This window comes from Coffea eugenioides, chromosome 3 (genome assembly GCF_003713205.1).
Source record: "Coffea eugenioides isolate CCC68of chromosome 3, Ceug_1.0, whole genome shotgun sequence".
Classification (NCBI taxonomy): Eukaryota; Viridiplantae; Streptophyta; class Magnoliopsida; order Gentianales; family Rubiaceae; genus Coffea; species Coffea eugenioides.
The window spans coordinates 37959034-38031122 of record NC_040037.1 but is presented as its reverse complement, the minus strand read 5'-3'; the positions used below and the strand labels follow the sequence as shown (position 1 = coordinate 38031122).

Here is a 72089-nt window from a genome sequence, read left to right as displayed (position 1 = left end):
AAAATATGACTGTTAAAACCGTTACTTTCAGAGGCACACAAAATGGCTTGAGGATAAAGACTTGGGCAAGGCCTAGCAATGGATTTGTTAAGAGGGTCCTTTTCCAAAATGCAGTAATGCTGAATGTGAGATACCCTATCATCATCGACCAAAGTTATTGTCCAACCAAAAATAATTGTCCAAATCAGGTAGGTATTACAAGGCAAAACGAGTTCAGATGAATGTATTTCACTGTCTCAAGTCCTACCTGCAGCTTCCAAACTTGTTTTGTTGGCTTCCCTTTCTCAATATTTGGAGTTCCATTTTCAGGGTTCTGGTGTAAAGATTAGTGATGTGACTTATCACCAAATTCATGGAACATCATCATCACAAGTAGCTATAGCGATTGATTGCAGCAAGGACTCCCCATGCAGTGGCATAAGATTGCAAGATGTCAACCTCAGATACATGAATCAACCAGCTCAGGTATCATGCTCCAATGTTGCTGGAACATCTACAGGCTTTGTTCAACCGAAAGGCTGCTTATGAAACACTCCACATATGGAACCCGTCAACTTCAGTGTACATGTTTTTATTAAGGCTAAATTTCTGTCTCTCTTATGCTGTATATATACAAATGAAATTTAAGGCTTCATTTCGGATTGATTGCGACTTCTGCTCCGTATAATTCGAAGTTACACAGTGTCACTAGTGTCTTATGTATACATTCTTTTGTTTGTATAAAATAAAGGGCTTGTTTGGAACCAAGGTTTTTGACCAAGTTTTTTAGCTACTAGTTTTTTAACAACTTTAGTCACAGGAACCCAAAAAAACTTAACAAATTTTTTAATTTACACACTTCAAAATATATCTAATACACAAAAAACTTCATCTTTTATTCTTCTTTCTCCCCCACCCCGATCCACCACACCTTCATCGCCGGCCACCACCTCCGCCGCCGCTTCCAGCTCCGGCCACCTAATCCGGCCCGGCGTTCCCTTTTTTTTTTCTCCTTCCTTTCTCCCTCTCTCCTTCCCTCCCCTCTCCCCCTCTTCTCCCCCTCCCCTCCCTGGCCACCCTCTCCTCGGTGCCGCGCGACCAAATTGAGGGCTCCCCTCGGCGCCGTGCGACCAGATTGGGCAAAGGGGGAGAGGGAGATGGAGAAGAGGGGGAGAGAAAAGCAAAAAAAAAATGAAAAAACTTCCGCTGCTGGTTCTCTGGCTTTAGGAGGGAGAAGGGGAGAGAGGAGCAGGGAGGGAGAAGAGGGGAAGAGAAAAAGAAAAAAAAATATGGGCGTGCAGGCTGCTGGTTCTTCAACAAGGCAAAGGTGGTGGGGGAGGGAAGAGGGAGAGGGAAGGAAGAAGAAGAAGAAGAAGAAGAAGAAGAGAGGAAAGAAAAGAAAAAGGAAAGAAAGAAAGAGAAAAAGAAAGAAAAGGAAAAAAAATTGGTAGGACCATGGCGGCTGGGGAGGTAGAGGTAACGGGGAAGGGGGAGGGGGATGGAAGAAGAAGAAGAAGAGAGGAAAGAAAAGAAAAAGGAAAGAAAGAAAAAGAAAAAAAAAAGGAAAGGAAAAAAAAGTTTTTCATCTTAAAAAAATTTTTCAAAAACTTCTACAGTGCACTACAGTAAAGTTTTCTACAGTGCCTTACAGTAAAGTTTTAGACAAACTTTCAAAAAACTCAGGTCATGTTTATTAACAAGGCTGTCCATCTTTTGCTTTCTGCAAGATGTGATTCTCAAATAACTAATTGGTATTTCAAGAAGGTCAGTCTACAAATTTATTCTTCAATGTGAATTCTATAAAGAAATAAGTTGGATAATTGAATGACTGATTTGAGAGTCACCTATTTAATATCTCTACTGCTTAAACTAAGTTTTGGAAATAACTTAGTTTGGATTGGCCATTTTTTAAAAAAAATAAAATTTTTAAATACAATGTTATAGTAATACATAAATAAAAAAAATTAAAAAAATTTTATTGATACAATATATTAAATATTTTAGAAAATATTTATAATAAAAATTTTTCATATAAATTGATACAGTAAAATTTTTCAAAAAATATCCCAACAACAGCTGATCCAGATGGAGGAGACTTTCACATGTAATCTACCATCTACATGTGGATTTGGATTTGGCACAGGTTGCCGCAAAGCCCAAAGTTGAGGTCTTACTTGCAATATGGCGTTTGGAATAAAGGTGTGGTGTGACATGTATGAGCCATTTTACGCGGGACGAGTCAGTGAGAGTCTTTTGGTCAAGGGGACTTTGCTACAAATAACATTTATCCCAATACAAATCAAGTTAAGCCGGAGGAATAGTAGTTGGTATAAATAAAGTTCATCATTTATTGAATTTTCAATTTCACCCTTATAAAAAAATAATTTTTACCCCTATCATCTAATCACATTTTGTCTTTATAACCACTCATAACTATCCCAATCTAAATACCAAATTATTATAACATTATAAAGCAAAGTTCCTTAATAAAAAAATTTATGTCAATTTGATTTATGTAAAAAAATTTGTCTAAAATTAATTTATTTTAATTATTTCTAAATTACACACACATTTGGTGTGCCCTTAACACTGGTCTCAATAAAGTTCATCCCATCTACATTAGATCATCGAGTTAAAATAAAGATTACATAATATGAGCTTTGGCTTTAATTAATTTAGTCCAAAATAATTTAGGTGCTGACTAATTTGGCTTTCCTTTTTCTTCGAAATGTTGGTTAACCACAGTTTTCAAATTTGACCTACAGTGTGGGATGTTTGATAGAAAAAATAAATGCAAGGGATTTTCTATCTCATTCTTTGTTTCACTTTTTTTATTATAGCATCAATTTTTTTGCATAAATATTCTTGATCAGTGCAATTCCAAGATTGGCACGCGGGAAAATTCGAGTAGATAGGTTAGGCATTCCGTCTATCAGGAGGAGAAAAGTAGACTAACCTATAGGAGGGTTTAGTCGAGAGTTTTAATTATAATTTTTCTTGCATTTGGGTTTGTTGGCAGGGAGTTTTCGTCCATTTGTAAGGGGAAACTTTGTCAAAATTTTCTAAAAATAAAATAAAATAATATTTTGATTATAAAAAAAAAGATTAGTAATCTTAAACAATAAGTTAAAGAAATAAATCGAACCTGTGAGTATAGAAATATTTCTAAACTTAGTAACTCCTATACCGTCTTATGTCAATTAATCTCACCAAAATAATTACCTTCTTATAGGGTTGGGTAACTATCTTAATGAATTAATTGCAACTTAATCTAGATGTAAATTTGTATTTCTTAAATCACTCAACAATATGTGAGAAAGAAATACTAGTTTCCTTTGAACACTAATATGCTTAAGATGATGTGATTACTCCTAAATACATGACACTAAAAGAAAACTCATGAAATGTCAACTAATCAATATCTTGATTGAAAATTTATAATTTGAATTACCAAACTTTATGTGATGAAAAAAAATTTTAACATCAAATATTTGGGACGTAGTTGCCACTCTCAAATATATAATGTAAAAGTGAAATTATCAGCATGGTATCTAGTAATTTCTCAATAATCAAAAAACTTTATGTTGATTAAATTTCGTTGAATTTTCTTTCTATTTTTTATTTAATATAATCACTTAAGTTTATGTAATTAAAGCCCTTTACTATATTTGAGATGTGATGGGTTCTGTCAAATACACAATGCAAGAAAACTTTTACTGAAAATTCATAAGAATTAAGTAACTAACTTGTTGACAAGGACTCCTTAATTTCAATCACTGAATTATATGTAATTAAAATTATAGTACACCAAACATCTAAAATGTTGCGGCTACTCTTAGATATATAGTGTGCTAGGTTTTGTAAGGATAAAAAAAATAGTCAACTAATTTTTATTTCTACAAAAGAATTTTTTAATTTCCTTTTTCCTCCCATTCATTTTAATCGCCAATTTTTATGTGTTTAAAATATTCCATGCACCAAGTAGTTGAGATGCAAGGAGAAACTTTATAATGGAAATTCTATGAAATTCAAATGTAATCAGCTACACCGATATTGACACCAAACATTTAAATGATAATATGAGACATACAACCATAAGCATAGTGTGCAAATATATTACATGATACCACAAAATATCTGGAATATAGAGGCATAAGAAATTGGATATCAAAAGCAATCAATAATTACTAAAAAGATGTCTCTAAAGTTGTACTATGCTGTTTTTAAAGACTGAGGTTTGAAGTAGGGGAATACAATTTAAAGGTGATCAATTAAAAGACAACTTGATATTATTATTACCTTCCAATTACGGTGTAAAGAAAATAAACCCACCAATTACCAATAGTGGTCAAGTTTGAATCAATTTTTTTTCCCATTGTACTAATTTGAATTTGGTTTTATTAGTATTGCAGTAGTCAGGATGAGCTCGAGTTTCAGATACCGTTTGGATTCTTATTTTTTGAAAAACAAGTTTTTCATATACAATACTACAATAATACACAAACAAAAATAACTCCAAAAATATCACATCCATACAATATATAAAAAATAACTCTAAATATATAATAAAAAATAAAAAATAAAATCCACTCCATTTTCTTCTTCCTTCTATCATCACCACCTACCACCACCACCCTTACCCACCACTACCATCATCCCCTTTTACCACTCCCTCCCTCTTCCTTCTCTTCTTTCCTCCTCTTTCCTCTCCCCCCTCTTCCTTCTCCCCTCCTCCCTTCCCTTCCCCTCCCTTTCCCCTAAAAGGGGAGCAGTGGGGTGTGGAAGCGAAGGGAGGAGGAAGATGGAGGAGAGGAGGAGGTGGAAAAGGGAGGGGAAGGAGGGAGGAGAAAAAGGGAAGGCGTGGTGGGTGGTGATGGTAATTTTTAAAAAAATACCATAAAAATTTTTAAACTTCTAAAAATACCCTAAAACATATCCCAAAAACACCTTCAAAAATATCACGAAAAGCATCTACAATAAAAAGGTTCTTCATATACATTGTTACAGTAAAATATTTCAAAAGCACTACAAAAAATAGCTAATCCAAATTATGGTGTGTGTATGTGTAAGGCTCCGTTTGATAACACTGAATCTGAATTCTGAATTCTGAATTCTGAATTCTGAATACTGAAATAATTAATTTGCTGAATTTTAAGCACTGAAAAGAGATATATGAATGTCTGAATCTTAATGCTGAATCTATTTATACTGTTTGATAAATATTCATAACTTAATGCTTAATAAGCTAAATTGTACAATTTTGCCTTTCTATCTTTTAATCCAAAAAGGAAATAGAACCTATGATTTAATTAACTTAAAATTGTTAGGTATGAAAATGACAATGATTGTGAAGAGCAATGCATACAATGACAATGTTTCTTTGTGTGAGAAAAGGGTATGGTTTCATCGTTTTTGAGAATGGGAAAATGAGTTTTTAATACTCCAAAAGCACGTTCAATTACATTTCTCAATCTTGCATGTGCTTGGTTAAAGCGTTCTTCTTTTGATCTTGGACGAGAAGCATTTCGAAAATTAGACAACCAATATCTAATATTTTGATATGGTGTCATAAAGCCACGTGTGTGTGGATAAGCTGCATCACATAAATAATATTTATCTGCACAAAAAAAAAATATATCAAAATATAAATGTTTGTGGATGAAAATTACTGCAAAAAAATACTATTGTTAAAAAAAATTTTTGAATAGAGAATATCAGGTTGTTTTGTTTAATTAGATAAGGATTTTGAATAGGGAATATTAGGTTGTTTAATTAGATAAGGATTTTGAATGTAATTAACAAATAGGGATATATTTGGTAGATAAGATAAAGTAGTTGAAATAAATCTCTTGATTCTTATCAAATTAAGCATTCAGCTACGATTCTTGTGCTGAAAAAAATACATACAAATTCAGCACCACTTAATAAGTTCAGCAGGTGAATTTTTATTTATCAAACACCCACAACATCTGAATGTCTGAATGAATTCAGTTTCAGCACTTTTTTATGTTATCAAACAGGCACTAACACTCACTATCTTTCTATGTTTGAGTTAAATTATAGTTTTTCGCACTCAAAATACTATGATAATTTTAATTTTAATAATTACTTAAGCTGCCGTTAAAAAATAATCCAAGTGATGTGGACTTTATTTTTTGCTCCCACATACTTGTTTAAATGTTACAAATTATAAAGAAAAACTTGAGTTATAGATGTACCAAATAAACCTGAATTCAATGTTTAGTTTTAATAAAAGTTTGCTGTTGACTTCCATTTCCTTTACGCTTAAATACTTATCCGGCACAACTGTAACCGAAGTTTGTCTAGGTAGCTAAGTCGTGCTAAAGAATGTTGTCAAATTTTTCATGACCATGTCCATCGAAGTTTCAAATTAATATTAAAATAACTTCTAAGGAGACAATGTAAATTAGCTAGTGATTAGGTTTGCTGGTTTAAAAAATTGGGTTATTATCACTTTACCCCGTTAAACTATATCACTATTATCAGTTTACCCCCTAACGTTATCTTTTAGTCACTTCACTCCCATAAGTAATTCAACTCAACATGTTAAGAAATTTTGGATAAAAATACCCTTTTTTCTATAGCATTACTACACCATTATTATTACTTTATTCCCTTAAATTATAGTGATATAATCGATTTAATTCCTAACATTATTTTCTTGGCATTTTACTTCATCGTTAATCTAACTACTATGGTAAAAAATTTTAAAATATATTTACCCTTATATATATAATTAAAAATAAAAAATTTAGAATAATTATTCTTCTTTTTTTTTCACTTTAACAGATCCAAAAATATAAAAATAAAAGAGTTTTCTCAAATTTCTTTTTTCACACTTAGTAATACTATAAAAAGAAAAAGAGATAAGAAAGAAGGAGACAGAAAATTAGATTTTGCAAAAAAAAAAGTCTAACATTATAGTATTAATTTAAGGTTGTTGGAATTAGAATTGAAATCTGGTAGTAAACAGTAAAGTGAAATAATTTTAGAATAATAAAAGTATTTAATTCTTTCTTATTTGTATTTTCTAAAAAAAAAAATTGAACTCTCTACCTCTCTCTCCTCCTCTCCCTCCCCCTTCCAATCTTTCTATTATTTTAATATTAATAAGATTGCCAAGAAAAAAGAAATCAATATTTTGACTTTTTTTCTTGATACTAAAGAGGAGAAGAGCCACTCTAAATTTTTTATTGTTTTTATTATACAAAGAGAATGGTACTTTCTTCTAAAGTTTTTTAACTTACTAAGTTAGTTTAATGGTGGGATAAATTGCCTAAAAAATAACTCTATGGGGTAAATTGATAATGAAACTATAGTTTATTGGGGTAAAATGATAATAACTTTAAGGGCTAAACTTGTTATTTTACTTTAATTAACAAACTCTGTTAAGTTTGACTGTTAGTCTTGGGGGTAAAGTGACTAAAAGATAATGTTAAGGGGGAAATTGAAAGTGACACCGAACGTTAAGGGGCAAAGTGATAATAATCCTAAAAAATTTGGTAGATAAAGAATCACAGCCAAGTTAAATTTTTGTCTACTTTCGTGTGGTCCCTAGAAGAGACAAAGGTACTTGTTATTAGATTGATGACTAGATTTATTGAGTTCAACGAACTCTATCTAGATACATTGAGGAAAAGAAAATATAGTTGCCGGGAAAAATTTAATGGGATGCCTTCTTATAAATTACCACAATGTTAACTAAGACTACTGGAGAGTATTGTTTAGCAAACCAAAATAAGATATCTAATCGTTATTTGATAGCCAAATATGTTAAACTCCAATGACAAAATTAATCTATAGAAAAAGTATGGGTTATTACACCATAAGATGTATTAAGAGTAAATTTTTTACACACTACCAGTGTACATTTTCTTTTATTAATAGGTTTAGATTATACCACATAACATCAATTAAAATTTAAAATTTAAATCATACACATGTAACATGTATTCATAGCTGCTAGTGTAAAAAAAATCATTGTATTATTAGTGTATAAAATTCATATATTATTAGGTGTAAGATATTGTTTAGAGCTAATGAAGGTAGGAGGAGGGGTGGCGATGGAAAAGGGGAGGAGGAGGAGAAGAAAGAGAAGAGAAGGAGGAAGAGGGAGGGAGAAGAAGGGAAATGAGGGAGGAGGAGAGGAATGAAGAGGGAGAAGAAAAAAAAAAGAGGATTGGCTACCGGTAGTAGCAGGAAGCGGAAGGCAACGGTGGTGGGAAATGGCGGCCGGCAATCGGGAGGGAGGAAGAGCTGATCTGGTGTAAAGGTACGAAGGAAGAGAAGAACGGAAAAGAGAAAGAAAAGGAAAAAAAGAAATAAAAGGAAAAAGGAAAAGAAGAGGAAAAAAAAGGAAAATTTTTAGTTTTTCCAAACCTTAAATACACAAAAAAAATTTACAAATTTTACAGTAAGTTACAGTAAAATTTTATACAAACGCCCAAAAAATACACCTTCCAATTGGACCCTATAGTATATCTTTTTTTTATTTCTTTAAAAGGGAAGGGGTAGAATTTAGGGGGAAAATTGAATGATTAAGCATTTGATTATGTTGTAAACAATGACTTTTTGGGTTCGCATGGATCATATAATCGCTCTCAAATAAAGTCAATATACTTGCATGTACACTTATGTTCTTTCTGTTGTACAATTGCTTTTTAACATAGTACACTAACTTGTTGATAGTGTCCAAAGCTAAAGTGTACATGCTTAAAAAATGGACAACTTTTTTTAAACTAAGTACACTAACTTAATATTTGATCAGTTACTAAAGATTACATAATCCATGTTAGTGATTATTGCAATTTTTATGCATGGTAATAGCCTTTCTAATTTGCTAATGAAGCAGAACAATCTATTAAATTCTTAATAAAATCATAAACATATTTAAGACATCCTAAAAATCTTTGTAACTGATTAAAAATTTTTAACATCCTTTTGTAAAACATCTTTGGCTGCTTTGCAATCAATTTGCAATAAAAACTTTTTATCTATCAAATCATCTTGAAATTTTGTAATACATATAACAATTGATAAAATTTCCAAAACCAGAAACCCAAGATGAAAATGAAAGAAATTGGAATTTTATCTTGTAGAAATAATACGATATGATGCATGTTTGTAAAAATTAAAGCAGGCGACTTGGCCGACCATATGCATGTGGCAAGCGTTAATACCGGCCATATGCAAGATGCATGTATACATAAGTCTGGAGTATAAAATTTGAAATATTATTAGAGAACTTATAGAATTTTGCTTTGAAATAATCCTATCTATTACAAGGGAGTTGGGCATTTTGAAAGACTAAGGGTTTTAGAGAGAGGAGCTTGAGAGAGTAATTTCAGAGAGAAGTTCTTCTTCACTTGCTTCGTTTGGCTACCTTCCTCTTCTTTATATAGAGTTGATAAGAGAGATATGCTTGAGAATATCCTTCCAATGACATCATTACGTGAGTCATCTTATCTTCTTTTGTCTGGTAATCTGAAATTTCATTGGTTGTTTGGATTTCTTCTTTAGCCAACATTTTGAATGGTTGGGTCCTACTTTTATTGAATTGGGCTGAAAATTCCTTAGCAATCATCTTCATTTTCTCGAGCAGGATCTTGAGAAAATTTCTTCTTTTCTTCATCATTATTTTGGGATAGGACCTCGATCAATTTTTTCTTGATATCTTCTTTACTGGTACTAGCTGCCATGAAACATTAGAACTTATTTTTTGTAGTTAGAAATTCTTGATTTTTTGAGAATGCCTCCATGTCCTACCTCTAATGCACTTGTTTCAACTATCATAAATGCATGCAAATGAGGAATTCCTAAAAATGGAAGATACTTAACAATTTGCTTAATCCTCTAGACTGTTTTAATATGGTTTTCGGTCCAAACTGGAGGATTCTTTCTAAGTCTTTTATATAGTGGTTACCAAATTTGTTTTAAATTCTTAACAAAATCAGAAAACCCTGTTTAACAAATGAGTTTTTTGGATGTTTGTCTAAAACTTTACTGTAATTTACTGCAGAAGTTATAGGAAAAAATTTTAAGATAGAAAACTTTATTTTTCTTTCTTTTTTTCTCTTTCTTTTTATTTTTCATTTTTATTCATTCTTTTTTCTTTTCTTTCCTCTCTTTTTCTTTTCCTTTCCCCCTCCCGCTCCCCCTCTCCCTCCCCCACCACTTCTCCCTCCCAGTTGGAACAACTAGCAGCAGAAACAAACTTGGCTTTTTTTGGCTGTCTTCTCTCTCCCTCTCTCCTCCCCTTCCCCTTTCCCCCTCTCTCTTCCCCATTGGACAAGTAGCAGCAAAAACAATTTTTTTTTTGCAATTTTCTCTCCTCTCTTCCCCTCCTTTCTCCCCCTTTCCCTCGCTGAACAAGCAGCTATAGAAACAAATATGTTTAATCTTTGACGGGTATTTTATATACGTACAAGTTAAAAAACCGAATTACACCCGTTCACTGCAAGTATACAGGTCAACTAGTAGTTTAGGGTATATATCGGGTCGATCCCACAGGGAAGAGTGAACAATTACCGGTATTACTAAAGATCCTCTATTATTTAGACGATCAATGAATTATAACAAATCTAACCTATTGAAATTATACAAAATAATAAATAAAAGCTCCTTAGGTTGTGGTATCCCTAACTACTCATGTAAGTGCTATATTTGGATGATTGAGTACTACATCTAGGCTAGTTATGGTGTAATTTCCTTAAACATGTGAAACCTACTTTCGTAGTGAATCAACTATACTCATAACTAATCCATACCTATTTTCATGGTTATGAAATTAGCTACAAGTTCATTTCTTCAATGAAATTACATGAAATGAATCACTAAAAATCACATAGGTGCACCTCTACTTTCGTGAGTGTACTCCCTATGTTTAGCACTTCTTGAACTAGTGTTAAATCTCAATTTTCATTGCAGAAACAACACCTTAGATAATCACAATCAATGGTACCAGATTAATCATGATTTAAAGAGCCAAAGTTGCTAAATAACTTGCTCAAATCATAGCAATCAAATAACCAAATAATAAACACTAACAATTATAGAAAGTTCAACCAAACCCAAGGCATAAACTTTAGAAACACATATTGAACACAAAATCCAGAACTTGTATATTAACTAAACTTGGAATCAAGTACAAAAGATAAAGAGTTGGAAAATAGATAACCCATGTCACTTGAGTTTCAACTCCTCCTTCTTCATCTCCATCTTCATCGTAATCTAGCCAATATACAAGAATGGATGAACTATACTAATCTACACTAAAACTAATCTAATATTCAGAAGATGTAGGAACTACATTTCTGCACTCCCAGTTTCTCCCGTATCTCCCTATCCTATATTTGCTAGCTAGAGAGAATTTGCTATCAGAAAATCTGGCTACGTATGGATATTCAGACCTCTCCCAATGTCTCTGCATAAAAACTGGTCAAGAGTTTCATTTTTCCAAATCAAATTCCACCTTTTGATTTCCAAATCTCAACTTTTTTAGGATAGTCAATAACCAATGTTTTTTACTTCAAAATAAGTCACCATTCTTGCCCTTTTGTCTTCTGAAGCATGTGCACCGAATTCCCTTGCAACTTATAGCTGGAAAGTGGACTGAACACAAGAGAAATGGCTGAGCAAAATTGTAGAATTTCGGCTACAAAATGCGCCTACACAAAACGCGGCATAAACTCGCGTTTTCTATACTCGCGTTTTCAACTTGGCCTTGCTTCAACTGCATTTTTCTCTATGATGAAGGCCGAACTAACTTTTGTGCAAAACACAAAAGTTGTAGGTCCTTTGAATTATCTTTCCAATGCTTCATGAATCATCCAAATTGGAGCTTTGTAGCCTGAGATATGATCGAAATACTATCACCTGGTCAAACTCCTATTTCGATTTTCGACCACAGAATGCAGCTTCTGTATTCTGACTTTTTGTCCATGAAAATAGCAGAATTGGATTTTAATGTCTTCATAACAATTGTAGGTCTCTTTCTTAGCCTTAAAATGGTATAAAGATCACCTCAATCCGATAAGTGTAGCTCCAGATATAGTCAAAATACCGAAGAGTGTCAAAACTGTCTTGAACTGCACTTCTTCACTTAAACGTTTTTCACTTCATTTCTCTTTTTTACCACTTGAATTCATCACCAATTATCTACTTTTCACTTCATTTGACATCCTTTGGTGATTGGATCATTAACCTGCAAGAAAATGAAATTTTTACCATTAAAATCAATAGAAATGCCATATTAGCCACTTTTACAAAAGTTGTATAATTTTACCAAAACCTAGTTATTTTAGTTATAAAACTAAATAATCAAACCAAAATTAACTAATAAAATGTACTTAAAAATGCATAAAATAAACTCTTATCAATCTTCTCCCTCTCCCTCTCCCCCTCCTTCCCCCGTTACCCTCATGCTCCTCCCGGTGCGATTTGGTCACATGAATCTAGTCTCACAGCCAGATCGGGCAGAAAGAGAGGGGGAGGGTGGCAAGGAAGAGGAGAGGAGAGGAGGGGAAGGAAGGAGAAAACGGAGAAAGGAGGAAAGGGAGAAAAGAAAGAAGGAAAAAAAAAAAGGTGGCCGGCGCCGACACCGGAGCCGAAAAAGATTGCGAGTGTCGGTGTGATCACCCCACCTCCTCCTAGGGCGTAACTAAGGGTTTGGCGGACCGCCTGCCCAACTCTCGCCAGGACTCACTCACTCATTCAATCAACTCCTAAGATTAATCATTCAAGTCTCCAAAATAATATTTAAGTTCTACAATTCAATCCAAATGTAAACTTATTTACAATCCCAAAAGTCAAATGTATGACACAATATCAAATATCAAAATATATCCTATCAACCAAAAAGTATAAGGACAAGAGGGTTACACACTCTAGTTCACATTCAATTGTTTCGGACCTCCATTCCTGTAAGGAAAATAAAAACTAAAGGAATGAGCTAAAAACCCAGTAAGATTTCCAAACAAGCAATCAGGTAGCGAAACCATGGAAGTATAGCATTTAACTGTTTAAACACTTTGCATAATAATAAACAGTCATTCAAGAAATAAATATTCATTCATTGGAAGGATATGTGCCCACTTGGAACCATTCATTCAGTCATTCAGTCGCGACCATTTCCTTTATTCCTCCGTCATTAGAAAATATTTAACAGTGAAAACTCCTTTAGTATTCATTGTCACTCATTCATTGATTTCATTGTATTGAATTCACTGGCCAGTTCTCCACCAGACTTCGTGGTAATACTCAAGTATACCAAAACACTGTCCCAGGGTCACCAGCAGCCCGACCGAGTCCGCTTCTGGCTCGAGTCGACTGGCAACGAAGGGCAAGGGCCCAGTTCAACCAAAAGACTTACATTCATGCACAAGTAGCATTCAATCATTTAATCATTGAAAATTTCACGTTCACTTAGGTCGAGTGCGATAAAGTACACACTCGCCTATCGAAAATTCATTTAACAATCATTGAAAAATATTTAACATTCAAGCAAATATTCACAACAATCCACATAGTCATTGGAAACACAACACGCAAAGAACACTCACTAGTTTAAGCAAAATAACGTCAAAAGTTTCCTTCCGAATTATGCCCTTGATCACCGACAAACCCTAAGAATGACCAAAAGAAAATATTATGGTTCAACCATCTAAAATTTAGGTGATCTGAGTAACTACTAGTACAAAGGTGCAAATGTGGTTTTGGAGTGAAAAGAAAACATTTAGACCTAAGGGACATGAGTAACCAAGAATTTTCTCATTCCAATCATAAACCAACCTCAAAATGATTTAACAACTCCAACTTAAAGGTGGAAATGAAAGTAAGGACAATTTTTAGGAAAATAGAATTTTTCAGTTTTGCGCGATGCTATTTGAAAAATCATATCTTAAGTTTCTTAACTCCAAAAGTTATAAATTTATACCGTTGAAAAATAGATTCAAAGAGTTACAATTTCTCAGAGACACCTTTGCAAGATTCTGTCCACAAGTCAGTCAAAATCCAATCTCAAGTGGCTGCTTTATCTAGTAGAAAGACAGAATAGGAATGAAAATTTAGTCAAATTTGGAAAATCACAGATATTCATAAGAATTGAGAAAAATTCTGAAATTTTCACGGTAGAAATTACTCTAAATCTAGTTTCAAATGCAACAAATAGAACTCAATTTGGATTTTTTTACACCAAGATATAATATATTTTCCAAAACTGCTTAGTGTCTCTTGTGGAAAAAATTTTAGCAGCACTTCCTTTGTGTTTATTAATTTTTCAGCCATTTCAAGGCTACACTTTCACCACAAGACAGCCCCAATCAAGTTCACAAGATATAGGATACATAGAATACTTATTTTAGCTACAAAATAAGATATAATATATAGAATACTACAAAATATAGGATACATTTTAGCTACAAAATAGGATACATAGAATACTTATTTTAGCTACAAGATATAATATATTTTCCAAAACTGCTTAGAGTCTCTTGTGGAAAAAATTTCAGCAGCACTTCCTTTGTGTTTATTAATTTTTCAGCCATTTCAAGGCTACACTTTCACCACAAGACAGCCCCAATCAAGTTCACAAGATATAGGATACATAGAATACTTATTTTAGCTACAAAACTAGCTTTAACCAATATATATCTAGGCTGGAAATTAACCAAACCCTAGCAACAACTTCACCAACCCTAGCAAAACCATGAAATTATCATAAACATGTTTCTTTCAACTTCAATCATAACATATCTTGCATAAATTTGAAGAAACAAGTAAAAAGAGACGTTTTCTAGAAATTTTACCTCAAAATCCCAAGATAACAAGCAACTCAAGAGCTTTCTTCCCCAAGTAACTCCACCAAAAGCTTCCCTCTAAGCTTAACTCAAGGTTTATCGGAGTGGATTAAGGTTGGTCTTTGGATTCTTCACAAATCAAACAAGGAAATCAAGATGAAAATTTGGAATTTTTTCTCTCTTCTCTCTCTCTCAATTTCGGCCTTCACAAGAGAAAATGAAAGACTTGTGTTGTGAATTGTAAGATAAAGACTAAAGGAAAGTCTTGGTCAAAGATTGGCTTGATGGTTGACAAGTGTCATCCAACTATTTTGTCTTTCTTTTCCTTTTCCTTAGTCAATAATGGTGGCTGACTTAAGGGTTAATTTAGGGGAAATTAAATGAAATAAAAACAAGGAGATTAGGGTAAGAAAGTATTGGTCAAACGGTGTACTCAACCGGTAACAAATGGCGCACGTCGGTTCAAGCCTATTTCCCTTAACTCCCTTGTACTTTTATTTTAACTTATGATTCACTAACTTATTATTAGCACTTCTAATCACACACTTCCTCTTACCTAATACTTACTCTTATTCACCAAATTTAGTGCACACACCTCACCAATCGATCACACTACCAAAATGCACCAAAACCCTAACTTACTTTAACTTTAAAAGTAAAAGTAAAACTCTTGACTCAACTAATGAAATCACCATGAAATTTAGGACTAGTAAATAGTTAAATAGTCAAAATAAAAAAATATTGAAGGAAATATAAATTAATTTTTCAAAAAAGGGTGGAAATTCTAAAGGAATTTTCTAGTCCTCACAGCCGATCTTGGCCATCGGCAGAGATGGTAGTGGGTTGAGGTGGAAGGGAAATTTTTTTTGTTTATTTTGGGTATTTTGACATTTGTAATTTAAAAATTTGGAGAAGTTTCTTGAGGTTACTAGAATTAAAGTTGTTAAAAAATTTATAGGAGACAAACTTAGCCAAAAACTCCTTTGCCAAATAGGCCCCTAATTAAGACAGCCTAAAAATCTTTGTAATTGATTTAAAATTTGTAACATCCTTCTGTAAAACACCTTTAGCTACCTTGCAGTCAATTCACAATAAAAACATTTTATTTATCAAATCATCTTGAAATTCTGTGATATATAGAACAATTGATAAAATTTCCAAAATCGAAAACCCAGGATCCCAGGATGAAAATGAAAGAAATTGGAAATTGATCTTGAAGAAATAACACGATAAGATGAATGTTTGTAAAAATTAAAGTAGGCAGTTTGACCGACCATATGCATGAAGCAGGGCTAATATCGGCCATATACAAGATGCATAAATGTATAAACCTAGAATATAAAATTTGAAATATTATTAGAGAACTTACAAAATTTTGCTTTAGACTTGCTCTTTCTTGAAATAATCCTATCTATTACAAGGGAGTTGGGGATTTTGAAAGACTAAGGGTTTTGGAGAGAGGAGCTTGAGAGAGTAATTTTAGAGCGAAGTTCTTCTTCAGTTGCTCCATTTGGATATCTTTCTCTTCTTTATATAGAGTTGATAAGAGAGATATGCTTGAGAATATTCTTCCAATAACGTCATTGCTTGAGTCATCTTATCTTCTTTTATCTGATAATCTGAAATTTCATTGGTTATTTGGATTTCTTCTTTATCCAACATTTTCAACAGTCGAGTCCTACTTTTATTAAATTGGACTAAAAATTCTGTAGAGAATGCATGGTCATATGGATTCTGTGAAGACCCGAAAAATTTCTTATTTTATCGAATATTAATGGTTTCATTAAGTATTTATCCACCTGTTTTCCCCAAATAATTTATTACGACCATTTTAAATCCATTCGTATGGAATAATGTCTTCATTGTGTTTTTAAAATGTCCCGTTAACAACTTCAATTTTCGGAAGGATTGTTTAAGTGCGAGATAGTGAACACGAGTGTTTCGAGGTGATATTATATTCGAGAGTATGATTATCCTGAGGAAATTAAGAACGGACAATAGCAGATTAAGAAAAGTTAATCGAGAATTAAAGGTAAATAAGTTCTAAGTGAGCATATACTACTCACGCGTGGATAGTTTTCCAAAAGACGCATGGATACAAATTTATTGGAGATTTGAGGAGTTAATACTCGACTCATGTGAGGACTCGTAAAAACTATTATTTTATTTAAACCTAATTTATGGCTTAATAAATTATTTAATTGGATTTTATTTCCAAGGAATATTTTCTAGTCTTATTAGACCTAAATACATGGTAATATAACTTCGTTATATTTTTAAAATGATTCGTTTCGAAAATTAATTTCCTAGAGCGCGTTTAGTAAAAATAGTGAATAGTGCTTGGAGATTTTAACCGCGTAGGAGCACAATGAACTTGGAATATTGGAGACTTGTACTACGGTCCTAAAATAGGTAATATTATGAATAAATACTCAAGTGATAGTTAGTAGTGCAATCGTTATAAGAATTTCTCGGAAGTTTCGCGTTATAACGTTAAATTTGACGGTACGCGTTTTCACGCGCGCGACTTCAATTGAGGGACTTTAGACCCTTATTTCGGGACAATTAAGAGTGAATAATATTTACATGAATATATATGCCTTGGAGGTTTAGTGCACTAGTGAACCCAACGCGCGAGAAAATCGAGCCGTAATCGCACCAAACGGCCCCTAATGAGAGTTGACTTTTGGGTGAATTACCACCACTTATTTCACCTTCTCTTGGAAGCTAAAGGAAGTCAGATTTCCCTCCATTTTCTCTCTCCTCACAGCCGACCAAACTCCCTCCTCTCTCTAACTCATTTGCAACAAAATTTCTGCTCACTAATCTCACTCAAAACCACCCCAAATCATCTCCAAATTTAACCAAACTTGCACCACACCTAGCTTGACACTTGAGGATCATTTTGAGCTGCAAACAAGGGCTGGAAATCACGGTTTTTCTGGTGCATTAGAGGGCCGAAATTTCTGCTTGAACACCAACCCAAAGTAAGTGATGATCCACTCTTGAAAACTTGAAGTTTGGAAGCTATCTTACCTTGTTAAGTTCATGCATGCATTTGGTTAGCTTGTGTATGGTGTAAAAATGTGATTGTGGGCTCTTTGAATTCCCACACTTGGGTTGTTGTTGCTGATTTGATGAGTGATGGTGATTATATTGTTGGTTTAGTGGTTATAATGATGCATTAGTGGTGGGTAATTAGTAGAAACTTCATTGGGTGTAAGAAGCAAAAACTTCCGATTTTGCCCCTGCCATGTTCGACCATTTTAAGGCCAGTTTTTAATGAACTAATGGCTTGAATTGGATGCCTATATGATGTATTAGAGGTGTGGAAAATTTCATTGAAAAATAATGAGGTTTGGTTGGGCAAATGAAATTTTTGTTCGAAACTAGCAAATCTGGAAACTGTTCCCGTATGGCTCAGACCAGCTGTGGTATTTCGGCTATAACTCTGTCCTCGGATGTCGAAATCATGTGCCGTCGGTGGCGTGTGAAACTAGACATTCCTAGCTTTAATTTGGTATATAATGTACGTTCTGATTCTTTGTGAGAAAGCCGAACCAAATGTTTTAAGTTCGCTGTCCTGTTGCTCTGTTCATCTGGAATGAAGTGTTCAGGCAGCAACTTGATGCCCGATTTTGAACCAGATGGGTGCCGAATTTGGAAACGATTTCTTCTGTGATATTTTAACTCTATGAATGTATTTTCCAACGGCATATGCCATGCTCGATTTCGAGCTATAATGACTGAGTTGTGACTGAAACAAGTGGACTGCTCTGTTTTGGAAAAAAAAAAAACCTAATGTTTGGACTGGTTTGGAACAAAATCTTGGAGTGAACTTGTTAGTTGATGTTCTTGATATTAAACACTTACCAAAGGTATCATGGATGTATCTTAGACCCTTATTTCACAAATGAACCATGGTTGGATAACTTTCTTGGTTAAACGATTGGAAATTTGGAAAATGAAAGTCAAAGGCAGATTGCCTTAGGATTTTTCTTGAACTTTGGTTGGCTAATTAACTACCTTGCCGAAGGTATTTTTCCCCGAAATTCGATAGAGAGATACTTTCCATATAGTATTGAAATACTGCCAATTTTGGTACCAATTCAAGTTCGTTTCGATACCCAATTAAATTACTAAAGTTAGAGGTTCAAATCTGGAAAATTCTCATCCAGTCTTGAATTTGCTCAACTTTGAGCTACCGTATCTCGGTGCTCGAAACTCCGATTCTTGATCCGCTTGTTTTGTTATACACCTCACTTGCAACACTAATTGAGCTGCAAATTTCAGAGGCCGGTTTGCAACGTGTGAATCGTGCCGAATTTTCAAAGTTGGCCGAAATCCAACTTAATGCTGCCTTGAAACCAAGTCTGCACCTTCAAGCCCATTTTTGAACACTTTCCACTTCGATTCATGGAAAAGCATCTTCTAGGAACTTATAGTACTTTCTAAGAGGTTTCCAACGGTATAAATTTTTCCAATTTTCGACTTGTACCGAGTGAGTTACGATTTTTCAAAGATTCATAATAAAGCTGAAAATTTTCCAATTTCAAAGAAATAGAGTTTTTCAAGAACTCTTTACTCTTTTGATATTATCTAAACGTTTTGCCCACGATTTTCATGATAAAAACTCAACTAACATTATACTTCATAAAACGCAAGTTGAACCTCGATTTACGAGTAATTGAGGTTCATTTTTGTGAAATATTCCTTAGATCGTACTAATGTACAATCTTACTTGATAATTGAGATACTTGAGTAATTATCCACTATTAAATGCCAGGCGCACAAGGAGACCTTCAAGAGGATCTCACCGTGGACACTTGAACCTCCAGCGAATAATCTTTATTAAATTGCCCGGTGAGTGTCAAGTGTGTGAATCTTGGATACTTGCTTAATTGTGGTAATTATTAGAGATTTTAAAAATAAGGGCGGGTGTGTACTTTATCGCATCCGTTCTGATTTCAAATGAATGAATGAAATGTATTGAATGAATGAATGAAATGTATTGAATGAATGAATGAAATGCAATGCTATGTAATGGTTACATATGTCGTTGGAGTGAACCTCCTCGACTTCCAAATGAATGGGGGACGCCCAAACTCATAGGCCGACCTTGGACTCGAGCCGGCAATGGGCTTGGTCGGGAACTTGGGCGAGCCATGAGATTATAAGCTCGACCTAATTAGAGGTCTTGCTTGGCATACTCGTGCAGTATCGCCTTACAAAAGACTTGTGGGCCCTTGGGGTGTACGGTGGACGGAGGGAAGTAAGTGGTGATCTACGGAAATGGAAATACCGACCCGGTTGACAGGAGGGTCAATGCGGGAAGGTATACGAATGACATCGGCAGAGCGAGTGGAACTTAGCTCCTGAGAGCTACTATATCCTTGAATTGTTTCTGATTATTTTTCCTGCTCAAATGGTACTTTATTGAAATATCACGATTTTATTTAATAAAGTTGAGATTGCTATTTGAACAATGTGCTTGCATGTGTGTCCTTGGCCTCACGAGCGTTTTGCTCACCCTGTAGATTTGTTTTCCTTAACAGGACTGGAAATGGAGTTAACGCGGAGAAATCTCCTTTTGAATATATTTTGTTTTAGGGTTTTAGGTGTATTTTGGCTTGACCCCTTTATGATTGTACCTTGGAAGTTTAATGTATCATTCGGATATCTGTGATGTATATTTTGAAATTTAAGTTGTATTATGAACGCACGACGTGCGGGTGGCAAGCTGATAGGTACCCCGTGATGTGACCCTGAGAAGACAGGTTGGGTAATGGATGGATATTGTTAAGCATGAACGTTTCCGCACTATATGTATTCGTACTAATTTGATTTTGGTATCTAGTATTGCTTTAAGGTTGAACGTTTATTGCTTGAGTCCTAGCGAGAGTTAGGCAGGCGTTCCGCAGATACCCTTTGGTACGCCTTAGGGAGAAGTGGGGGCGTCACAGATTCTCCAATTTGAGAGTGGCCTTACCAGGATGAACAGTTCTATTGGGTAGAGTAGAGAATAGTGTTGGAGAGCACTATTGGAATTTGAATTCGAAATTCAAATTCAAAATTCAAATGGGAGATTATCTCGCCCACGTCGGGATGGCCGACACGTGTCCCCATTTGATTGGCGCGGAACGTGACATGTGGCAGAAAGAGAGGAGGATAAATACAACTGAAAGTCTCCAATTTCAGCTATCCTTGCACAACACGCCCTCTTCTAGAAGATTGCTCGATACAGTGCATTTTTTTAAATGCTACAAGCCCGGCATCAGAAAAAATGGCAAACATGAGGGACATGGCAGGATTCTTCAGGGTCGTGAGGGACTGTGGAATGGAGCACGTCTGTTCCTCGAAATGTACTTCGCTCTTCACTTGGGGAGTTTTCGATTCATCCGCGGATTGGACCTGCTGTTCAGGGCAGTAGAGGAGATGAATGGGGCCCCGGCGGAGTCAGGAGATGCTGTGGATGATCCCAACTCATCCAAAAACAATTGAAGCTGGTGCTAACATGTGGACCCGCTTCGGTGGAAGAAGTGGACCCCACAAAGATAGTGAAATACATAGAAGTGCAATGTAGGATACAACGTAGTATTCAAGTATTCATACGTAGACAGGGATTGAATGCAGCAGTACCACGTATAATAAATATTCAGTATCGAAATAACAATACTTCAATTCATTTCACCCTTGAACAAAATGCATACAAATTCAAAATCTGTTTCCTTGCAGTTAATCCAGACACGTGGCAAGGAATTATACGCTAATTCTAGATTCATCGAACTTATGACGCCGTAATTATGTAATTGGCTCGTTATAAGAGCCTCGACTCTATTATTGATCCTGATGGAATTCATGTCCTTCAAGGAACAGGAAGTCCTAATCAGGAGTCGTGGCCACATCTTGTCGAGGTGAAGCCTTCTACAGAGGTTGTAGTTTACTCGAATTGGCACCGACCAGATGGTCGGACTGGCTTGGAACGTGGTGAAACGGAGGGGATCCTTCGCGAACTCCCAAGAGTAACTTCCTTGTTGTATCAATGCTGAGAATATGGTGTCCCTTATTGCATCCATTGCTGTGCAGGAGCCAGCAGCCACACACGAACTTAATTTTGGTTGTTCGCATCTTCCTCTTGGATAGGTGGTGCTTGATCTTGATTTCTGGGGGCGAAAAGGAGCTCTTCGAGGAAGAAGAATGCTGTATTCTACTTGGTCCAGTTGAGGAGATCAACACAATCCGGTGCATTTAAGTAGCGGTGCTAGGAGCATTTGGAACGAGGATTGCTGAGGACGCTTCAAGGACCATAGATATTTAGAATTGATGATCACTATGGTTAGGCCTAGTGTTATTATTGTATTGGGCCTGATGCGAGATCCAATGTATTTTAAATGGCCCATTGGATAAAAAATAAGAAACATTTAGGACAATAATGGATTGGGCCTGATGCGAGGCCCACTAGAAATTAATTAGCCCAGTTGTCCCTTAATTGGCCTATTGGATCAAGAAGTTGAAAACTTTTCAGAGATCATTTATTGGGCCTAATATGAGGCCCTGTTACATTTTAAATAACCTAGTTGATCAAGGATTTGAGAACATTTTCGAGTAAAATTAATTGGGCCTGGTGTGAGGCCTAGTTAACACTTGATTGGTCCATCTGATCAAGAAATTAATTATATGTTGGGCCTCTATATAAGTGGCCCAGAGATTGATAATCCTAATTCATCACAAACATTTTGATTCGCTTATCTTCCCCGGCAAGCGCAGTGGCGCACAGCTACTTTAATTTTTCAGATGAGAATCTGCTTCGACCTTATGGGTCGGAAGCATCTATAATTCAGATGATGGTCCTCTCGTGAGTCATGATCCGATAGAATGGAGGTTCTATCTGAAAAAGTATCGAGTGTGATTGATACTCCATTACAGAGAGCATGAAGAAGGTGGAAGACCTTCGAAGCCCAATTACTCTATCATATATGCGAATTGAATCGGGAAGCTGAAAGACTCAGTATTTCCATTGAACTATGGCCGTATGCTTGCACTTGATGAAGATGAGATGAGTGGAAAGTAAGGGTTTTGTGTTTTCTGGTGATATCCATATGATTCAGTCGAAAGGATGTCGATGATACACAGTGTGGAGCTCTACCTAGATGACCTCACCCAACCCAATAGAATGACGTCACCGAACCCATTGCAAAGTATCTGTTGTATTGGGTAGACTGGGTTGAGTGGGCCCTTTAAAGGCCCTTTTCCCGAACGTCTTATAATATTACAAAGACGCTTGGGACGGATATGTGGACGGTCGGATTGAATTTTGTATTTGAACTATTCTACCATGCATTGTAGGGTGGATGCAAATGAGGCTACAAATAAGGCTTATATGCCCTCTATTTATTAGTGAAACAAAGACAAAGGCACATGTATGAACTTGAATATAAATACATGAGTTTAGTACTTCAAGTATATGAATTGAATAGTTCCAAACTACAAGAAGATGCATGAATAAACAAATGAACATTGTAGGGTGGATGAATGTTCTTATGTATTTTTGGGAGATAAATGGACATCCATACTTATTAATTTTTTAATTTCGTAAAATTCCCTCTTAGATATCTATGACACAAAGAATATGTCTCGTTAAAACCTTATTAGGAAAAAATCCAATGAAAAAAATGCCCTAATGAAGTAAAAAGAGTAAACTATTCTTTTGTGTATTGATATTATATATAACTCCCCCTATCATAAATGTTATTTGAGATCATGATGCCGATGCATACCAATCTTATTGACTAATATCCCAAATGTTACAGTCGACAATGCCTTGATAAATAAATCTATCAAATTATCACTTTCCAATGTCATCATTTAGGAGAGAAATGTGAGATTTAAGAAAAATTTGAATTACTAAACATTTGATTATGCTATAAACAAGGTTTTTTTGTGTTCGCGTGGATTGCGTAATCGCTCTTGCATAAAGTCAATATACTTATATGTACACTAATCTTCTTTCTATAGTACAGCTGCTCATGAACATAGCGTTAGAATTATTTTCTAATTTGGGCTTCCGCTAATTCATTTTATTTTCTCAAAAATGGATTAAATGAAAATTGGTAAAGCCCACCACAGTTAGGGCCTAGGTTTGTCTCAATATGATATGTGACGTGTAGGCTTGAGATTAGGATTTCTTTAATGGAAGATCCAACTGTAATTATAAGAAAAACTAGGTTACACTCTTCATAGATAATACTAGCATCGTATTGTCCCACTGTTGGCCATCATACAAAACTTGGAGAGAGAGGGAGAGGGCCACCTATGCATATCAACTTGGAGAAAGAGGAAGCCATGCACCTATGGTAGGTATACAAATTACAACGATTGTGATCAATTTTTTATTTTGTATGATTTTTATATTATGAGAGGTAAAATTAAGTACGGTTTGTTTAACGAGTGCCCATAAAGCACTCGTTAAAATATATTTCACATGTTATATATTTGGAAATACAAGATTAATTAGAAAAAATAAATAAATATAAAAGAGGATAGGCAATATTAAATAGGGAAAGCATATAAATGCAAGAAAGGATAATAATCATTAATATGTGTATATATATAGTAGGTTAAGTGAATACTAGATGTGTTAATGAGTGCTCTAAGAGCACTTATTAAAAGAGTCCAATTAAGTATATTTTGAATATGTTAAATCAAATTGTAGGTTGTGGGATTTTTTTTTCTTTTGCTTACCTCTTCAAATTGTAGGTTGAATATAGATTCAACTATAAACTTTTTCCTCTGAAAATTTGACATATTTGAACCGGATCTTTATGAAAACTAACTAAACCTAGTGTTGTAGTTTGAAAATGCAAAGTTAATTATATTTTGAAGGGTTATTATCACTTTACCCCCATAAATTATATCACTATTATCAATTTACCCCCTAACGTTATCTTTTAGTCACTTCACCCCCATAGGTAATTCAACTCAGTATGTTAACAAATTTTGGATAAAAATACCCTTTTATTTTATAACATTACCACATTGTTATTATCACTTTGTTCCTTTAAATTATAGTGATATAATTGCTTTACTCTCTAACATTATTTCTTAGGCGATTTAGCCCATTTTAACCTAACCAGTATGTTCAAAAAATTTCAATATATTTACCGCTTTATATATATAATTAAAAATAAAAAAGTTGGAACGATTATTCTTCCTTTTTTTCCCTCTAAGAGTTCCAAAAAATAAAAATAAAAGGATTTTTCTCGAATTTCTTTTTGGTCACACTTATTAATACTAGGAAAAGAAAAAGAGATAGAAGAGAATGTGACAGAAAATTAGACATTGCAAGAAAGAAAACAAGAAAGAATCTAATATTATCATATTACTTTAAAATTGTCTAGGTTAAAATTGAAATTGGATGGTAAAAAGGAAAGTAAAGTAATTTTAAAATAGTAAAAATATTGAATTCTTTCTTATTTGTATTTTTTTTTTGAAAGGTGACCTTGTTTGGGGAACGACTGGATGGGAGGTGACGGGTATTTTGCATACGTACAAGTTAAAAAACCGAATTACACCCGTTCACTGCAAGTATACAGATCAACTAGTAGTTTAGGGTATATATCGGGTCGATCCCACAGGGAAGAGTGAACAATTACCGGTATTACTAAAGTTTCTTTATTATTTAGACTATCAATTAATGATAAGAAATTTAACCTACTGCACTTATACAAGAAATTAACAAATAAAAGCTCCTTAGGTTGTGGTATCCCTAACTACTCATGCAAGTGCTATATTTGGATCATTGAGTACTACATCTAGGCTAATTATGGTGTAATTTCCTTATGCATTTGAATCCTACTTTCGTAGTGAATCAATTATTCTTATAACTAATCCATACCTATTCTCATGGTTATGAAATTAGCTACAAGTTCATTTCTTCAGTGAAATTACATGAAATGAATCACTAAAAACCACATAGGTGCACCTCTACTTTCGTGAGTGTACTCCCTATGTTTAACACTTCTTGAACTAGTGTTAAATCTCAATTTTCATTGCAGAAATAACACCTTAGATAATCACAATTAATGGTACCAGATTAATCATGATTTAAAGAGTCAAAGTGCTAAATAACTTGCTCAAATCATAGCAATCAAATAACCAAATAATAAATACTAACAATCATAGAAAGTTCAACCAAACCCAAGGTATAAACTTTAAAGACACATATTAAATATAAAATCCAGAACTTGTATATTAGCTAAACTTGGAATCAAATACAAAAGATAAAGAGTTGGAAAGGAAAAATAACCCTTGTCACATGAGCTCTTTCCTTGCCTTCTTCATCTCTTTCTTCATCTTTGCCTAGCTAATAAACAAGAAGGATGAACTACTACTCTATACTAAACTAATCTAACAATAAGAGAATGGAAAAGCTACATTTTTGCAGACTCCAAACTTCTCCCGTATGATTCTGAATGTCCTGCATATAAGCTGATGAAAAGTCCTTCCCTTACCAGTCAAAAATTTCTGCTATGATTCTCCAAATCTGAATTTGTTAAGGGAGTCAAAAATAATGGCTTTTGACTTGGAACCTTGGCTATATCTCTTCCTTATGTCTTCTGAAGCATGTGCAGCCTACGTTTTCTCTCCAACTCTAGCTGGAAAGTAGTGTGAAGATGAGAAAAATGGCTGAGCAAATTACAGAAATTCGGCTGCCATACACGTTTTTACTTTTGACCTCACTTCAACTGCATTTTTCTCCATGATAAAGGCCGAACTGGCTTTTGTGCAAAACACAAAAGTTGTAGCCCTTTGAATTAGAGTTCCAATGCTTCAAGAATCATCTAATTTGGAGATCGGTGGACTGAGATATGGTCAAAATACCATAGACTGGTCAATTCTGGGCTTCAGCTTTCGACCATCCAGATAAGTTTCTGTGTTTCGACCTTTTGACCAGGAAAACGGCTGAATTGGACTTTGATGTCTTCATACCAAATGCAGATATATCTCTTAGCTTCAAAATGGTACCAAGATCACCTTGATCCGATCATTGTAGCTCCTGATATAGTCAAAATACGAAAATATGTCTGAGTTGTGAAAGCTGACTTTTCTTGATTTTTGTCCTCAAATTGCATTTCTTCATTTTACACTTCATATTTTATTTTCACAACTTTAATCCATCATCAATAATCCAAATATATTCTCAATGCACTTCATTTGATGATTGAATCATTAAACCTACAAAATATGAAGTTTTTACCATAAAAATCCATAAAATGCAATGTTTAGCCACTTTAACATAAAATGTAGTTTTTTACCAAAACCTTAGTTATTTTAGTTATAATACTAAATAATCAAACCAAAATTAACTAATAAAACACACTAAAAATACGTAAAATAAACTCTTATCAAATACCCCCACACTTGAACCATTGCTTGTCCTCAAGCAATAAGAAATACAAACCAACAATGATCAAAATTTGAAAATAAACATATGTAGCATTTCAACTTCATTTTCTCAAAACAAAGTAAATAACCATTATGCAATTATTCAATTAAGTTCAAGTACTCATAATATCAAGTAAAGGAGAGCCAATTATACCACCATTATAACAAATTCAAGTCAATTTCTCATCCTTAACCAATTTCATACGCAAGTAACTCATATGGCCAATAATATGCTTTCTAAACCCATGATCATCTTCTTATTTAACTTAAAGAGGGATTTATTTATATAATATAGCTAAATATTACTTAAGTTGTGAAAGTATCTTTTTACGCGAGGATCGACATTTTTAGATGAAGATCACCGGTTACTCAACACTTCACATACTCAAGTTGCTTTGCATACTCTTAATTCAAGTACCGTTTTACGCGAAAGTCGACATTTTTAGATGAAGACACCCGGTTACTAAGTACGAGAATCATTGGAGTAGAATAAATCTTATTTTCTCTTTTTTTCACTTTTTTTTTCTTTTTACAGCAAAGATAATAATAAATTCCTCAAAAGAATAATCATGAAAAGAGTATTGCACTTATTGACCATATTTATCACTTAACGTATAAAATCCAATAAAGAGAAGAAATTTCATCAAATATGCAAAAAAAATATAGGCATAATTTTCTCCACTTTAAAAGATATACTTTCCTACAAATGCAAAAATTATAATCACATAATAGTCATTTCCAAGTTAAATGAGAAAAGAAGTTTCCAAATCACATATATTTATCTCAAATGTAGAAGGAATTTGAACTACTAATGGTATGAAACTTGTTACCCCTTGGATAAAATTGAAAAAATTTAAATATTTTTGGGGCAAGTTTGCAATTTTGGACAAGATTTTAGAAAAATTTTGAATTTTAACACAAGTCCAATATTTGCAACTAATAAGTCAATCACATACAATGTATATAATCTCAATTCTTCCCCCCACACTTAACATACACATTGTCCTCAATGTGTAAGAAGGAAAATCAAGATAAAAAAAATAATACTCCCCTATTGTTGTGATTGAATATGAAGCTTCAAGGTATGTTGTTCGCTTGTCTTCATCGCTTCATGAGTTCCATTTGGTAACCATTAGTGATATAACCTAAAAATGGAAAATGAGAAACAAAAGTGATAACAAAGGCTTAATAAACATATAACGGTGATCCGTAATTCCCTAGCCTTTGTGGTGGTGATGTACCAATAGAAAATACACAATAAGCAACTCAAGGTACAAGAAAATATATGAGGAAAAGAAGAAAAAGAGAATCAAGGAAGCTGCATTTTTTAAAAAAAATGCCCAGAACACGCGAGTATAAACGCGCCTTCAGATCGCGTTTTGTAGGCGCGTTTCTTCCCAAAAGTTGCAGTACTGAAAACGCGGTTCTGTGAGAAAACGCGACTTGAAGTCGCGTTTTCAATGGCGCGTTTTCATCTTTGATCCAGGCAACAAAACGCGACTTCCATCAAAACGCGACTTGAAGTCGCGTTTTGAAGGCGCGTTTTCTGTTCTGCAGGTGCAGAATCGAAAACGCGATTCTGTAAACACGCGACTTAGAGGCGCGTTTTCTGCTGCGAATTTTAGCAGAAATTCAACTTTTGAAAATTTACAAATAATACCCCAATTTCCCAAAATGCATCATAGATCATTTGTTTGCTAATATACTCAATGCATGCACATGTAAAATGATCAAAACATGCATTTTAACCCCTTGTAACGAATCAAAAACAACAATTACTCAAATCGAGGGGTTGAGTTCCTTGATCAAACTTCGCCTTTTTTACCTCATTTGGTCACTTTTGCTTCCATTTCCAATACCTACAAATGAAAATAACAAAATAACTCAAACACATACTTTAAACATAAAATCACCCCAAAATAACATAAACTTAAACAAACATTGGGTTGCCTCCCAATAAGCGCTTCTTTATAGTCAATAGCTTGACTAGTTCACCTTATTTTTCAAGGAGGTTTAGTTAACGAATAATCCACCATTTTAGGCCGTGGTGGATCATTAAAAGGTGGCTTTATCGCAAAAGTCACATGATCTAATGATGTGAGAAATGGAATTGACTTACCTATCCCAAGTGTTTCATAAATATTACCTTGAATATGCACCACTTGAGAATTCACCAAAGAAAATGTCATGAGAGTATCTTGGACAGCAATACCTTTAAAACATATACTTTCACTGCACTCCTCAAGAGGGGTGAAAAATGAGTCATTAAAACTCACCTCTTGAGGCTCAAAGTTAGTTTCAAAGGTATTATCATGTGAAATGGATATTTGCTCATTGAAATATAATTGAGATTCATCATTTTCATCCAAATGCAATCCATTTTCACATACAACATTCCTACCATTCATGCTAGGATCATTTTGCAATTTATTAGAAGAAATAACCTCACACAATGCATTCAATTGCTCATTTATTCTGCCAAAGTGAGAAGTTAATTCATCTATTCTTTTCTCAATCCTATCAAAACGGTCGGAAGTCACATTAGCTAATTTTTCTATAGCTAACTCCCAAGATGGTTTTGCTTTATATTGGACATTTTCAGATTGGTAATCATAAAAATATGGATAATCACTATATGCACATTGATTTTCCCAACCATAAGAAAGAGAATTGCTCCAATTAGCACTGTATTGATCAAAATAAGGATTGTAATGCTCTAATTCATCATAGCAATCCACATTTTGTGCTTGCATACATGTATTAGTTGCATGATAACCTCCACACAAGTCACAAATCACATGATAAGAATTAAAAGCATTAAAATTCCTCCCTTGCTCAATTTCATGCATAATTGTGTCCATTTGAACTTGTAGCATCATAACATCAAATTTAGCCTTTAAGCACCTTATACCATTTTCAAAAGACATACCTTCAGTAATTTCTTGGTTACCTCTGTTGAAGGAGCTTTGCAGTAGGCAACCATCCATTGCCAATCTTTCATTTCTCAAGCTTTGTCCTCCAAATTGACCTACCCTCCTCATTACCTAAAATTGCTTTTAAACAACTTAAGAGCAAAATTAGTAAGAAGACTAGGTGATAAAACACATACACATATAAAATACTAAAATAACAGAAAATAACATTCACAATATAACTAATATTATGTCTAAACTAATAAAGTTGCTCTTCACACCGATATTGCCAAATCTTCCCCGGCAACGGCGCCAAAAACTTGACGGGTATTTTGCATACGTACAAGTTAAAAAACCGAATTACACCCGTTCACTGCAAGTATACAGATCAACTAGTAGTTTAGGGTATATATCGGGTCGATCCCACAGGGAAGAGTGAACAATTACCGGTATTACTAAAGTTTCTTTATTATTTAGACTATCAATTAATGATAAGAAATTTAACCTACTGCACTTATACAAGAAATTAACAAATAAAAGCTCCTTAGGTTGTGGTATCCCTAACTACTCATGCAAGTGCTATATTTGGATCATTGAGTACTACATCTAGGCTAATTATGGTGTAATTTCCTTATGCATTTGAATCCTACTTTCGTAGTGAATCAATTATTCTTATAACTAATCCATACCTATTCTCATGGTTATGAAATTAGCTACAAGTTCATTTCTTCAGTGAAATTACATGAAATGAATCACTAAAAACCACATAGGTGCACCTCTACTTTCGTGAGTGTACTCCCTATGTTTAACACTTCTTGAACTAGTGTTAAATCTCAATTTTCATTGCAGAAATAACACCTTAGATAATCACAATTAATGGTACCAGATTAATCATGATTTAAAGAGTCAAAGTGCTAAATAACTTGCTCAAATCATAGCAATCAAATAACCAAATAATAAATACTAACAATCATAGAAAGTTCAACCAAACCCAAGGTATAAACTTTAAAGACACATATTAAATATAAAATCCAGAACTTGTATATTAGCTAAACTTGGAATCAAATACAAAAGATAAAGAGTTGGAAAGGAAAAATAACCCTTGTCACATGAGCTCTTTCCTTGCCTTCTTCATCTCCTTCTTCATCTTTGCCTAGCTAATAAACAAGAAGGATGAACTACTACTCTATACTAAACTAATCTAACAATAAGAGAATGGAAAAGCTACATTTTTGCAGACTCCAAACTTCTCCCGTATGATTCTGAATGTCCTGCATATAAGCTGATGAAAAGTCCTTCCCTTACCAGTCAAAAATTTCTGCTATGATTCTCCAAATCTGAATTTGTTAAGGGAGTCAAAAATAATGGCTTTTGACTTGGAACCTTGGCTATATCTCTTCCTTATGTCTTCTGAAGCATGTGCAGCCTACGTTTTCTCTCCAACTCTAGCTGGAAAGTAGTGTGAAGATGAGAAAAATGGCTGAGCAAATTACAGAAATTCGGCTGCCAGACACGTTTTTACTTTTGACCTCACTTCAACTGCATTTTTCTCCATGATGAAGGCCGAACTGGCTTTTGTGTAAAACACAAAAGTTGTAGCCCTTTGAATTAGAGTTCCAATGCTTCAAGAATCATCTAATTTGGAGATCGGTGGACGGAGATATGGTCAAAATACCATAGACTGGTCAATTCTGGGTTTCAGCTTTCGACCATCCAGATAAGTTTCTGTGTTTCGACCTTTTGACCAGGAAAACGGCTGAATTGGACTTTGATGTCTTCATACCAAATGCAGATATATCTCTTAGCTTCAAAATGGTACCAAGATCACCTTGATCCGATCATTGTAGCTCCTGATATAGTCAAAATACGAAAATATGTCTGAGTTGTGAAAGCTGACTTTTCTTGATTTTTGTCCTCAAATTGCATTTCTTCATTTTACACTTCATATTTTATTTTCACAACTTTAATCCATCATCAATAATCCAAATATATTCTCAATGCACTTCATTTGATGATTGAATCATTAAACCTACAAAATATGAAGTTTTTACCATAAAAATCCATAAAATGCAATGTTTAGCCACTTTAACATAAAATGTAGTTTTTTACCAAAACCTTAGTTATTCTAGTTATAAAACTAAATAATCAAACCAAAATTAACTAATAAAACACACTAAAAAATACGTAAAATAAACTCTTATCAGGAGGAGTACACTCTCACAACACAAACTAATTCTCTGTTCAAGGTCGAAAACACAAACGTGCCTCTTTCCTACTACGTGGGAATTCTGGTCATTAAATACCCTGCTTGATTCAGGAATTTTTTTTTTCCAGTTGAAAAATTGCACTAGTTAATTTGATACCTGCAGGAATATGTTTCTGCAATATTTATCACTTCTCCTGCTCGGCATTGAAAATGTAACAACATTAGCTTTTTACTGCATTTTAAAGGTCTGCCAGGTATTACTGCATATGGGGGATTTTTTGACGTTTGTCACCCCAAGAAAGGAGAAAAAGTACTTGCATCAGCAGCAGCAGGTGCAGTTGGTCAGCTTGTCGGGCAATTCGCAAAATTGACAGGTTGCTATGTTGTTGGAAGTGCTGGAAGCAAAGACAAGGTGATATTCTAGCCTTTTCCAAGCGTTTTCTGATCTGAAATTTTATGTGGAAGTAGTTTTTCGTGATGGAAAATTTATAGGAAAGCTACGAACTGCATGCAAAACAACTAAATTCTGATAGGGATGTACATTTCTTTGTGCTACAAGGTTGATCTTTTGAAGAACAAGTTCGGATTCGATGATGCTTTCAATTATAAGGAAGAGGTTGACCTCGATGCTGCACTGAAAAAGTGAGGATTTCATCTCCTATAAAAGCTGCGATCTAAAAATGAAGATAATATTTAGTACGTATTAGTAAATAATCATCATTTTTTTTCTTGGCATAGGTATTTCCCCGAGGGAATTGATATATACTTTGAAAATGTTGGGGGGAAGATGCTGGATGCAGTGCTCCAGAATATGAACATGAACGGTCGAATTTCTGTTCGTGGAATGATCTCACAATACACTTTTGAAAAGCCTGAAGGAGTACACAATTTGATGTGGCTCTTTTACAAGCGAATTACCATGCGAGGTTTTTCCGCTTTCGAATTCTATCACCTCTTATCAAAGTTTGCTGAATTTGTGTTGCCTCAGATCCAAGAAAACAGGCTAATCTATGTTGAAGATATTGCTGAAGGCCTCGGGAGTGGCCCTGCTGTCCTTGTAGGTCTCTTTAGGGGTCGCAATGTTGGGAAACAACTTGTCTTGGTTGCTTGTGAGTGATCCATATCCAGTTTCAGCATTTTATTCAGCTCATTGTTGTGGCTCTTGATAGTGTGATAATCTCATGCACTGGGAATTTTGTTGTAAAATTCAAAGCCTGAATTGCAAATTTTAGTATCAATAAAAGGATTTTAAGGCTTCAATGTAACAATAGTGAATGAATTTGGTCCCTTGAGTTGGGCGAGATAGTAGAGTTAGTGTCATACTTTCTTATCAATTCGAATTCGAATCTCTCTTGGGAAGTCCGTTTATTGCACAGGACTTGTCTAGTGCGTCTTACCTCTTCGTATGGTTGGTGGACTATTGCATGGGGCGGGGTTTACCTCGCGCACACTCTCAAGTAGAGACTGTGGGTTCCTTGTCAACAAAAATAGTGAGTGAATTTGGTGTGTCTGTTAAAGTTCCATATTGAGGTTTTAAGTTGTTGTGGGTTCTTTGTGTTCTAGCATTCTTGAGTCAAATGCCTATTGCGCGATAAAAAGTCCAAGGTCAAGGCCAAAACCCACAAAAATCACAAAAATATAATAATGTCTTTATTATATGCATGAATTTATATAAGCTGTGTATATAACAAAATAACATCAAAAAACACTCTAGATGGTTCTTCAACTATATATACAATCGATGACTATGATGTAATACAAAAGATTTATTTACAAAATTGTAGAAATTAAGGCTTGAAATGTAACTTGGGAAATGTTGTGGGTGGATCTATGATATTTTGGAACGATCCGAGGTTAAAGTTGAAATCAGGAAAATGTTTAGGTCATAAAAGCTATTAAATATATAAGTCTAATTCGTCTCTGCCTTAGTGAAACCACTTTTTAACTGCTACTATTTATTTACACCAAAATTTTAATAGAATCTTTAGAATATTGTGATTTATGTGTATATTTTATAAAATAAGAGAATGCTTTGATTATAAAAATATAGTTCCCAAATATTATATTTGATTAATTTACACCACCCATTTTACCCTTTTTTATTTTCAATAATATTATGTGTATGGAACGTAAACTATTATAGTACAAGTAGAAAATATTTAAAAATATATAAATTTGGGCAAAAGAAACCTAACCTTTTCTAGTAACATTACATTTTTAAAATTTTTTAACAAATATCTTCATGTCTATTAGCTTTCATGCGTATTGGCTTCAAAATCAATAAAAGGCTTCTTATAGGATCTTCGGGCTTGTTCTCAACTGATTGTAATTTTGTAAAAGCTGATTTTGTAAAATTGATTCTTAAAAATCAGATAGCTTTTGGAATAACTCATGTGTTCTCGTCGATCATTAAAAAAAACCATTCTAATAAATGCGTACGTGTTCTCGAAAAAAGTTAAGAAACTGATTTTGATAGGAAGATGATTGTATTACCCTTATATGCTACATAAATGAATTTTGTACTAATTAAATAATTTTTTATGGAATTAATTACTTTTTGTTATGAAGATTAAATGGAGGATGAATCTAGGAGTGAAATGAGAAAAGGAAGAAAATAGAAAGACCATAAAAAGTTACCTAAACATTAGCCAGCGATTGCAATGTTGTTTGAGTTGGTAAATCCCAGTGTCTGCATGCATAAAAAAGGCTATTAAAAAAAACCATTACTTAAAGATGCTTAGCTCATACATTTTAGCAGCATTTTGAATGGTTCCTTGAAAATGTGCCAAAAAAATGTATTTAAACAAGTAATGATATTTCTTGCTAATGTAATGTCTAGATATATTCCCACTTTGACAATTAATGAGTGTGAGTAAGTTTAACAGAAATGTTAATTATTAATTATTTCTCATTAGTCTTTTGATCAAACCTTGAAACTTCCCACTTCCCCCACTAGCTTCAGTTATGGCCATTATTAGCATGCCATAAGACAAAAAAATAAAATAAAATAAAATAAAAATGTTGTAGGAAAGTTAAGCTGCGTGAAATGTTGTAGCGCCAAAATGGAAAAGGACAACAATACCCTAACTCCTAAGCAGTTTGTGAAGAGGGAAAATAGGAAGTAACTAAAATGGTGAAGGGGCAATTCGGTCATTTTGACATACCGTTGTGCCGCTCGGACAATTCTTGCCGGAGGCTTTGCAACCCCAGAGACCAGTGCCTTGGCCATCGAGAATGCCACCGCGAATGGAAACTCCATCAACCATTTGAAACTGAAGCCAGAAATTAGCATTTCCAATGGCTTTGTAATCTGAAGGAACCACAAGGGTACCATCTATTCTAAAGCTTATAGCTCTATTCTTGCATGGTCCCAGAAATTGTGCTTGCTTCACAAAATACCTTCCTTTTGGTACAAAAATTGTGGCCGGTTTGGGAGAGTCACAAGCTGCAGCCCATGCACTTAATAAAGACTTGGATGAATCAGTTTTCCCATCAGGTTTTGCTCCCAAGTCTAAGATGTTGTACGTGTCAGGAATGGCCAATGATTGATTGAACAACAAGAAGAGAAGTGTAACAATAAAAATATTAATGGGCTTCTCCATTTTCAACTTTTTCACGCACTCACAACTATAAAAAGGAGGGAGAGGGGATAAGGGAAGAAGAATGTAGTGGAATCAGGAATAAAGATGGGAGTTTGTAGTTTGAACAATGAAGTGTAAACGCCATAAGAGAGGGATATTTATAGAGGGATTCAAGTGCAGCATAAAATTGTGATCAGTTGGAAGTGGAAAGGTTTAAAAGAGAATGTGCTAAATTTTGAACCAGTTGGAATCAAAAGCAAGCAATCACCGCCGAAATTGGGATGGGAAATATGCGATGGTCACGGAAAAAAAATGAACATTACTTCAAGCCTAAAATAGCTTTGGAGTTCGGCTGCTTTTGGGTAAAAGTGCATGCATTGACATTGCTGGAAAGTTTGTGCCATGGGAACAGTAGTAATTAGGACTGTACTTCTTAACTCCCTTCACAATTATAACATGAACCTTCGATTATAGGAACTTCATCTTGCCTTCCAAAATAGGCATCTGTGATTCAATACAAGACATCTACGATCAAGTTTAAATAGACCATCCACTCTATGAAGCCAAGTCACGATTTTAGTTGTTTGCTTTTTATTCCAAGCAGTTTGTTTCCGATAAAAACATCATAACTTCATCGTAACTTTATAATTTAGAACTTTGGAGATTGATTTATGTAGTATTAGTTGATTTGTGATATTACTCAGGTGTTGTTTTATCATAAAATTTCTGTTTCAAAACTATGCATACTTGCTTTTTTAAAAAAAATTAAAAAATCATGCTCGGTACAGGGTTGAAATCATTTAATGATTTAGTGGTTACTAACCATAATAAACTTGAGATTTAGCAAAATAATAATAATTAAATTGAACAAAAAATAGCTAGATTAATTAAACTTTTCAAGCAATTTCAAGAAATAGGAATTTGAGATCTTGAATTCAAATCTCACTGAATGTTTGCAGAGTTTAATCTACCAATATATATGGATTAATTTGTAGTGTTATAAAGTTATAATATTCATTATTTTGTGGGTTAGTTTATAATTGGTTGTAATACTCCTACCATAATGGTTTTTTCTTTTTGTAATCTTATTAACAAAAAAATTAGGGAAAATGACATGTTTCATCTCTTACATTTCACAAAAATATTCTTTTCATCCCTTACTTTTAAAACGAAGCAATTTGGTCCCTGACATTTAAAAATTAAACCTATTACATTCCTGAACCAAATTGTCAATCTGAATCAAATCATCCAATAACCCAGTAATAAATTTCGGAGATAGAATTGATAGATCATTCCGTCAACTCCATCATATTCACATGACATTTATTGAACCAAAAAAATAATAAGTATAACATCAAAGGTCATTCTTTGTCTGGGAATAATAGGGTTTCTTTTTTGAGTAAATCTTTTCATTTACCGTTAGTATATACGCTTGCGAGTTTAGATTTATATCATAAATACAAAATTTAGTGTTTAAATTTAAATTGAAATGATGTGGCAACTACATAAACCCATCAGTGTATACAATGACAATGTAGGAAAGATTAATTCTTCTTTTTTATGTTATAAATTTTTATTTTTTACTTTTGAGTTCATTAAATTTCACGTGAATATCAAGTTGAGTTAGTCAAGTGATCTACCAATTAAACCCCCAAAATTTGTAATTAGGTTGATAGATGGTTTGATTCATATTGAAAATTGGGTTCAGGGACGTAATAATTTCAGTTTTTAAATGTTTAGGATGAAATTGCTTCGTTTTAAAATTGAGGGACAAAAAGAATAATTTTATGAAATGTGAGGGATGAAACCGGTCATTTTTCCAAAAAATTAACTATAAAGAAGCCAAATGGGAAAACTGATTATGAGATAAAGGACAAAGTCAATGTTAATATAGAATTGTGATGAAGTTAACTGTTTCACAAAATATAAGGAGTTTGATATGATTGCTTAGACGAAACCCATTTTCTTGAATCCGCAAATGAAAACAACGACCAATAGGATGAAGAAGTAATTAGCAAGCAAGACTCCAAAATACAAATATTCAATTGGTTCCTTAGTAAAGAGGCTATTGATCAGTTAGTTGATAATATAGACCGAAAGGAAAATGGGCACAAAGAAAACAACCGCCAACTTCAAATTGAAGAAACCACCTCCTCCTTTTAGTCCCTTTTTTGGGTACAATGCTATGCATATGGCGTCTGGATTGCTTTACGCACAAGACTAGTCTAACATCCCAATTTCCCTCTTTTGGCCGCCATCACCTCCATCATATACACCATTTTGTACCATTTCTTACTTTTTAAAAAAAATTCAGAAGCGAAAAAAGGAATTATTTGGTTTTTGTCTTCGCAGTTAAGAATACAAGGTAAATTAAGGTGCAAACTGATCATTCTATTTGTTATCTGCAACTAAAACTTCAACCAGAAACGAAATGTGTACAGCTCTAATAATTTTAGCTGCAGAACTTCAAAGTTCTAAAGCCTTATGAAGCTGTAGACAGATATGGTCATGGATCCAGAACCGCTGGTTCCGATTTAAAAATCGATGGTTCCAGTTTTTTTTAATAGCGATAGTTTCAGTTACAGTTCTTCAACCCCCAATTCCGATCTGATTTCAATTCCAATGTTATTTCGATTACGATTCTATTTTTTCTGGTTATAGTTCCGGTTCTTTTAGTTTTGTATTGTCACAAAATTAATTCTGAGATAATATGACAATAAATGTAGAAAAAAAATAAGAACTTTATTGTATTATCATGTGCAAGGAAAAAGAAAAAATGATGCAAAATTTTATGAGAATGCCTCATTACAGATTAAATTGGATTGGTCTTTGTCTTAGTGTAGTTATAGGATCTAGACTTACTAATGGGATAGAGCAATGGGTTGTTGGATTAGGATTAGAACTGTTGATGTTAAGTGTTGACTATTGATATTGAATTCTAAATAGGCCAAATAGATTTAGGTAGTAAGTGTTTTTTTAGACTATTTGAACTAGTTTTAAGCTGTCGGTTCTCTAATCCAAGTATTTGGTAAATCTGAATCTGAACCTTTAATCACAGTTATAATTCCCATTCCGATTTCCAAATTCCGATTCTGGTTCAAATGTGAACCGTGGCCATCCCTAGCTATAGATAATTGATAGCCTAATCTAAAGAAATGCATCATTGCATATGCCGGTCATGGGTCTTGGCTCCCCTGCAAACAAGCAAATGTCTCGAATCAATGCGGAACTTCATCAAGTGTTCTCAAATATTAATAAACCAAGTTCGAAATGGAGTGGAGTCAAACGTGCTCTCAATCAAACTAATGGTATTAAACTCAGTTAAAATTTGTATTTAAAAGGTAATTGGCCCTTCAAAAAGCATATTTAAAGGGCTTGTTAGAACTTTGTCAATAGGAAGTTTTGATTAAGGACTCTAGCTCCTTTCGTTTTGAAAAGTTTCGACAATACCCATTTGGCTCTCAATTTACCAAACGAATACTGTCAGGTACACAAAGTTAGGTTCTCAAGAATGATGCACACGCAGATACATTTTAAAACGTGGTGAATGTACTGGTTCATTTGGTAACTCAAAATTGACAATCCTAATTACAGAAGCAAAGAAAGTAGTCATACGCCAAATTTCTTCAAAATTTTCATACACTTAATTATCTCCTTGGTTGCTTTTACATAAACTTTCTACTTTACAGAAATGGCCCCATGATGGTTCTGTCAAGAAATTGACAAAATCACATTTCAGAAAGAGCCTAATTACTATACATCTTCTTAACGTGTTCAATTGATCCATTTGAGACCATCATGCAGTACATGTGGAGCTTCCTTACTGTTTAATCACTTTATAGAAGTCTCCTCCATAATTTATAGAAGTCTCCATATTGGATAAGAAATCTCACAAAGCAGTTACATATTTGTATACTTTTTTGTTTCTAGATCTTTGGGCTATTGCTGATTATCTATTCTTTTGTTTCAGCTCTTCAGCTATTTAAAAGTACTTTTTCTGAGATTTGAATCGTAGGCCAATCAAGATCAAGCTGAAAACTATTGTAGCATATGTTGCCCTTTTTTTTTTTTTAATCAAACTCAAGCTTCAGGTACTAAGTTGGAAATGTAATAGAAATGTGTAAAATGATTATTCTGCTAGGGCTTCTACTCAAGTTTACCTTGATGAAATTTGTGGAAGATGTTACAGTCCCTTTTAGGTAGTATCCATGATTCTAATCTACTTACATCTTGTCAAATCATTTAGTGAATTAAACTTATAAAATAATTTAATAATCGATTACTCTTATTCTGTATCTAACGGTGAGTTTAATTTCATCAGTACAGTGCCCTAAAGAGAAGGTAGAATTCCCCTAAATTAAGAATACAAAGTTATTTTAGCCTGCCTTAGTCAGTAGTAATATTACCTTAAAAGAATTGAAATATTTCTCACCCTAAATCAATATTTAAGCTAAATTGACTCTGACTTTATTTGGCCTTACCAGGCAGGTTCATGAACTTATTGACGTGCATATGGTGAACTGGTTGTGCAAATTTGTCAAAAAAACCAAAGTCAGGAGTTCATATTATACCTTGGAGGATGTATCTATATATTAGGAGAATCAATGTAAATCCCGGCCGCAAAATTGCATGTGAGAAGATTGATGCTGATTGCAGTTGATCTCTTTACACATGACACCAAGTGCCAACCAATCCAAGTCGGTCTTTGATGCGGGGTTTAAGCAATTAATAGCCTTGATTTAACCCCAATTAATGCTATTGGATTGGGAATTAATAGTGGCCTTTATGAGCCAATCATTGCTTAATGTGACCACAAAAATAAACAAAGAGAAGGACAATACAAAACTAATAGAGTTTTTTCTAAAAGTAATAAGAGTTTTTTCTAATGGGTGCTACACCTAAATCACACCTAATCTACCATATAAATTCGAACACTAACAATTATTATTATGTCTCGCATTTACATGATTTCCTTAATTAACATCACTTTTTCAAAATACACCTAATCTACCGTATAAATTCGCACACTGACAATTATTACTATATCCTACATTTATATGCTTTCCCTAATTAACATCACTTTTTAAAATATGAACACCTGAAGTCCACAGACAGACCCACACCAATAAACTTTTGAATCTTTTCTTTCGGTCTATCTAATGGGTGCCCATAGGGCCCTCTTAAGATATATTTCACGAATTATATTTTTAAAAATATAAGATTAATTAGGAAAAATAAACAAATATATGAAACGATAGGTAAGATTAAATACGAAAACTATATAAATGCAAAAGAGAATAATAATTGGTAGTATGTATATATATGTTAGGTTAGGTGAATATTAGACATGTTAACGAGTGTCTTAAGAAACACCCTTTTGTTTTAATCTAATAAAGTTCCGAACCTTTTTCTTTATTTAATCTTTGATAGTATGTAAGTTCAGTTATTCAGTTTGTTGTATAAAACAAGAGAGATTTGTGGATTGTGATGGGAATTGTCAACGATATGTGGTTCAAATAGAAAAACGAGGCCAGCACGTTATCGGATGACATGCTTGCACGTATTAACATGTTGCGTTGCCATTCTCCACGTTTCCCAGTAATTTTTGTAGTCTGTTGTTTGTAGGTAGTGATGGGATACGATTTACTTTAACTTATTATTGGTGTTCATCCAGATCCAACCATTTGATAGTATCAGTTTTTTTTTTATTATTTCTATTTTTTAAACCGTTTGAATATTTGATATTAGTTGGTCCACAACCTATACAAAGTGTACACTAGAAAGGGCCTCATCATGACTTGGAACTTCTTGTTTATAAATACTAGTGTGTATGGCTCATTTGAGTTTGTGTCGAAATTAAAATGAGTAAATATTATATACCCTACAATAAATACATTATCACCGTTTAATTCATGACATATGTGCTAAAGTTAAATTTTGCACAGTTATTATTCATCCAACGTTGATAGTGTATACACTGTCAGTGCAGAAAAGATTAATCTAATTAAAATTGCTTTTAAAAAAAATTTCCATACTAATACACTTTTAAATCATAGTCTCTTTAAAGAGTAAAGAAGATGTTAGAACACATTTTGTTGTTGTATTAATATCAAATGTGTTGCTCGCAAGGCCAGGCTCCGGTCAATAAGGCCAATACCGCCACAGGCACAAGCAAGATTTTCACTTTTACAGTACATTATAAAAAGCTAGACTGCTTCACTTTCTCAAGTGAGCTCTATATTTTCTCCTACAAACAGGCTTTGGGCTCAACTAAACCAGATGAAGATCCGCCTGCATTGATACATGAAGCCATAGCTGGTTGATCCTTGTAGGAAAGTTTGACATCTTCCAGAGTTATGCGGCTGCATGGATTGTTTTTACTGCAGTCAAAATTTACAGCAACTTCAGTTGCTGATGTTCCATGTACATCTTGGTATGTCACATCACTAATCCTCACGCCTGAGGCCTGCCAAAAGTCAATGTACAGATTTATCAGCTTCCATTTCTGAATTTATCAACTTTTTTTTCCCAGAAAGATAAAAGAGTGATAGAAGGGATTCTTTTAATCATACCTGACCGGGACACCTGCCGCCACTGGGGCAGTAATTTTGGTCGATTATGATAGGGTTTTGGACATTAATCATTACTGCATGCTGAAACAGAACTCCGGCAACAAATCCTTTGCTAGGCTTTGCCCATGTTTTTATCCTCAGACCATTTTCTGTGCCCGAAAATGTAACAGTTTTAACTGTCACATTTTTAACTCCTGGTTCTTGCACACTGCTTCCCAGGCTACCAATACTAAATCAACCGCAAAGTCAATGTATTAGTGACCATACAAAACAAAATTACAGCAACGACAATTAAAGAACTCTATGGACTCTTAATAACTTTCCGATTTTGATACCTTATTCCATGGCCAGGACCACAGCTGATATTCTCAACCCACATGTTGGAGCATCCGGGGCCTAATGATATGCAATCATCACCAGTGCCAATGTGAGAGTTAGTAATTGTAATGCCAGAAGATGATTGGACATGAATTCCATCAGTGTTTGGGCTGTTTTCTGGAGCTGAAATCTTTACTCCTTCTAGCCTAGTGTTTTGGCAGCCATCAAGGATGATATGGAAAAATTGACTGTTTAATGAACTTAGTCCACTGACCAAGACTTTGTTTGAATTGTAGAATCCCAATGACTGTAGCACCATAGAAAAACAAGAAACAACATAAAGGAAATGATCAATCAATATTATCGAATTCAACTGAATATGGAATAACATTTCGCGGCACATGCTTGTTAGTGCAATTGCGGTTTTTAAGTTCATAGCACATGCCTATTTGGTACTTGGTAAAAGTTAGGAATCACTTATAGTATTGTATACCTGCAGTTAAATCCTCAGGGAAGTTAGTCTTGTATAATATATCGTACCCTTTAGAGTAATGTAAATGATGTCGGTTCTTGTTTTGGAAAAAAAATAATAAAGTTTCAAAACAATATTGAGACTATCCAACCTACCGTTGCTCCCTGAGGACAATGCTTGCCGGAGTTTTTGCAAGCCCAGAGACCAGTCCCTTGGCCATCAAGGGTTCCACCGTAAATCGAAAGTCCATTAACTCTTTCAAACTTGAGCCAGTTACCGGAATGTCCAAGAACATTATAATCAGATGGAGCAACAAGGGTTCCATCAATGCGAATGGTTATAGCATTATTCTTGCAATTTTGGCCCCAAAATGATGCTCCACCAACCAAAAATCTTCCCGGTGGAACATAGATTGTTGCAGGCGCAACTGAGGCACAAGCTGCAGCCCATGCACTCAGAAAAGAATTCGTGGAATCACTTCTCCCATCAGATTTCGCCCCGTAACTCTGCACATTGTACGTTACACTCTCAGCTGATGGCAAGAGGAAGAAAAGGAAGAGAAATGGGATAGCGAGAAATCTCATTTTGCTGTTTATTTTCTTATCAGGGGTGGCTACTAGAATCTGTAAAGGCTAAGATTAATTTTGCTGTAATAATCTGAGGGATGAGGAACTTGAAAAGCAATGGGCGATATTTGTAGGCTTGGAGTGAATGTAGGGATCGAGCAAATCACGCCATGCTGCCAATATTTTTGTTGCTTTAATTTCTTGTGTTTAGTCAATGTCAGAAATGGCAGTTTAACTTTAACCAACAAAAACAGTATGAGCAAGCGTGAAGCACAAGAAGAAGAAGAAACAGAAGAATTATCAGCTGAAGTTCTTATCACATGAGACGTGGTTATTATAATGTGAAAAGGGTTTTAAAGAATTGGAAAAACAAAATGGAAGACTAGTTCTCAATAATTAAATGGAAGAAATATTCTACGATCACATGGTTTGTATCCCATTGATTGATTTGCAAAATTTCGTAATTTTAAAGGAAGATCATGAGAGAAAAGTCAAGATAATGACAAGCAAACATCCCTGTAAAAGTCCTTTAATTGCTCTGCTTTAGCATTCCAATTCATAATTCCACGAGGATAGAGTAGCATGGATAAATGTGGGCTATGTCCTGACTAGGAAGAAGCTTTCCTTTTTTAAAAAAAAAAAATTTAGGTTCCTTTTGAAACTTTGTTTTTGAGTAGTTGAGAGATGAAAAAAAAAAACAGAAGGAAAAAATAAGAGTAGTTGAGAGATGAAGGTTGTAATGAAGGAATTATCAGTGAAAACCAATCTACTTGTTCATGCAAAATTAGCCATTGATTATAACAGTTTAATGTTAATCAAATCAAATTTGGAAAAGATTTTGAGTTGGTTAACTTTTAAAGCAGCTTCTTATAGCAGAATTTGTAAAAGCATCAAAGGATTAGCCATGATCAATGAGCACAATTGTAATTCGGTGGGGTTAGTATTTAATTGATCATCTTTAAATTGTCTTCAAACCTTTAGTCTTTGAAAACTATATGGATTCTAGCTTTAATTTTTTTTTCTTGAGATATATGTATGTATGTATGTATGTCAACAATTAATAGTCTGAAATGGGATCGCAATTTACACAGCAAAAACGTTGCTTCACTGATTCAAGGAAAAAGTAGAGGCAGAAACAATCTTGATTAGGCCATGATTGAAGGGGAATATGTACCATACCAAATTTAGTGTCCAGTAGGGGAAGTTGCCAAAGTATTTTAGGTAAATAATATGAAAAGAAAAATTTTGAGCAAGAAATTTGAAGGAACTTTTCTTGAAACCCAAGTCATTTGTTTGATTTAATTTGGGAATCTCTAGGTTTAAAATCTGGAAATTGTGTATTATACTTTTCCCTTTTGCAATATGTTACCATTGGTAAGTTATATCCAGAGGGTGAATCAAAGAGCAGAATGTTTTTAGTCAAAATATGTGCTCTTGCTGAAATTACTTAAACTCTGCTCCAAAGCAACCAAGTAATTAAGGGTTCTATTTGCTAATTGGAAAAAAAAAAAAGTATTAGGTCTGACAACTGTGGAGACCTCGGTCTGCCCGGTTCTACTAGCCCGTTCGCTCCTGTCAACAACAAACACCTCATTTCGAACACCCCCAGACGAGGCGATCCACAAAGTTACTCTAAAGAGGCGTTCCACCTCGTCTACCTCCTTTTCCAAGACTACTTACACCTCGGCTATTTGTGTGACTTGTGACTGATGGAGTGATTGGCTATCAACCATCCTACTGATCAGACCTACACCTGACACCACTGTCCTAAACTGCCTCATGATGTCAGGTAGGGAATAGACCTCATCATTCTATCAACAGGCACAACTACTATAAATACTCATCTAATACTCCCAAATGAGGTACGCAATCTAATCTACACATTCAATTTCCAAATTGTATCTAACTTAAGTATCGAAGTGAGACCGGAGGACAAGACCCCGTCTACTCTTCGTTTGGCAGGTGAGCTCATGTGTTCGTGACTCGCTGGTCCGACTAGCATTCACCTCGTCAACAACTATGTAATATCTGAATAATAATGCATTAGAAATTTCTGAAAAGGGATCTCTAATACCTTTGCTAATTGATACTGCTGGTTGACCTCTATGTCCTTTTATTTCAGTCTGTTGTGTGCTAACTAACAATCTCACAAACATATGTTTCTTTTTCTCAGAAGGCTCATCTGCTTCATGATTGGCTTTTGCTTACACATTGGCAGTTGCATAAGATCAAATGGTACAACCACTAAAATTCTTTGAAATGATTGCGTCATTTCTTGTTTCACGAAATTATATTACGTAATAAACAACATTAATTGATGATTATTTGGAAATACATTATTAATCTCATTAAACAACTGTTTATTTGAATATAAGGGCTGCTGGACCTATCTATGAATTGTAAGATGCAATAGGGGGTGTCTTAGGGGTCAAATTAGTTCACATGCTATCAAAACTGCAAGAAACATGGTGCCCTTAAAACAAGCAACGTGCATTCATGAATATAACTCGCACGTCTCTTAGCACAACTTCAAAACTGCTCCTGTGCCTATCATGAGCTTATCTACATGGACCACTATGCAACGATCTTTTTTTTATTTTCTTTTTTTAAAAAGACCACTATGCAATGATTAACCTTAATTTTGGGGAAGAAGTTGTCCGCAAGAGAGAACCATCTTTGTCCATTTTCATCTTAGAATTTGCCAAAGCCAAACTTTGCATTCCATTTGCCTCTCTTGTGCATCCAAGAATGGATGACTTTGTTCCCTGCCCAACATTTATGAAAGACAATTCTCTTTAGTTACAAAAAAAACTTAGTAGAAGAGGAGTCAAACTGGTTCTAAGAATGGGGCAAGCCCTAGTTACAGTCGACTAGCTATATAATTAAGAGTAAATTACTCATAAACCGCTATGCATTTACATAATACTGTATAAATCTTTTAAATTTTATATTATTATGTAAAGTTTATGTAAAGCGAAAATAAATGAAAAGCATCTCCTATTATGACAATTGTTCAAGATGCACTCTAAAACTGCATGTGATAAAATTATAATATTCACTTAATTCCCATTTAATTTTACATAAATATTCGCTTAATTTCCTGTGATTCTGTCTATATCTATTCGCATAATTCCTCCGTAGTTCTATGCAAAGCAGTTAGACTCTTATTTAAATAAAGCTAATATTGGTATTTTTACAAACGGTTTTACAGAGATTATTTTTCATCTAATTTTCACTTTTCATAAAATCACAAAAAGGTGGCACGGATATTTTGAAACCTTACAGGGATCTTGTAATACTATACAAAAGTACAGGAAAATTATGAGTAACTTACCCTTTAATTAATGTCCTTCGATCCCTTTACTTTTCTTTTTGTAAAAGTATAAAATAAAAACTAATTTCAGCCTTTGACCAGTATTTTGATATATGCTATATGAACTGTTGATTTTCCCCAAACAGTGAAATAATTTGTCAGTAACCAACTGCCATTATGGATAAGGGAGAAGAACTATTGCGGCCGTAATGGAATTGCAAAGCTACCAACTTTTCTATCTCCCCATTCAGTCTTTCTGCTGAAGAAAAGTTTTAGTTTTCAGCCTTTTTTGAAAAAAAAAAAACTGAAAAAAAAAGTCTACGTCTTAGCCGAAAGACAAATATTATGTTATTTTACTTCTGCCTCTTTCTTGATGATCAGAATTTAAACAAATTTGTCCTCTAAGTATATATTAAGAAAAAGATTAAGCGGGAAAAGTAAGTCATTAGTAGAATCTTAATTAATGAAGTAGAAGTATAAGTCAACATGACTAAAATGTCAACATGCATGTGACACAAGCTATAAACAAGGAGCTACATGATTGGCTCCAACTTGGTTTTCACACCATATCATCTTTTCAGGTGATTAATTAATCATTTAATCATTTGATAATCTGAATTTATGCACTCTAGATGCTAGTATTTTTAGGCCCTAGGGAATACTTAACTAGAGATTAGATTTTTGAAGGACTAACGGTACTTGCACATTCCTACGATAAAGTACAGGAAGACCACTTTTCCTTAGGCAGAAAGAATCAGAAACCACATGGTATTAGTTTCACTTTTATCAATAATTGCCTCCTAATTGATCAAGAGGATGCTTCACATGGCTAATCTTACTGCATATTCCAAAGCATGCAGAAGAAATGCAGAAACTAATGAATCATTGAACATGGAGAATTTAATGCGTGATGCCTCAAGTCCATACTATCTGCAATTTACCGAATCCAATGTTGACTTTACTATATATTGTTGACCTAGTTGATTAGATGAAATCAACTAAGTGATCAATTAACCTAGAACAAATTTAGCACACCACCTTGATATATATGACGATGCTTTAACTTATAAGAACCACATATGTACATTAGGCTTAATGTAACAACTTACAAAGATGATGCCATTCTATAAGAATTGGAAGATATGCAGTGCGAATACATGTTGGTTCCTTTGATAAGAACGAACCACGTTCTTCATAAGAATTGTGAATTTTAATTTCACTGTCGATATGAGAATTATGATTGTAGTAACATAAGCAGTCTCTCATATGTAGTAATGCTTAATTTCAATTGCAATATCAGAAGGCATTTTTATTATCAAAACTTTTTAACAATTATACGTGAATTATTTTAAGAAAGTTATGCCCGATGAATGAACCTCAGTTAGTGATCAAACGTAGTTAAAAAAATGTCAATGAGGAGGTCATTTGCAAATATCATAAATTACATTTTACAAAATTGAATTCATCTTTCTTTTGGAGGGATTATTTTGAAATTTACCTTGATGTTAGGATTCAATTAGGATTGTCCAATGATACAAGTTCTAATACACACCACATTTCTAGTGGGCATTGTTGTTTTCACCTAGCCCAATCATGGCAAGGGAAAAGTTCAGTTTGTATATTCCATAATTGCGTTTCCATCCTCAAAAAAATAAGAATGTTACAAATGATGTGACTTAAAAGTTATAAACTATTCTTACAACATATTTTCTTCAAGATAATGATCGTGCTTCAAAATGGATGTGGACCGAAATGACTGAGAAAGACGGTTGGCCCAATTGGAATTAATTGGGCTACGATATTATAGGACGAGTTTAGAAAGGCCAACATTGGACTTTCTTGCTAATTTATCCTGTGAACACAGAATACTTGGTCCAAATATTTGTTTCCCTTTCTTTTAAGAGCATGATCCACGTCACAAATAAGTTGTGGGTGCAATAAAAGTGAATTCTGGAAATAAGATACTGAAAAGGCTTGAATTTGGCCAATGACAACTTGATTTTCAATTGAAAAGATAATTAATTTTTTTTAAATTAATAACCTATACAAAATTCTATCATACTAAGTTCACTAGCTTAATGAATACGGTAATAAGAACTAGAAATCAGTTAATATCCTTAAATGACACTTAGGCATCATTTGGATTGAGGGAGTAGGAGGGAAAGGATTGGAGAGGAATTGGAAGGATTGGATTTTTGTTATTTGGATTGATTTTTGAGAAGGGAAATGAAAGGATAGGGAGGGAAAAGGTCTAGTTATTCTGTTGAGTTACGATTTCCGTCCAAAAGTGGACAGAAACAAAGGGAAATGAAACTAAATTAATTTAAATTCTTTTAAACAATCATTTTTTTTTCTCAATCGTTTCCAGTAAATCAACACTTGATCTTTTCCTTCCTTTCTTTTCCTTTCTCAATCCGAACAAAATTTCAACGTTTCCTTTCTTTTCCTTCCATACTCAATCCAAACAAGATAGATGAAAACCAATCTCCTCTACAGCCATATCAACTGTGGAATTAAGAGAAAACTTCCTTCCAAATCCAGTAAGCACACACTCATACTACGTTTTTTGATTACCTGGATAATCCAGTTTAATAAGTTCTGCGGGCTACATACAAGGTTAATTCAGTTAAACTAAAGCTAACAACTATTAGTGTATACACAAGATTTTGGATTTAACTTATTGATGTTTTGCACCTCCAGCGTCCACATTTATTTTTGTTAGACACGGCAAGATAACATAACGAGCTTATATAATGATGTCTTGAAGTCTAGACGTACTTGTATAAATTAAGCTTAAATGATCAACTTAATAAAATTAACATAATGATGTCTTAAAGTAAAATTTAAACTTAAATGGAACAAATTAAACATACTTAATGAGTTTTGAGACTTCCCCGGTCAAAGCAAGAGAAAATTAATAATGTTCTAGTGTTCTTCATGTGGTACTCTAGCCCATCTGCCATCTATCCTTCTAAATTCCTTCTAATTACCATCTTACTTAGTCCTATGCATCTGGTAGTTGAATTGGTAATCTGTGGGCACAGAAATCATAGACCTTTAATCATTTATAAGCTGATTGTTATAGGCAAGAACTTATTAGGCAACTAATGCAAGTGCTTATGTTCTTAATTTTTTTTTTTTTGATCAAACACTAGGGCACATGCTAATATGCTATACGGTTGTACTTCTTGTGTCCTCTCTCATTTGACCATTAATTTCTTATCTGAGAGCATGAACCAAAATTTAGTGAAGGCAGCATGTGATCTTGCTTATTGGCAGTAGTACTAAACACAAAAGTCTTCTTCACATTCTTTCTTGCTTTTTTCTAATCAAGGTCAACTGCACTTGTCCCTCACAATTGATGCATCTCGAGGCATCAGAATGAATTGTACTCATAAAATGCATGTTATGTCAAGATTATAAGATGCATGACTTATAAAGAACAAGCCCCCTTTACAACTTAGTCATTGTCTTAATTAATCATATGAGCATTCATCAAAAGTGGAACAATTACAGTTGAAAAGCAAATGAAACGTCCAAAAAAAAAAGTGCTAATAAGTAAAGATGATTGGGCTGAGGTTGCATACCTAGATGCAGTGTTGGATGCCTGTCTATAAAAGGGTTTTTCAAAGCTAGATCAGTACCAGCACCATCCCTAGTTCTCATATCTTCTCTCATAGCAAAGAGCTAGGGAAATGGCTTATCCAAGAAAACTCTTTTCACTCGCATTGCCCTTTTTGTTCTTCTTCTCATCATCAGCCTCCACGATCACATATAATGTGCAAAAGTTTGGAGCCAAACCTGATGGAAAGACCGATTCGACTAAGGCCTTTCTCAGTGCATGGGCAGCAGCTTGTGCTTCAGTAAAGTCTGCAACAATTTATGTACCGCGGGGAAGATACTTGCTCGGGGCTGCATCATTCTGGGGAAATACATGCAAGAATAATGCGATTAAAATAAGTATAGATGGTACTCTTGTAGCTCCCTCGAATTATCGTACTATTGGCTATGCTGGCAACTGGCTCAAGTTTGAAAGAGTCAATGGAGTGACAATTTCTGGCGGAACTTTAGATGGACAAGGCATTAGTCTTTGGAACTGCAAAGCCTCCAAGAGTAACTGTCCTGGTGGTGCAACGGTATGCACAATAAACAAATCTAATGCTGCACTCATAAAAAATTAATACTATGATTACTTCCCAAACACAAACAGTATATATCACATGGGCTGAATAATTATGCATGATTCCAACCATTCATTTCTTGACATATTTTTTCTTGTCTATTCCTTTTTTCTGGTCCTTGTATTAATGTGGTAATATGTGCTGCAGACATTGGCATTCTACAATTCAAATAACATTGTCATCAGCAAATTAACGTCACTGAACAGCCAAATGTTCCATGTTATGCTTTACGGCTGTCAAAATGCTAAGCTACAAGGAATGAAGATCTCAGCCTCAGCCACTAGTCCAAATACTGATGGCATTCATATATCAGGGTCCTCAGGTGTTACCATATTGGGCTCTAACATAGCTACAGGGGACGATTGCATTTCAATTGGCCCCGGCGCCTCCAATTTATGGATTGAGAATGTTTCTTGTGGCCCTGGCCATGGAATAAGGTAAAATAATTAATTTATGTTTAGCATCAAAGAATTATGGTTTTTAAAATGAATACCAGCGGATGTGCATTCTGAAATTAATCTGGTGCAGCATTGGGAGTCTAGGATGGGATATGCAAGAACCTGAAGTACAAAATGTGACTGTTAAAACTGTTACTTTCAGAGATACACAAAATGGTTTGAGGATAAAGACTTGGGCAAGGCCTAGCAATGGATTTGTTAAGAGGGTCCTTTTCCAAAATGCAGTAATGCTGAATGTGAGATACCCTATTATCATCGACCAAAGTTATTGTCCAACCAAAAATAATTGTCCAAATCAGGTAGGTGTTCCAAGACAGAACGAGTTCAGATGAATGTATTTCACTGTCTCAAGTCCTACCTGCAGCTTCCAAACTTGTTTTGTTGGCTTCCCTTTCTCAATATTTGGAGTTCCATTTTCATGGTTCTGGTGTAAAGATCAGTGATGTGACTTATCAGCAAATTCATGGAACATCATCATCACAAGTAGCTATAGCAATTGGTTGCAGCAAGGACTCCCCCTGCAGTGGCATAAGATTGCAAGATGTCAACCTCAGATACATGAATCAACCAGCTCAGGCATCATGCTCCAATGTTGCTGGAACTTCTTCAGGCTTTGTTCAACCAAAAGGCTGCTTATGAAACACTCCACAAATGGAACCCGTCAACTTCATTTTACATGTTTTCATTAGGCCTAAATTTTTGTCTCTATTATGCTGTATATATACAATGAAATTGCTGCCATACCAGCACTGGAAAGAGCTTAAGTTTGGCCTTCCAGTGTTGCTAAGTTGACCACCCCCCCCCCGGCCCAAACAAAAAAAACAAAAAAAAAAAAGAAAAGTACGACTATTCTACCTTGTACAACTAGAAATCAAGTATCTGGTAGTTATTGTTGAAAGACATTAGTTAGTTTCTTTCTATGGAGATTCAAAATCAAGCTATTTTATCTGATTTTACTCAACTTTGTTGACAAGTTAAGGTTCCATTTCGGATTGATTGCGACTTCTGCCCCGTATAATTCGAAGTTTCACTAGTGGCTTATGTATACATTCTTTTGTTTGTATAAAATAAAGATTGAACCCCTACACATTAAAGGTCATGTAACAAGGCTGTCCATCTTTTGCTTTCTGCAAGATGTGATTCTCAAATAACTAATTGGACATTTCAAGAAGGTTAGTCTACAAATTTATTTTTCCATGTGAATTCTATAAAGCAATAAGTAGGATAATTGAATGACTGATTTTAGAGTCATCTATTTAATATCTCTACCAGTTTAACAAAGTTTTGGAATTCAAGAGTTTTTCAAATACTATTAAAATTTTTAAAAAATACTTTAAAAATTACTCTAAAAAATAATCTAAATTTTTTAATGTTTAAAAAATATTCCAAAATATATTCTAAAAACTATTCTACTCTTATATATCCCAAAATATTTTCTAAAATATATTATAAAAACTTTGCTACAGTAAAATTTTTCAAAAACACCCCTAAAAATAGCTAATCTAAACGGTATCTTTTCAGATATATTCTACTATCTACATGTGGATTTGGAATTTGGTACAGGTGGCCACAAAGCCCAAAGTTGAAGTCTTACTTGCAATGTGGGGTTTGGAATAAAGGTGCGGTGTGATATGTCTGAGCCCATTTTACATGGGACTAGTCAGTGAGAATCTGTTTGTCAAGGGGCCTTCGCTACAAATAACAAGACCCAATACTAGACAAGTAAAACCGGAGGAATGGCAGTTGGTACAAATAATTTTCATCATTTATTGAATTTTCAATTTCACCCTTGTAAAAAATTAATTTTTACCCCATCATCTAATCACAGTTTGTCTTTATAACCACTCATCACTATCCTAATCTAAATACCAAATGATTATAACATTATAAAGCAAAGTTCTTTGATACAAAATTTATGTCAATTTGATTTATATAAAAAAAATTTATATAAAATTGATTCATTCTAATTATTTCTAAATTACACGCACATTCGGTGTGCCCTTAACATTGGTCTCAATAAAGTTCATCCCATCTACGTTAGATCATCGAGTTAAAATAAATATTACACAATATGAGCTTTGGCTTTAGTTTAGTCCAAAATGATTTAGGTGCTGACTAATTTGGCTTTCCTTTTTCTTCGAAATGTTGGTTAACCATAGTTTTCAATTTTGGACCTACATTGTGGGATGTTAGATAGAAAAAATAAATTCAAGGGACTTTCTATCTCATTCTCTGTTTCACTTTTTTATTGTATCATCAATTTTTTCTCATAAATATTCTTGATCATAAGATTAATAATCTTAAACAATAAGTTAAAGAAATAAATCGAACCTGTGAGTATAGAAATATTTTTGAACTTAGTTACTCCTATCCCATCTTATGTCAATTAATCTCACCAAAATAATTACCTTCTTATAGGGTTGGGTAACTATCTTAATGAATTAATTGCAATTTAATATAGATGTCAATTTATATTTCTTAAACCACTCAACAGTATGTGAGAAAGAAATATTCGTTTCCTTTGAACACTAATATGCTTAAGATGATGTGATTACTCCTAAACACATGACACTATAAGAAAACTCGTGAAATGTTAACTAATCAATATCTTGATTAAAATTTATAATTTCAATTACCAAACTGTATGTGATGAAAAAAAAAATTTACATCAAATATTTGGGACGTATTTGCCACTCTCAAATATATAATGTAAAAGTGAAATTATTAGCATGGTATCTAGTAATTTCTCAATAATCAAAAAACTTTATGTTGACTGAATTTCGTTAAATTTTCTTTCTATTTTTTATTTAATATAATCACTTAACTTTATGTAATTAAAGCCCTTTACACCCTATATTTCAGATGCTATGGCTTTTCTCAAATGCACGATGCAAGAAAACTTTTAATGAAAATTCATAAGAATTAAGTAACTAACTTGTTGACTAGGAGTCCTTAATTTCAATCGCTGAACTATGTGTGATTAAAATTATACTACACCAAACATCTAAAATGTTGTGGCTACTCTTAGACATATAGGGTGCTATGTTTTATAAGAATATAAAAATAGTCAACTCATTTGTATTTCTACAAACGAATTGTTATAATTTCCATTTTCCTCCCATTCATTTTAATCACCAATTTTTATGTGATTAAAATATGAGTAAATCTTATATACACTGACAGTGTATACACTATCACCGTTGAATTTATAACATGTGTTCAAAAGTTGAATTTTAAATTCAAATTTTGCATAGTTATCATTAATTCAACACTGACAGTGTACACACTGTCAGTGTAGGAAAGATTAATCCTTAAAATATTGCATGCATCAAGTAGTTGAGATGCAAGGAGACACTTTATAAAGAAAATTCTGTGAAATTCAAATGTAATCAGCTACACCAATATTGACACCAAACATTTAAATCATAATATGAGACATACAACCATAATCATAGTGTGCAAATATATTACATGATACCACATAATATCTGGAATATAGAGGCATAAGAAATTGGATATCAAAAGCAATCAATAATTACTAAAAAGATGTCTCTAAAGTTGTACTATATAGTTTTTAAAAAACTGAGGTTTGAAGTAGGGGAATACAATTTAAAGGTGATCAATTAAAAGACAACTTGATATTATTATTACCTTCCAATTACAGTGTAAAAAACTAACCCCACCAATTACCAATAGTGCTCAAGTTCGAATCAATTTTTTTTCCATTGTATTAATTTGAATTTGGTTTTATTAGTATTGCAGTAGTCAAGATGAGCTCCAGTTTCAAATCTCTGTTTGGATTCCTCATTTTTTAAAAAACAAGTTTTTTATACACAATACTACAGTAATACATAAATAAAAATAACTCCAAAAACACTACATCCATACAATATATCAAAAACAACTCTAAATATATAAAAAATAATAAAAAATAAAATCTACTCCATTTTTTTCTTCCATCTATCACCACCACCACCCCTACCCACCACCGCCATCATCCCCTTTTTCTCTTCTTTCCTTTCCCTCCATCTTCCTTCTCCTCTTTCCTCTCTCTCCCTCTTCCTTCTCGCCTTCTCCCTTTTCCGCCACACCCTACCTCTCCCCTTTCAAAGGAAAGGGAGGGAAAAGGAAGGGAGGAGGGGAAGAAAAAAAGGGAGGAGGAAGATGGAAGGGAAGAGGGGGAAGAAAGAGAGGGAGGAGGAAGAGAGAAAGGGAGGAGGGAGGAGAAGAAAGGAAGAGGTGGTGGATGGTGATGGTAATTTTTAAAAAATACCACAAAAAATTTTAAACTTCTAGAAATACCTCAAAATATATCTCAAAAACACCTTCAAAAATATCTATAGTAAAAAGTTTTTTCACATACACTGTTATAATAAAATATTTCAAAAATAACTAATCCAAACGGAGGTGTGTGTGTATGTGTAACATTCACTATCTTTCTATGTTTGAGTTAAATTACAGTAATTCACACTCAAAATATTATGATAAATTTAATTTTAATAATTACTTATACTCTTGTTAAAAAATAATCCAAGTGATGTGGTCTTTATTTTTTGCTCCCACATACTAGTTTAAATGTCACAAATTATAAAGAAGAACTTGGTTATTGATGTACCACATAAACCTGAATTCAATATTTAGTTTTAATAAAAGTTTGATGTTGACTTCCATTTCCCTTACGCTTAAAAACTTATGTGGTACAACTGTAACCGAAGTTTGTCTAGGGTAGCTAAGTCGTGCTAAAGAATGTTGTCAAATTTTTCATGACCATATCCATCGAAGTTTCGAATTAATATTAAAATAACTTCTAAGGAGACAATGTAAATTAGCTAGTGATTAGGTTCGCTAGTTTAAAAAAATTTGGTAGATAAGAGTCACAACCAAGTTAATTTTTGTCTACTTTCGTGTGGACCCTAGAAGAGACAAAGGTACTAGTTATTAGATTGATGACTAGATTTATAGAGTACAAGGAACTTTATCTAGATACATTGAGTAAAAGAAAATATAGTTGCTAGGAAAAATTTAATGGGATGTCTTCTTAAAAATTACCTCAATGTAAACTAAGTAGGGATGGCAACGGGGCGGGATTGGGGCGGGGGAGGCCGTTGCCTATTAATTCCACCCGACCCCCGCCCCGTCCCCCGCCTCTCAGTCCCCCCGCCCTGCCCCCGTAAAATTTTTCTCGCGGGTTTAATAAAATTTTATTATAATTAAATTTTAATAAATAATCAAGTACTAAAATATCAACACATCATCAAGTTATTAGTCATTGTAATTTTACAATTGAAACTCATAAAAACAATCAAACAAAAGTTATTTGAATACAATCCAACATGATAAAATAAATACAACTAAAATAGTCAAGTTTTCACTTTTAGTACAAATACAATCACTAATTCATTATTGTGTTTGTACTTTTTTTTGAGAAAAAAGTGTTATTCTATTAAGTGTAATTAGAAATTTAGTATAAATGTATTAGTAAATTTAGTATAACTAATTAATAAATTCTATTAGTAGACATGTCTAATTATTCATATAATTGATAATATCAATTATATTACATACATTAATATACATTATATAATACATCTAACTAATAATATCATTATCATAAGTTTATAACTAATTAAATTACATATTATATATATTATATATATTTATTTATATATATATATTTTTTTTTTTGCGGGTAGCAGGGTGGGGGAGTATACCCCCGCCCCGTTCTAAACGGGGGAAAAAAATTCCTCCCTGCCCCGAGAGAGCCCCCCGCGGGCTCCCATTGCCCATCCGACTAAACTAAGGTGCATTTGATAAAACTAAAAATTTGAAAGCTGAAGTTGAAAATCTCCAAATGTTGAAGTTCTAAATTCATTTAAGTTATTGAATTGCTAAGCAAATTAAATCTATTACATTTGAGTGCACATCACCATTCAGTGATAAGTGAATAGCTTATTACTTAATTTGAAAGCAAAGTTTTTGCTAGGAAATTCAGAACGGACTTGTTTTTCAGATTCAAAATGCTACAGTGGTGTTTTTGAAAAACAAACCCAAAAACAGCTAATCCAAACGGAGCCGGTGTTTTTGGAGTTGTTTTAGAAATACACATTTACTGTAGCATTTGGGATGTGAAAAACAGTTTTTCAAAAACAGCCCCAAAAACAAGGATCCAAACACACCCTTTTGTTTTTTCGAGGGTATCCAGCGATAATGTAGCCGTGGTACACCTTTTAATAGCAAAGCCAGTTGAGCGTGTTTTGATTGAAATGATTTAAGATAAAATAATTTAATTCATAAATTTTAATTATTTTTTTTATTTCACATATATTATATCACAAAAAATATTATAGAATAGTGTATTTGGATTATAAATTATTTAAAATAATTTTATGAAAAAAATACTGTAACACTTTTTTGATATGATATATGTGAGATAAAAGATGAATGAAAAATTTGTTGATGATGCAAGCAAATAAATATACGTAAATAATCTATAAATAAAATGAAATAATAGACAATCCAAACACATTAATAATATTATCTCAAATAAATCGTCTAAACAAATTCCTATCCAAAATTTCTTTTGTAATAACAAGTTCATGCTTTTTAAAGTGTATCCAACCTGTGACTATTAAGGGGCACAATTATTATTACATTTTAACAAAATTTTGGTGTGGAAATAAGAGAGGTGCTGTAGACATATCATCATCATTTGCGTTACTTGAAAAAAAAAAGGACGAAAGATCGGTGTGTCTGGACCAGGCATTCTGCAACAGGCAAATTGGTTTTAAAAAAAAAGGAAAAACACGAATAGGTTAAGTGGATTATTCTTGAGTAAATGCAAAATTAATGTGTGTTTGAATTGTAATTTTTTTTTAAAAAAATTTATTATATTTTTATGAACATATTTTTTAATCATCTCTTTATCTAATGTATGTCAATTTCAATAGTAATTTTTTTATTTAAAAAATTCAGAATAAATTCCTTGTTTTTTTTTAATTTTCCATGACTGAAATTATCCTTTCCTTTTTCAACTCCAGTTTTCACCAAGTCAACCGCTCTCAAAATGTTGGATAATGGCAACCCAACGTTGATTAAGCAGAGGAGAAACCAGGTACACCATATATTTCCCCTTCTTTTGGCCGGCAAAAAAAGTCAAAATGAGGAACTCCACACTCTTTGTTCAGCAAGAAAATAGTACTACTTTTGCTAGCTGAGTGCTGGGATTTCTTTCTCCTTTGCCCGCCCTGAAATTCGATAGTCAAGAGGAAGATCCCTGCAAAGAGATAGGGATATGGACAATGGTGTTGCATTTGTCTTGCATAATCTGGAGTTGATCCAGAACGACCTCCAAAAACCTGATTCGTATGAAACTGGATTTTCTCACCTGCGTGAAGATTTTGAGACCCTCAAGCTGAATCTGCTGTTCCTGAAAACATTTCTTCTGTGTTCCGGAATCTGGAGCAATGACCAATCGGAGGTAAGGCTTCGATCTTTCTTGTCCAAGATTGAAGCTACTGTAAACAGACCCGGGATGGATATAAAAATCCTCTATCTTAGGGCAAAACGTGTATTCGATTTGAAAAGCGTGTTCACAGATTTGAAACGCGTCGTCTCTAATTTGCTGGGAAACATCAAGTCCTTTAATAAAGAAATCATCGACATATACGAAACCTTGTCGAGTTGCAGTTCATCAGAGTCCCGCTCCCGCTTAAGAGACTGTGAACTTGTGGACTTCATAGACTCTGTTCTACAGAATCTGGTGAATCTTCTCAGCCGTCGGTGTCTTGAGTCCATGGAAGATTACAACAGTGCTTTGGCCCTTGAAGACAAGCTTACATTCTTGAAAAATTTCATTGGCTTTGCCAAATTTCTGGGTGTTGAAGAACGTGAATTGGAAGATCTGTTGGCTCACATTCAAGTTGTGGCTCTAAATGCCGCAGGTCTCACTTACAAGTGTTTGTTTTACAAGGAAGATGAAGAGATGCAGGATCCCAAGATGTGCTCCATAATCAGTGAGCTACTGGAGAAAATTAACCCCGTTGACCTCCAAGTTTATGAGACATATGTCAAAGTCCTTAAAGTTTCGAAGTCCCCAAAATCATTGCTTGCCACGCAGACAGATATGCAAATACTGCAGGATTTTAGTGATTCTCTCAGAAGTAGTCTTTGGGAGCTACTAGGGTCCAGTACCAGCTTCGCGGTTTCTGTGAAAGATCAAATGCAAAAACTCTATGCGGGACTGAGATTCTTGAGAAGCATTCTAAAGGAGCTGCCGGAGAATATGAATGAGCTAAATGATAAAATTGTAGCTGTCATTAGTGAGGCAGGAATTGTAATTTTCTCGCTCTTTCTGAATGGAGTGAAAGAAGTGGATGTTGACTCCTTAGTGGTTGGAGAATCTGCTGATTGTTGTACTATGCTGGTCAACACCAACAAGAATGTTACATTCATTGTGGCTCAGCTAAGGGGTTCAAGCATCTCAGGAAGTCTTCCCTCCTATCATAGCTTCAGAGGACAAGAAGCTTGCAAGACTACCCGTTTCAAGCCACCAAGAGGTAGAGTACCAATAACCAATGAAATTGTAGTTGGTTTCGATGATGATGCACGAAAAGTGATTAACCGACTCAAAAGAGGATCAGCAACGTTGGAAATTGTTCCCATTGTGGGAATGCCTGGACTTGGCAAGACCACTTTAGCCAAAAAAGTTTACAATAGTCCCTCAGTTGAGGCTTACTTCTATATTCGTCTTTGGTGCTCTTTTTCGCAAGAGTATGACACTAAAAATTCGTTAGTTCAAATTTTATCTTCTGATGGTAAACAGTCTAGGGTGAATGAAGAGCTCAAACTTCTGGATGAATATGATTTGGCACAAAAACTCAGGCAAATGTTAATGGGGAAAAGATATCTTATTGTTTTAGATGATGTCTGGGACATTAGGGTATGGCATGGCTTGAGCATTTCATTCCCTGACAATAGGAATGGAAGTCGAGTCCTAATTACAAGTCGACAATCTAACGTAGCTTCAGAGGTACAATTTGCTGTGGAACCTTACAATCTTCGCATACTTACTGAAGAAGAGAGTTGGGAATTATTTCAGAGGAAGGTGTTTGGAGAAGCAGATTGTCCTCAACCACTATGTATGCCTGGGAAGAAAATAGCAACAAATTGCAAGGGATTGCCTCTTACTATTGTCATCATAGCTGAAATTTTGTCAACTATAAAGGATGATGCTTGGAGTGAAGTTGCAGATAGTTTAACTTCAACCATTGTGTATGCTACAGACCAGTGCAAGAATACATTGGAGCTGAGTTATAGACGCTTACCACATCATTTGAAGCCATGCCTTCTGTACTTCGGAGCATTTCGAGAAGATCAAGAAATTGAAACTGCGAAGTTGATGAGGCTATGGATAGCTGAAGGCTTTGTACCTGCTGAAGGGCTTGTGCTAGATACAGAGCCAAAAAGAATAGAGGCTTTAGCAGAAGAATACATGATGGATCTTATTGGCAGAAACCTAGTCATGGTTGCCAAACAAAGACATATTGGTGGAGTCAAAACTTGTCGCATTCATGGTCTATTACACGAGTTTTGTAAGGAAAAAGCCAAAGAAGAAAATTTCCTACAGGTGTTGCATGGCTATGGTGAACTTTCCACTTTTAATGAGCACTCCTGCATCGAGAGGTTGTCCATTTGGTCCAAGGTAGAGCATTTTAAAAAGTCAATGCTATTTTGTCCACAAATATGCAGTCTACTATTGTTTAGTCAGATTGAAGAGTCTGATTCATTCATGGCTGATATATCATTTGTCTTTTGCATCTACAAAAGCCTTCGAGTGTTGGATTTGGAGCAAATTTTTCTGCGGTGTAAGGTCTTTCCTAGAGAAGTAGAAGCTCTTGTTAAGTTGAGATACTTGGGTGTTCAGGGTGCAGTGAGTTCCATTCCTCCCTCCATAGAGAAGCTCTCCAACTTAGAAACTTTTGTTGTGATTGCTGAATCTGGTACTGTTTCATTGCCAGATACCATATGGAATATGACCAAGTTGAGGCATCTACATGTGGTGGGCAGGAAAGTTTGTTGTTCTTTGCCGAGTGAAAATCTTGGAAACACCTCTGACCTCTGGAATTTAGACACTTTTTCCACCTTGATTGTGTCTTTAGATGACAGAGTGGAAAATATAATGAGAAAGATTCCAAATGTCCGCCAACTGAAAATCCAACTCTCAGCGGGAGGGTGCTCTACGGGAAACTGCAACATAAGCCACCTTACAAATGTAGAAACACTCGAAGTGTTTGCAGAGTCATCACCACCGAATCCTGTTCAGTTTTCTTTCCCCCTACGTTTAAAAGAGTTGGTCCTTGGAGGATTGCATCTGCCCTGGAGTAGAATTTCAGTGATTGAGGAACTACGCTACCTTGAGGTCCTTGTATTACTCAGGCTGTCATTTGTCGGAGAAAGATGGGAGTTGACACCAGGAGGGTTCCGTGAACTCAGGTGCTTGATTTTGGAAAACTTGGGTGTTGTCAAATGGGAAGACGCAACAGATAGTGGTGATGCTTTTCTGGGTCTTCAGAAGTTAAGGTTGAGTGGGGTTTTGCTATTGGAAAAGGTCCCTTCCCGTTTACAGTGGATTCCACTTCTTGAAGAGATTGAAGTACGGGACTGTACGAAGTCTCTTAAGAAGTTGGTACACAAAATTGGGAAAAAGCAGAAGGACTGGGGAAATATGAATCTGAAGATCATTGACTAGCCAGAAATCTTTAGGGCAGAATCCATGTCAAACGTTGAGAGGTAAACTCATTCTTTTAATTTTGTCATTGTCAATGCGTGGTAGAATGAACACTCTGTATAACTAATATTTGCGCTACTAATTGGCATATCGGTTGGAATAAGGGGAAAAGTTGGGTTTAGATGGTACTATATCTGAAATCCGTGGTATGCATATCTGCCTTCAATTGCATTTCAGAATTTTCTTCTGAAAGGTATATCTCATATTGTCTCTGAGGACTTATTTGCATATCTTTCTTATTCCAAGAACTTATTTTGTTTCATATTCTAGCTACATGATCTGAAGTATTACTTCTTGTGTACTAATATTGTCTTGTACCATGACTATACTCCACTAGCAACACATTATAGCTAGTCTCACGTGAACAAGTCCGAACTGAAGTAAGCCCTGTTAATTTTTTGTTTTCCCAATATTGTTTACCTATTGATGACATTTAAAAGGAACTGCTTGAATGCTTCCATATCAATAATTTGTTTAAGCATGTATAGGGGTTCTGAACGTGCTATTCCTTTAAGTTTAAAGAGCATAAATGGTCACATACAATCCTTGAACCATCTTTTCAGTTTTGCTGATTCTTATCCAGCAGAATAATGATACATCATAGTGTTTTAGATCATCGAACCTGCACTTAACAAATCCCTCCTGCTCTAGGTAGGGCCTGTTGAAGTTGTGAAAATTCTTTTGACTATAGGTTTATATGCTTGAGTAAGAAGTAGCTAATGCTTGTTTTTATTATCAAATTGTATGATTGTATAAAATGGATGGTATAACTTTGTGACTACACCTTAAATATGGTGGGCAAAATAGAGAAAGGCTAAATCTTGGCACTTGATATGTTGTCTTCACTGCTTCTATACAAAATAAAACATGGCCTTTTTATTATTGTTTTTAAGGCATTGCCTGCGGCAAATTGATTAAAGTACCTTGGCTTAATGATGTGCGAAATTTATGAATAGACAACTAATTGTCGCTTTTTTTTTTTTTAAATGTCAGCAGGGTTGCTATTGTCTTTGGTTTTTCTGATATCAGCAGGGTTTGCTATGGTTCTTCCATTATAATTGCTCATATGTGTGACTTTCCCAAAAAAAAAAAATGTAAAAATAAAAAAGCCAAAAAAAGGAAAAAAAGGGCAAAAAATGGGTATGGCTCTCAGCAATGATTAGGTAGTGGTGACTGGCGTTGTAGTGGTTTTTCTCATGTGCAGTGCAAAATGTGGTTTGCTCCTGATTGTTGCTTGTGTGGATGATGGAGTAAAAGGCGATCAAAGGATGACTTTTCTTTTGTGCAGATGGTGCGAACCTTCAATGCAATCATCAAGTCACGGTATTAGCAGTAGATCTGCACAACAGCATGATGGGTTCAAAAGTTATACGTCACGGCCAAATATTTTGCTGTTGCTGTGGAAGAAGAAAGCAGTTGAAGAAGCAAAACTTTTCAACGCCAGCTGTGTGTTTGGTTTTTGTACTGTACATGTGGACACCTCTTTATTTTATTTTATTTGTCAAAATATGACCATATGGGAAGAGGTTCCATTCTCCAGTTCTATATATATAGGGCAATATTATTGTTTGCAAACATCCTCATACAGCGGTGTCTCAATTGATCAAATACTACTGCTACTTGTACCAGAAAGCAATTAAAGTTCTCATGTGTCTGATTTTGATCTGGAAAGTAGAGAATTGAATTTTGAGTGAGCTAATTAAAGCAAGATGCAGGTTTGAGTTGTGGTTTGCAAGTAGGAACTTGTAAGATGTAGCTGTATAATGCGTGCAAGATGTTATCCGAAATTCATATTGTCTGCCTTTCATGATGAATAAGGAAATAGAAGATTTTGCCATGAATTTTGAATTCGTTGTTGTTTGTATGTTAATTTCTTTTAATTTTTTAGTAGAAGGTAAAGGTTCTTACTGAACGCTTAGAATTGCATGAAAACATACATTCAAGTGCATGAAAATATCTTGCGCTTTTTGATAATTCAAGTGTGGCATCAACATGCATCAAGGTACTCATAACTTAACTGCACAATTTTTAATGCAAGTGTAGATGACATTTTTTTAAAACTAAAATAATAAATATCCATGCCCTATCTATGTGTATTCAATTATAACAGCTTGATTTCATTGGCTATACAAAAAAAAAATGAATCATAAAATATGTTCGTAGCAATTAATTTTGGGAATTATTGCTAGTGGATTTGAAAAATTAGCATACTTGAATAAATCATTGCTAGTGGAATTTCGATTCTTGCAAGCCAAATTCTTGGATTTATATTGATTCCAAGGACATATCATCATGAAAACTCTACATTGACAAATCAATCAATTATGATTTATTGTATGATTTAAGACATATACCAAAGCATCTCCTTCTTGATAGAGGTTACAATCACAAAACATCAGTTTTTTACCTAGTTGCAAAGATATACAATAACTAACACGCTAATCTAGATGAATAATTACCTCAAAAAAAGTACTAAAACATCTTAATCCACTCAATTCAAGAAAATAATTAAAATTAATGAAGTACATACTTTAGATTTACAGCCAAATAGTTTTAAGTAGATAGTTAAACATATTGGCAAATCAAATGAAGTGAAAAATTACCTGAATGGAATCATCAATAAAGTAGCAAATGATTTGAAAATTACCGTAACTAATAGTTAAAACAACAAAAGAAATAAATGCAATCTATTAATGAAAAAATTTATGATGACAAACTTATTCTAAACCATAAATAACAATTAACAAATGTGATCTCCTCCCTATCAAGCCTATCTAACATGGGCAATTGAATTAAAACACTTTAAAAAGTATTGTACATACGACTTGCAAGATTGCAAATTTCTTACAACCAAAAAAGTAGATTAGCTAAAGAAAACATACCTATTGAGAAAGATATTGCAAAATAGGAAAGAGTAGTAGCTAATATAGCAATATCTGAATTCAATAGATTACATGATTGTAGTGGAACAAAGTTATAGGTAAATGAAATCAATTTGAATAGATGAGGTTACTATGGTAACAGCCAAGAAACCAAACTTCTCTACTAATTAGCATTAATTGTGTCTTAACATCTATATATCATAAGTTTGCAAATAACTGTTGAGAAAGACTTTAAGAAATTAAGAGACTTGGATGTTAATACAATTAAATGATTAAAAGGATTTTTATGTAATTCCACTAAAACACAAGCTGAATTCAATTATACCTAATATTTAATTAGATATCAAATACTGTCACATGTTAAACTTACCCATAGCTTTAAATGTTTGAGAGGACATTTAAGTAATTATAAAAAAACCAAATCAGTTATAATGATTCATATTTAATACTCCAATTGCACTTCAAATACTCTCATATTCCCAAAATAGCCCTATCCTTGCGGTTGAAATCTTTGCCCATCAAATACTGTCACATGTTAAACTTACCCATAACTTTAAATGTCTGAGAGGACATTTAAGTAATTATAAAAAAACCAAATCAGCTATAATGATTCATATTTAATACTCCAATTAAACTTACCCATAGCTTTAAATGTTTGAAAGGACATTTAAGTAATTATAAAAAAACCAAATCAGCTATAATGATTCATATTTAATACTCCAATTGCACTTCAAATACTCTCATATTCTCAAAATAGTCCCATCCTTACGGTTGAAATCTTTGCCCATCGAATACTGTCACATGTTAAACTTACCCATAGCTTTAAATGTCTGAGAGGACATTTAAGTAATTATAAAAAAAACCAAATCCTCCAATTGCACTTCAAATACTCTCATATTCCCAAAATAGCCTCATTCCTGCGGTTGAAATTTTTGCCCTAAACTCATTCTTATATAGTATAAGGAAGCTTTTATGTAAAATTTTTATAAAAAGTTTTCTTGCATAGTTACATTAGATGTATATTAGTTTTATTGTTATCCATAAAATATGCATGTTAATTTCATTTACTCAAATGCTCAATTGAATCAGCGTAATTGGACTACTACATGTTTATATGGTTTTCTTTCTACCACATTAAATGTTTTAGAGCACTGTATGAGTTTATGTACGTAAGGGATGAGGAGAGTAGTCTACCATAGTACTTACTGTAGCAACCTTCCTTTCAATTTTGGACAAAATACACTTTATTCCTTGTGGTTTAGAGCTTTTTCACATAATCTTCTTACGGTTTCAAAAGTTATACATAACTCTCTTATGGTTTGAATTAAAGTGTCAAAATGATAAAATTTACATTTCATAATGGAGTCAATTAAAATGTCAAAAACACCCCTATGTGAAGTTAAAAATTATTTATTAACAACGAGGGATTATATATATTTTGAAAATCATAAGGGGGTTATATAGTAAAATATAAAACCATACGAAATTAGAGTATCATGTATATTGTGTTTATATATTTTGGTCACTTCAGCCGTTTTAGTGTTTAAACAAGGTAATTTTGACCTTTTCATGGATTCTGTTACAAATGATCATTTTAACACTTTAATCTAAACTATAAGGTGATTATATATAACTTTTGAAACTATAGAAAGATTATGTGAAAAATCACTAAACCACAAGGGGGTAAAGTGTATTTTGCTCTTCAATTTCTTTTTTTAGAAAAACAAAAAAAGGGAAAATTTGTTGAGATATTTTCATCCGGGGTAGGATGTTTTCAGACATTTTCTTCTTCTTCTTCTACTTCTTTTTGGAAAAAAAAAATGCATTTGAGTCATTTTTATCTTAACATTTTTTGGGGTACAGCTCTTGTTACCTACTCTATTCAGATCTATATTTTGATATACTCAAAATTAAAAATAATGAAATAAAAGGTAACTAACTCAAAGAATAATGAAGTAGGTTTTTGTGCATAGTTTTTCTTTTCTTTTGGACAATTTTGTTGATCAATTTTTGTATCTTTTAATAGATGAATCATGCACTTTAAAAAAAATAGTTACACCACAAAATTAATGGTTGTTAGAGATATTCTGTACATGCGATGTGGGCTTAGACCTTGGTTTACCTAACAATTTATGCCAAGTCTTCTTCAGAGTCCCATAAAGTTTGGAATTAAATATTACATAAGAAAAGTATTTTGGAATTAAATATTACATAAGAAAAATACTAGATTTTAATCCGTGCACTTGCAGGAGCTGATGTAGTTTATAGCGATTATAAAAAAATTGAAAATACATAGAATTATTAATTAGGATTAAAAGGAGGAGAAAAGAAGAATAAATTCATAATATTGTGTTATTTTCTAATGTGAAGAAGGAAAAATAGAGAAATGTGAATTGGGTAAAAACTCAATTTGGAACAATTAGGAGTGAACTAATTTCTGAAAACCTACATCTTGCTTCTCTCCACAAAAAAAAAAAAAAAAAAAATCTTGCTTACCGTGTTAGTCCATCTTGATTCCATTACCATGCCATAATCGATTAACTAAAGCAGAATTTAAAACAAAAATAAAGAAGGCATAGCAATGAACGAACTAATTAATTGAATTAATGTAAATTAGAAGAACTTACGCATGCATTGTATATTCCCATGATTCAAAGGTTAGATGTTCAAATGTAATATTCTTGTTACAAAGTTAGACCTACATTAAAAAAAAAGTCCAATAAATTAAGCACAAAAAAAGTGAGAACTTGCCATGTATTCATATAGTCAACAAAAACACCATGCAAAAGCATATTGTGTTCTCAAAAATCATCTTATACACCTAAAAATCTAAAAAGGTACGGAAAAATTAAAAAAAATCCATGGTACTCTAAAAGTTACAAAAATGATGTATGAAAAGAATCACTACTAAATCATCATAAGGAGGCATAAAGTTTCTCCAAAAAAAAAAATGTAAAGCCAATAGATGAACCAAATAGTTCTTGAAATGATTGACATCATCATTGACTAATAGATTTTATAAGTGCTGGATAGGATTTTAAATTCGAGGTTAATGTGATGTGAGAATAAAATTTTTCGATTTTGTCGATAAATATTATTTTATATCTGAATTTTTTATTGATAGATAATATCACAATCAAAAGAAAAAGATACTGTTTGCGTAAACACAAGGTAAATTTTCTTGTAAAATAAGATAAATTCCAATTATACATGAAGATAAAAGTTGGAGATTATGAAGAGAAAAGTTTTAAAGATGAGGTGAATTTTTTTAAATGTAAGATATATGATAAGTAGATAATATATTTCTTTTTCAAAAGTTTAGAAAATTGTAATTAAAATAACTACATAAAATATGCCTATTAAGTTTGGGAAAAAGCATTATTATTAATAGTAAGCAATTAATGAGACCTGTTATGATATAATGATAAGATGTGGATGTCCGTTGATATTCTCAAGATGCGAATGCCCGTTAATATTCTCAAGAAGGATTACAAGATGTGGATGTCCGTTTGTATTCTCAAGATGATAGACACATGTATTCTTCCTAGATTCATTGGTATTTTGGATGAAACCTTTTACGGATGTACTTGAAGTACTAAATTTATGTATTAGTACTTAATAGGATTCATGTACCTTTTATTTTGGATCAATTATTTATAGGGGTGAATCCTACTTCATTTGTAACCTTGAAACCTTGAAATTTGGAAGTACTTTGATCAGTAAAAATATAATAATATTATCTCTTCTTCTTACTCTACTATTCCAATTCCTACTTTTGGGAGTTTATTCTATTAGTTTCACAACACGTTATCAGCACGAGTCTCTACCTTGAGTTAAGGAAAAGCACGAGTCTCTACTTTGAGCGAAGGAAAGGCGCGAAGCAAAAGTAAAGCACGAGACGTGTCAAGCTTCTGCCCGAACAACTTTTGACTACTTTTCAAGGTAAAATTCTTTCCTACATATCTATTGCATAGTCTTATGGCCAATCTCATAAAACAAGAGTTCATACCTCTTGATATTTTTGAAAAAAATTATTTATCGTGGGTTTTAGATGTTGAAATTCATCTTGAGGTAATGGATCTTGGTAATACTATTGTTGATGAGAATGATGCCTCAAACCAAGACCGTGCTAAGGCCATGATCTTCTTTCGTCGTCATTTAGATGAAGGATTAAAAGTACAGTATCTTGCTGTCAAAGATCCTCTTGTCCTTTGGCAAGATTTGAAAGAAAGATTCGACCACCTGAAGTTGGTCGTTCTTCCAAAAGCCCGATATGATTGGCTTCACTTACGACTACAAGATTTCAAATCTGTCAACGAATAGAATTCAACCATGTTCAAAATTATTTCTCAATTATCATTGTGTGGTGAAAAAATCACTGATGAAGAAATGTTAGAGAAAACATTCTCTACTTTTCATGTCTCTAACATGCTCCTGCAATAGCAATATCGAGAGAAGGAATTTAAAAAATATTCTAAACTTATTGCATGTCTTCTGTTGGCTGAACAAAATAATGAATTATTACTGAAAAATCATGAGTCCCGACCAACTGGTGCAAGTCCATTCCCTGAAACGAATGCGAATCAATTTCAAAATTCTGGTTGAGGTCATGGACGTGACCGTGGCCGTGGACGTAATCGTAGTAGATTTGTGTCTCGTGAAAATTATAGTCGTGGCAAGCAACAAAATATTTTCCAAAACAGGGAAAATAACTATGATCCGAAAAATGGAGAAAAGAAAGTTTATGAAGAAAAATGTTATCGGTGTGGTATGGAAGGTCACTGGTCCTGTACTTGTCGTACGGCTGAGTATCTTGTTGACCTCTATAAAGTATCATTGAAAAAGAAAGACAAAGGTGTTGAGACAAATTTCATTGATCAAAAGAATGATTATGATGATACTGATGATGCTGATATGACACACCTCGATGTAACTGATTTCTTTGAACATCCTGAAAATGTCAACAAATATCCCATGATTGTTTAGATATTTTTATAATGCTTTATATATTCCATGTAATTTTCTTTTCATTTAATATTTATCTTCGCATCTTTATTAATGTTTATTTTTGTTTGATTTTTTCTTCCTGAAGAAGAAATGAATGCCAAATATTTGGGATCAAATAATAGTGATGATAACATTTGTCTCGTTGACAGTGCTTCTACGCACATCATATTGAAAAATAAAAAATATTTTTCTTGTTTAACAATGAGAGAGACAAATATTAATACCATCTGTAGTAGTGCAAAATTAATTGAGGGTTCCGGAAGAGCCACTCTATTTCTCTGTGAAGGAACTAGAATTGTCTTAAATAATGCACTACTCTCTCCCAAGTCTCGGAGAAATTTATTGAGTTTTAAAGATATCCGTGATAATGGATATCACATCAAGACAATGCATGAGACAAATGGTGAATTTTTATTAATTACAAATATCATTTCTGGGAGAAAATGTGTATTAGAAAAATTGCTTTCTCTTTCTTCTGACTCATATTATGCACAAATAAGTGCTATTGAAATTCATCACCTAGCAGACCAGAAGTCTGCTCATCCCAATAATTTTATGATTTGGCATGATCGTCTCGGACATCTTGGGTCTATTATGATGAGACGAATAATTGAAAATTCGCATGGCCATTCATTGAAAAATAAAAAAGTATTGAAATCAAATGAATTCTCCTATGTTGTCTGCTCTCAGGAAAATTAATTGTTAGACTATCACCAGCTAAAGTTGGGACTGAATCTCCAACATTTCTAGAACGAATTCATGGTGATATATGTGGACCTGTAGATCCACCATGTGGACCATTTCGATATTTTATAGTGCTAATTGATGCATTAACTATATGGTCACATATATGTTTGTTATCTACTCGCAACATAGCGTTTACGAGATTGCTTGCTCAGTTAATTAAATTACGAGTACAGTTTCCTGATTATCTTATTAAAAGAATTCGTTTAAATAATGCTGGTGAATATTCCTCACATGCTTTTGACGAGTATTGCAAGTCCATTGGGATAACTGTTGAACATCATGTAGCCTATGTTCACACACAAAATGGTCTAGCCGAATCATTTATTAAAAGGTTACAATTAATTGCTAGACCATTGTTGATGAGGTCTAAACTTCTCTTATCTGCTTGGGGACATGCTATATTACATGCAGCAACACTTGTGAGAATCATGCTGACTAGTTATCATAATTATTCCCCCTACAATTAGTATTTGGTTTTGAGCCCAATATTTCTCATTTACGAATATTTGGGTGTGCGATTTATGTTCCTATTGCACCGCCCCAACATTGTAAATTGGGCCCCCAAAGACGGTTGAGAATATATGTCGAGTATAAATCACCTTCTATCGTTACATATATTGAGCCATTGACAGGTGATTTATTTACTGCAAGATTTGCAGATTGTCATTGTGATGAATCAAATTTTTCGATATTAGGGGGAGGAACAGATCAACCGAAAAAGGAAATTCCGAAAAAGGAAATCATTTGGAAAATCTCATTAGATTTCCTGGACCTCATACATTTGCAAAATATTGCAAATCAATTGCCGGATGCATTTAGTGACTCCAGAAGAGTTACTAAATCACATAT

The 72089-nt window shown here is 33.8% G+C and overlaps 6 protein-coding genes across 6 annotated transcripts in view; 4 read left to right on the top strand and 2 right to left on the bottom strand.

Annotated features, from left to right (window-relative positions):
• LOC113765345 (polygalacturonase-like) overlaps positions 1-528 on the top strand; it is a 1581-nt gene extending 1053 nt beyond the window's left edge. The window contains exons 3-4 of the mRNA XM_027309489.1: positions 1-188; positions 310-528. The exon at positions 1-188 is cut by the window's left edge and continues 41 nt beyond it. Of these exons, the coding sequence (XP_027165290.1) occupies positions 1-188; positions 310-528 (407 nt within the window). The remainder of the gene's footprint in view (positions 189-309) is intronic.
• Positions 529-20900: 20372 nt separating this feature from the next.
• Positions 20901-33474, top strand: LOC113766551. Its single transcript, XM_027310730.1, has 8 exons — positions 20901-21263; positions 21620-21831; positions 21882-22037; positions 25245-25320; positions 32359-32441; positions 32601-32769; positions 32917-32999; positions 33096-33474. The coding sequence occupies exons 1-8, from the start codon at positions 20901-20903 to the stop codon at positions 33472-33474; spliced, it is 1521 nt and encodes a 506-aa protein (XP_027166531.1).
• A 1527-nt stretch (positions 33475-35001) lies between these two features.
• LOC113766550 (polygalacturonase-like) lies at positions 35002-35959 on the bottom strand. Its single transcript, XM_027310729.1, has 2 exons — positions 35522-35959; positions 35002-35046 (listed from the first exon to the last, which is right to left on the bottom strand). Exons 1-2 carry the CDS (start codon positions 35957-35959, stop codon positions 35002-35004), a joined length of 483 nt encoding a protein of 160 aa, XP_027166530.1.
• A 6105-nt stretch (positions 35960-42064) lies between these two features.
• On the bottom strand, positions 42065-43884 carry LOC113764610 (polygalacturonase-like). The gene is made up of 4 exons (XM_027308563.1): positions 43456-43884; positions 42846-43135; positions 42511-42739; positions 42065-42404 (listed from the first exon to the last, which is right to left on the bottom strand). Exons 1-4 carry the CDS (start codon positions 43882-43884, stop codon positions 42186-42188), a joined length of 1167 nt encoding a protein of 388 aa, XP_027164364.1. The 3' UTR covers positions 42065-42185.
• Positions 43885-50651: 6767 nt separating this feature from the next.
• LOC113764611 (polygalacturonase-like) lies at positions 50652-52457 on the top strand. Its single transcript, XM_027308564.1, has 4 exons — positions 50652-51315; positions 51508-51797; positions 51889-52123; positions 52227-52457. Exons 1-4 carry the CDS (start codon positions 50875-50877, stop codon positions 52455-52457), a joined length of 1197 nt encoding a protein of 398 aa, XP_027164365.1. The 5' UTR covers positions 50652-50874.
• A 6652-nt stretch (positions 52458-59109) lies between these two features.
• LOC113766549 (putative late blight resistance protein homolog R1B-17) lies at positions 59110-62565 on the top strand. The gene has a single exon (XM_027310728.1). The coding sequence runs from the start codon at positions 59110-59112 to the stop codon at positions 62563-62565; it is 3456 nt and encodes a 1151-aa protein (XP_027166529.1).
• The last annotated feature ends 9524 nt before the right edge of the window (positions 62566-72089 follow it).

Excerpts from the sequence above, each read along its gene's own strand:
- LOC113766551 (XM_027310730.1), top strand. The coding sequence starts at position 20,901 with ATGGCCGACACGTGTCCCCATTTGATTGGCGCGGAACGTGACATGTGG. Across the intron at positions 21,264-21,619 it reads CGGCGGAGTCAGGAGATGCT|AGCCTCGACTCTATTATTGA; the intron begins GTGGATGATCCC and ends GCTCGTTATAAG. Across the intron at positions 32,442-32,600 it reads TCCTACTACGTGGGAATTCT|AGGTCTGCCAGGTATTACTG; the intron begins GGTCATTAAATA and ends ACTGCATTTTAA.
- LOC113766550 (XM_027310729.1), bottom strand. The coding sequence starts at position 35,959 with ATGGAGAAGCCCATTAATATTTTTATTGTTACACTTCTCTTCTTGTTG. Across the intron at positions 35,047-35,521 it reads ATTGTCCGAGCGGCACAACG|ACACTGGGATTTACCAACTC; the intron begins GTATGTCAAAAT and ends TTATGCATGCAG.
- LOC113764610 (XM_027308563.1), bottom strand. The coding sequence starts at position 43,884 with ATGAGATTTCTCGCTATCCCATTTCTCTTCCTTTTCTTCCTCTTGCCA. Across the intron at positions 42,740-42,845 it reads GGTCCTGGCCATGGAATAAG|TATTGGTAGCCTGGGAAGCA; the intron begins GTATCAAAATCG and ends CGGTTGATTTAG. Across the intron at positions 42,405-42,510 it reads GCGGCAGGTGTCCCGGTCAG|GCCTCAGGCGTGAGGATTAG; the intron begins GTATGATTAAAA and ends GACTTTTGGCAG.
- LOC113764611 (XM_027308564.1), top strand. The coding sequence starts at position 50,875 with ATGGCTTATCCAAGAAAACTCTTTTCACTCGCATTGCCCTTTTTGTTC. Across the intron at positions 51,316-51,507 it reads ACTGTCCTGGTGGTGCAACG|ACATTGGCATTCTACAATTC; the intron begins GTATGCACAATA and ends TATGTGCTGCAG. Across the intron at positions 52,124-52,226 it reads ATTGTCCAAATCAGGTAGGT|TTCCATTTTCATGGTTCTGG; the intron begins GTTCCAAGACAG and ends CAATATTTGGAG.
- LOC113766549 (XM_027310728.1), top strand. The coding sequence starts at position 59,110 with ATGGACAATGGTGTTGCATTTGTCTTGCATAATCTGGAGTTGATCCAG.